General features: G+C 39.1%; 1 protein-coding gene across 3 annotated transcripts; it reads left to right on the top strand.

Annotated features, from left to right (window-relative positions):
* The first annotated feature begins 20,488 nt into the window (after positions 1-20,488).
* LOC104219446 (protein EMSY-LIKE 3-like) lies at positions 20,489-31,907 on the top strand. 3 transcript variants are annotated; one of them, XR_709277.2, is made up of 11 exons: positions 20,489-20,790; positions 23,510-23,724; positions 23,816-23,925; positions 24,043-24,295; positions 24,385-24,582; positions 24,666-24,734; positions 27,472-27,714; positions 27,795-27,863; positions 27,954-28,017; positions 30,862-31,013; positions 31,510-31,907. XR_709277.2 is itself a non-coding variant. In XM_009770138.2 (10 exons), the coding sequence occupies exons 1-10, from the start codon at positions 20,763-20,765 to the stop codon at positions 31,551-31,553; spliced, it is 1,293 nt and encodes a 430-aa protein (XP_009768440.1). In that variant the 5' UTR covers positions 20,489-20,762; the 3' UTR covers positions 31,554-31,907. The 3 variants fall into 3 exon arrangements, 1 of the variants encoding a protein (XP_009768440.1); XR_011401443.1 differs by having other exon boundaries at positions 20,613-20,790; positions 23,547-23,724; XM_009770138.2 differs by lacking the exon at positions 30,862-31,013.
* Positions 31,908-51,357: the final 19,450 nt, after the last annotated feature.

Below are 51,357 nucleotides of genomic sequence, written 5' to 3'. Positions count from 1 at the left end.
GAGGTGTGACAATATGCTGCTAAATGCTTAGTATTGCTTCTTTATTTACTATTATGTGTTCGCTTGACTAGCAAGTATAGTAAGGCGCCATCACAATCTTTGGGTTGTGATTTTCGGTCTTGATAGTTTGGTTGGGACCTTAATTTCTAGTAATGATGTTCGTTGTGGGGTCCTGTGGGGCTGGGGTAAGTTCCGGGGCATTCAGGGGAGTTTGGAATTAAAATTGCAGCAGAGGTTAACAGTGCATGGCACCTGTTATAGCATCGGGGCAGGCATGGTAGTGGGCGCACCGCACCTACTGTCTCGCCTGAGGCAGACACTATACTGGATGTGCCGCTGTCACGACCCTAAACTCAGACCTGGTCGTGATGGCGCATCTCGTGAAGACAAGGTCAGCCGACACAACACCCAAATTAACCATTGGTCAATCAGAATCATTTTAAGCCCTTAATTAAACAAATTTTTCATAATATAAGTCTACATGAACGGTGCATAAATAACATACAAGCCCGACATCGGGGTGCCACTAGTCATAAGCATCTACCAAGGTCTAAATACAACAAAACAGTCAAAATGTACTAAGTACAGAAATGGAAATGAGAGGAAGGAAGCAGAGCTGCGAACGTCGTGCAACCACCTTGCTAACTCTGATGACTCCGTGTCTGAGCAACCAACACCCGCTACCGGGTTCCGAAATACCTGAATCTACACACGAGGTGCAAGGAGTAATGTGAGTACTCCAACCCAGTAAGTAATAAGAGTAAATAAAGACTGAGCAGTAGGAAACAATGAATCCACATTTGTGTTAAACTCAACAAGCACACAGGCTGCTAAATTAGAATATGAGTCAATCGCCTCATTTAAAATCCAGCTTTTGGTAAAAATCATTTAAAATGCCTTCCAACGGTTTCAGTAGGGGTTCAATACCATTTTTAATAAAAGAGCTGAAAACCATAATCGGCCCCTCGGGCAAAACATAGTTCGTAAACAGCTCCTCGGGCAAAACATGAGTCATAAACACCTCATAACAAGAAAATCTTAGTGGAAATAACAAAAGCCAAATCAGTGATTAAGTTCTGAACATCTCATAAACCCCAGCTTAAATGAAAGTTGTTTAAAAATATTTATTCAACGTTTTCGACAGAAGCTCAGTGTAAAGATGAGTGAAAGCAGTTAATAAATCAATATATTCGATAGAAACTCACTTAAAGAGGTGTGAAAAATCAATAAGTTCATAACCAGGCCCCTCAGGCAAACATCACTCATGTGCATGTATATATCTGTCGCCCCTCAGGCTAGCCTCTCAGTCACTCGTGACTCAACTCTTACCAATCAGCACTCACGCTCAATAGGTACCATATAGTAACCGTTGCGGCGTGCAGCCCGATCCATATATATATAGTTGATTACGCTCATTGGAGGTGTGCAAACTCCGGAGGGGCTCCTACAGCCCAAGCGCTATATCGCTGCGGTGTGCAACCCAATCCAACATATCGCTGCGGCGTGCAGCCCGATCCATATACATATCTATATATATATTGTTGCGGCGTCCAGCCCGATCCATAAATATATAATTCTCACAACCAGGCCCTCGGCCTCTCTGAGTCATTAACCTCACAATCAGACTCTCGGTCTATCTCAGTCATCAACCTTATGATCACTCGGACCATCAGTAAAACAGGGAACTTAGCTCAAACAGTTTTCACATTTTTAAGAAATAAAGTGATGAAACCATATTTAAATAATAAACAGGTAGAACATGACTGAGGATATGCTTTCTAAACAAATAGAGTGGGGAAAAATAGTGAAAGTGACCCTAAGGGTCTCAGCAGGTCAGCACAAGGCCCCAAACATAGTATACAGCCCAAAATATAATATAAGTCTCTAAAACATGGAATCATAGGATTTCAAATCAAATACGCGACTTAACAGTCGTACGGGACGGACCAAGTCACAATCCCCTATGGTGCACAACTCCATGCTCGTCATCTAGCGTGTGCGTCACCTCAAAGTAACACAACGATGTGTAATCCAGGGTTTCAAACCCTCAGGACAGTATTTACAATCATTACTTACCTCGATCTTGTCCAAACTCTAGCCCGCGATGCCTTTGCCATCACGAATCGACTTCCAGATGCTCCAAATCTAGCCTCAATCAGTGCATAATCATTAAAATATGTTAAGGGAACGAAGCTCACTTGAAAATATCCAATTTACATCAAAAATCCCGAAATTGCTCAAACCCGGCCCCCGGACCCACGTCTCGAAACTCAATCAAATCCTCATTCTCTCACGAGTTCATACATACCAAGAACATCAAAATCCATCCACAAATGACCCTTCAATTCCCAAATTTTAGGTCTCCAATTTCAAGCCCTAGTTCTTCAATTTTTGGCTTAGATTTCATGATTTTCTAGATGGAATAATAATCAAGTTTTAAGTCCGAGAATATTACCTCCAAGTGATTCCCCTTGAATCCCTCTTCAATCTCCTTCAAAAAGTTTCACAAATGACCAACAATGGTGGAACTTAGCCTCAAATTCGCGAAAATGGGCTTTTAAAACATTCTGCCCAGCTATAAATTTTCCTTCACTACGATCGCGGATAAAACCACGCGATCATGAAGCACAAAATGATGACTCCCTATTTAGCCTTATGCGATCGCAACATTCCACACGCTATCGCGAAGCCTTAGCTCCCAGACCTATGCGATCGCAACTGAGCTCACACGGACGTGAAGGCACACCACTCAGATCTACACGATCGCAACCCACTCTATGTGATCGCATAAAGAAACCCTGCCTCATCCCTCAACTAAGCCTACGCGATCGCAATTACTTATACGTGATCGCATATAATAAGTGGTCTGTAACAGACCTGAAGCAAAATCTACAACACTTTAATATGAAATTTCATCTGTTTAACCATCCGAAACTCACCCGAGTCCCCCGGGACCTCAACCAAAGGCACCAACATATCCCAAAACCTTATTCAAACTTGTACCAATCTTCAAAACACCTATAACAACATCAAAATACCAAATTTGCATCAGATTCAAGCCTAAGAATCCCAAAATCTTCTAGATTACGCTCTTGATCAAAAACCCAACCAAACCACGTCCGAATGACCTGAAATTTTGCACACACATCCCAAATGACACAATGGTACTACTACAACTTCTGGAATTCCATTCCGACTTCCATATCGAAATCTCACCTATCAACCGGAAAACGCCAAAATCTCAATTTCGCCAATTCAAGCCTAAACCTTCTGCGGACTTCCAAAATGCATTTCGATCACGCTCCTAAGTCCCAAATAACCTAATGGAGCTAACCAAATCATAAAAATTCTGATCCGAGATCATATACAAATAAGTCAAATCTTGGTCAAACCTTTCAAATTTCAAGTTTCAAACTGAAACTGTTCTTCCAAATCCATTCCGATTATCTTGAAAACCAAAACCAACGATTTACATAAGTCATAACACATCACACAGTGCAAGTCATGCCCGAGAACTGGCAAGCAAAGTGCAAAAGCTCAAAACAACTGGTTGGGTCATTACATCCTCCCCCACTTAAACATACGTTCGTCCTCGAACGCGCCCAGAGTTGTTCCAAAAGCCAACCAATCGCTGAATAACCTTACCATGCATATACCCGGGGGTGATCCCACGTCACCCTATCTCATATAGGTCCAGTAACACAATGTAACTGAGATTTTCGCAATCCAACCTAGCCCATAAACCTTAGCACCTCATTTCCACTTCTGAAATTACCCACAAGCTGTATTAACCCATACCTGCAATCTCAGGTGCAATTACATGATATACCACATACCTCAAACACTTGTAGCGATTACTTCTAATCACAACAACTACACACAACAACGGAATACCGGTAGAAATCTCGTATCAACTAAAGTCTTATTCCAACAGCTTCATATACTGCCAATGATAAATGAAACACTCAGTGAGCCATAACCATTTCTCATATCAACCATTCATGAAGCCACGCAAGACCATAGCAAATTTCTGAGCCAAACCTCGATATTATCCTTCCGACATGCTGAAATCGAATCTGTTGTATTCATTAAAGACCTCAACGATCCCGTCTAATCCAACACAATTACCCTAGGGACATGACGCATCACTACAGGCTAAAGCCACAACTCGTGCAATTCGTGCACTAATAAGTAAAAATCCGAACATGCTCAAATCATGAAAATGACTCAAAAGACAGAGTTGCACCGCAAGCTCACCGGTATCACCACACACAATGCTGAGAATCCGTCATGCATCATAGAAATAGAACACACGAATCTAACCCGCAGGATCATACATCTATATGGCTTCGCTCCAATGCGCGACCCCATCCAATCACTAGTCCATATGAAACACATCAAGTCACCATGCTCAAAATCGACAACCATAAGCAATATGATGTCTAAAACAAAAGCAATCATCATAATCACCGCGAAGCAATCGACATACACTACACATACCTGAAAAGACATAACCGATATGCCATCCACCGAGCAATACCCAGCACTCTTCCCGCGCAAATTCCACTGAGAGGCCCCAACAACACCGCACCATATGTGCATATAACCCACAGCTACTAATGCTTCGCAACATGGAAAGATAACTCGTAGATTTCCCCCGATTACTAATAGCTCAATAACAACCGAATCAACACATCCCTCATCAATAGCAACTCGAAGTCAACAAGTCATCTCGATGCAGAACACACATCCATATAGGTCTACCAATGAACCACACATCAGCTCTAATCACCCACAATAGATAAATACTCCTCTGAAGGTTCACAATGACTGAATCATAGCATATACTAACATCTGACTACTTACCCACATTTTGCCATCCACAACAACAAGTTAACTTGTATATGAGAACTTCCAGTCTCCAAGTCCATAAAGCACACGAATTACCATGTCTGATCCTAATTCCGCCGCTCGCATATATAACACACCTCTAGTACTCCTTCATTCCACGAGAGATACTCAAAAATTCTTCTATGCTGTCAAGCAAACTCAAATATCAGCAGCCGATCTGACAAGAAGTTCTACAATACTACTGAAGTACCATCAACCTAATCACGTTGCCTTTTCCTGAAACATATACCCTCGTCGATTCACCTCAATTGGCATTGCCATTTCCTTAATCATCTGAAGATCATTTCCCAAATCATCTGAAGCTCATCTAAATCTCATTTCTCTAATTATTTGAAACTGCCCGTGCTGCCTAAGAATTTATGACCTTCCTTTCAAATCTGCACCGTGACCTTACACATGCCAATCTCAATCCTACACAGCATACCGCATAAACTGTACCATCCTAGGATAATTGCAAGAACTTTGTATCTCTTCTAAGACACAAGCAACGATGTACTTCACTAACCAAGAACTTTCCATTAATCCTATCTTAGAAGAAAACCACTATACATCCCATGCTCCTCATGCTTATAGAAAGTATACATCTCTCACCATGGTAGAAACTGTCGAGGACTCTCCGAATTTCCATGTGCACAAACTAAATCGTCCGAGCTGAATCTTTCTAACTCATCTGAGCTACGCAGGTCACTATAACCCAAGAGAATTGCCGCGAAACACCCGTAGAAACTCATTATCTCGTAAACATTCAAAGAACAAATCATATCCTTACCATACCGACTCGGCCTACTACCACGCTATCCTATCTATCCGAGTTTCCTTCTGATTTACCTTTAACTTAATACTCCTTCTTGTTATAATATTACAATTCCTCAACCCAGACTTACCACACGGGACCCAAGCATAAATCCACACCGTCTAAGGCTTACACACCGCTAAATACTTTCTCAGATATTCCTACGAGCACCATGTTCGAAATGCTTTACTCTGAAGAGACTTCCTGCGAATCTAAATCCGTTACCTTTACCTTCCTGATACTGATATATAGAATCCTTTAATTAAATATAGAAAATACCACAAGTCTTGACATCTTCCAATGAAAACTCAGTTTCTAACCACATATACAACTTTAAAATACCTAATTGTTATATGTAAAATCTTGAACACATTAGAACGATACTCGAGAGTCATTCACTCTATTCAAACTGCAATTAGCCTGATCAAACGAACATAACCACCCATACCCTAATAGCACTCCGACATCGTAGAGTGTAATCTCGTCCTAGCAACCAAGCCACTTCCTGCTCTATGCACCGAGCATCCATTACCACAATAACTCAAGACATTCTGAGATTCTCTTACACCTATGAAGCATGACATAACCTTTGTCAGAATTTTCCTTTACTCGAGACATCCTCGGGCTCAATCTCCGAAAGCCATAACTGATTCACCAGCACTCCTCAAGCTGGAACTAACATAGCACATAACCGTGCAATCAACTAATCAACAGTAAACTCCCCCACTTGGCTCGAGCCATAGATCAAACACACTCAATAACTCGTAACACATATACTCTATTGATGCCATAATACCATAATGAGATTAAACTAAGTCCTTTGTAAGCTTGTGAAAACATAATTCATGTAGATAACTCTTCTGCAAATCTCGCATTCACTCTCGCAACAGTTGAACCCCACTCTCTTAAACGTCTCAAATTTAAATTCCAACACATATAATTTACTTGTAAATGAGATCTTCTAACATACAACAGAAGGATCACACAACCTCAGAACACTCCGTAGGAGACAACCCACCTGCTTTACCTTCAACTAACATTCCTCTATACCTTCCACTATCATAAACATTACATAGTCACTTAGTCCTCCTGAGTATGAACTCATACAGCAACATGAAATTTACTTCACTCCCAACTAGGAAACATGAAAAGATTTCTTCACACGCCCATAACTCGGGGCTATACCTCGATTCAAGAAGGAATTCAAGCACCTAATAGTTCTTCTATCCTCTAGCAAACCTTTCTCGTCACTTCCAAATCATATGGATACATCTCGCAGTACTAACATACTCATCACGTAGCCATCCAGCTGTCACTTCCACTAGTAGGGACACTACCGAACATATAAGTTCAAAAACACTTGCTCATACAATCAGCACCTCGGTGCTCAAGCTATAGGCAAAAAAATCCGGCCCAAAGTCCTCCAGAATGGCCCAACATCAACACACAGAGATCATATCTCGCCCCTTGATCGGGAAATTACAAGCCATCGATGCACATCTGATACTGAGTGCTCATGCGCGAATACGAACGCGTGGAAGGAATTTCAAGAGTTACTTTTCAAGCTGAATCAAGGACGCACGATAAGAATTCAAGAATGTAAAGTTTTTCCTAAAGATTTTGCAGCCTCTCGAGGATAAATACAGATGTCTCCGTACCGATCCGCGAGACTCTATTAAACCTGCTCATGACTCATGAGACCTATGTAACCTAGGCTCTGATACCAACTTGTCACGACCCTAAACTCAGACCTGGTCGTGATGGCGCCTCTCGTGAAGACAAGGCCAGTCGACACAACACCCAAATTAACCATTTGTCAATAAGAATCATTTTAAGCCTTTAATTAAACAAATTTTTCATAATGTAAGTCTACATGAACGATGCGGAAATAACATACAAGCCCGACATCAGGGTGTCACTAGTCATGAGTATCTACCAAGGTCTGAATACAAAAAAACAAAAATGGAAATGAGAGGAAGGATGTAGAGCTGCGAACGTCGTGCAGTCACCTTGCTAACTCTGATGACTCCGCGTCTGAGCAACCAACACCCGTTATCAGATTCCGAAATACCTGAATCTGCACACGAGGTGCAGGGAGTAATGTGAGTACTCCAACCCAGTAAGTAATAAGAGTAAATAAAGACTGAGCAGTAGAAAACAATGAATCCATATTTGTGTTAAACTCAATAAGCACATAGGCTGCTAAATCAGAATACGAGTCAATCGCCTCATTTAAAATCCAGCTTTTGGTAAAAATCATTTAAAATGCCTTCCAACAGTTTCAGTAGGGGTTCATTACCATTTTTAATAAAAGAGCTGAAAACCATAATCGGCCCCTCGATCAAAACATAGTTCATAAACAGCCCCTCGGGCAAAATAGGAGTCATAAACACCTCATAACAAGAAAATCTCAGTGGAAATAACAAAAGCCAAATCAGTGATTAAGTTCTGAACATCTCATAAACCCCAACTTAAATGAAAGTTGTTTAAAAACATTTATTCAACGTTTTTGACAGAGGCTCAGTGTAAACATGAGTAAAAGCAGTCAATAAATCAACATATTCGATAGAACTCACTTAAAGAGGAGTGAAAAATCAATAAGTTCATAACCAGGCCCCTCAGGCAAGCATCACTCATGTGAATGTATATATCTATCACCCCTCGGGCTAGCCTCTCAGTCACTCGTGACTCAACTCTTACCAATCAACGCTCACACTCAGCACTCACTCTCAATAGGTACCATATAGTAACCGCTACGGCGTGCAGCCCGATCCATATATATATATAGTCGACTGTGCTCATTGAGGGTGTGCAAATTCCGGAGGGGCTCCAACAGCCCAAACGCTATATCGCTGCGGCGTGCAGCCCAATCTAACATATCACTGCGGCGTGCAGCCCGATCCATATACATATCTATATATCTATCTATCTATCTATATATATATATATATATATATATATATATATATATATATATATATATATATTGTTGCGACGTGCAGCCCGATCTATAAATATATAATCCTCACAACCAGGCCCTCAGCCTCTCTCAGTCATTAACCTCACAATCAGACTCTGGGTCTATCTCAGTCATCAACTCACGATCACTCGGACCATCAATAAAATAGGGAACTTAGCTCAAACAGTTTTCACATTTTTGAGAAATAAAGTGATGAAACCATATTTAAATAATAAATAGGTAGAACATGACTAAGGATATGCTTTCAAAACAAATAGAGTGAGGAAAAATAGTGAAAGTTCCCTTAAGGGTCTCAGCAGGTCGGCACAAGGCCACAAACATGGTATACAGCCCAAAATATAATATAAGTCTCTAGAACATGGAATATCATAAGGTTTCAAATCAAATACGCGACTTAACAGTCGTACGGGATGGACCAAGTCACAATCCCCAATGGTGCACAACTCCACGCTCGTCATCTAGCGTGTGCGTCACCTCAAAGTAACACAACGATGTGTAATCCGGGGTTTCAAACCCTCAGGACAGTAGGAAAAATAGTGAAAGTTCCCTTAAGGGTCTCAGCAGGTCGGCACAAGGCCACAAACATGGTATACAACCCAAAATATAATATAAGTCTCTAGAACATGGAATATCATAAGGTTTCAAATCAAATACGCGACTTAACAGTCGTACGGGATGGACCAAGTCACAATCCCCAATGGTGCACAACTCCACGCTCGTCATCTAGCGTGTGCGTCTCCTCAAAGTAACACAACGATGTGTAATCCGGGGTTTCAAACCCTCAGGACAGTATTTACAATCATTGCTTACCTCAATCAGGTCCAAACTCTAGCCCGCGATGCCTTTGCCCTCACGAATCGACTTCCAGATACTCCAAATCTAGCCACAATCAGTGCATAATCAATAAAATATACTAAGGGAACGAAGCCCACTCGAAAATATCCAATTACATCAAAAATCCCAAAATTGCTCAAACCCGCCCCCCGGGCCCACATCTCGGAACTCGATAAAAATCACATAAATCAAATCCTCATTCTCTCACAAATTCATACTTACCAAGAACATCAAAATCCATCCACAAATGACCCTTCAATTCCCAAATTTTAAGTCTTTAATTTCAAGTCCTAGTTCTTCAATTTTTGCCTTAGATTTCATAATTTTCTTGGTGGAATTCACATAATAATCGCATTTTAAGTCCAAGAATCTTACCTCCAAGTAATTCCCCTTGAATCCCTCTTCAATCTCCTTAAAAAGGTTTAGAAATGACCAACAATGGAGGAACTTAGCCTCAAATTCACGGAAATGGGCTTTTAAAATATTCTGCCCAGCTATAAATTTTCCTTCACTGCGATCGCGGATAAAACCATGCGGTCGTGAAGCACAAAATGATGACTCCCCATTTAACCTTATGTGATTGCAATATTCCACATGCGATCGCGAAGCTTTAGCTCCCAGACCTATGCGTTCGCAACTGAGCTCACTCGAACACGAAGGCACATCACAAAGACCTACGCGATCGCAACCCACTCTACACGATTGCATAAGGCAACCCTGCCTTAACCCTCAACTAAGCCTACGCGATCGCAATTATTTATACGCGATCGCATAGAACAAATAGTCTACAACAGACCTGAAGCAAAATCTGCAACACTTTAATATGAAATTTCATTCGTTTAACCATCCGAAACTCACCCGAGGTCCCCGGGACCTCAACCAAAGGCTTCAACATATCCCAAAACCTTATTCAAACTTGTACCAATCTTCAAAACAGCTCGAACAACATCAAAATACCAAATTTGCATCGGATTCAAGCCTAAGAATCCCAAAATCTTCTAGATTACGCTCTTGATCAAAAACCTAACCAAACCATGTCCGAATGACCTAAAATTTTACACACACATTCCAAGTGATACAACGGTACTACTGCACTTCCGGAATTCCATTCCAACTTCTATATCGAAATCTCACCTATCAACCGGAAAACGCCAAAATCTCAATTTCGCCAATTCAAGTCTAAACCTTCTGCGGACTTCCAAAATGCATTCCGATCACGCTCCTAAGTCCCAAATCACCTAATGGAGCTAACCAAATCATAAAAATTCTGATCCGAGATCATATACAAATAAGTCAAATTTTGGTCAAACCTTTCAAATTTCAAGCTTCAAACTGAAACTGTTCTTTCAAATCCATTCTGATTATCCTGAAAACCAAAACCAACGATTTACATAAGTCATAACACATCACATGGGGCAAGTCATGCCCGAGAACTGGTGAACAAAGTGCAAAAGCTCAAAACGGTCGGTCGGGTCGTTACAGCCGCACTCAATATAGCACCAAGCCATTTTTTCAGTGTTGTATAAATAGCTCCATTTCGTGCGTCGATATTATTTTGTCATCCAGGGAGCTACAAATAGGAATTTGGAGAGGGGGGGGGGTTTCTTGAAGGAGATTTCATCTACATTATTGGGGTAAGGAATCCTTACCTAGATCTAAGATTATTACTTGGATCTATTATTGATTTTATCTAAACCAATGAATCTAAAAGAAAAAAAAAAGAGATTTTAGCTTGGAAGTTAACAAAGTATATTTTGGGATTTTGAATATCGATCTTGAATTGTATTCGGGAAATAATTACATATTTGGACACATGAGGTTATGGGTCAATGAGATCCGACCTTGATCTCGGGTTTCGGCCATGCAAGTTTCGAGCTAGCTTTTTGTTGGCTATTAAGATTTTATTCAAAATTGAAGGTTTATCATTTGGATTTGATTCTTATAGATTTACTCGTTGAGTAATATTTGGCTAGATTTTGATCCTTTGGAGGCTGAAGGTAGAGGAAAAAGTATTTTGGAAGGTTGAAGCCTATTTCAGAGAAGGTAAGTATCTTACTAACCTCGACTTGAATGATTTTTTTTCTAAAATAGACTTATATGATAAATACTACGTATTTGAAGATGATGTATATGCAAGCTGACGAGTGTATATACGGACACCAAGATTATACCGTGTTGAGGTAGATTTTAGGCTTCTCTTGTCTTATTTTGATACATGTTCTTTTTATCAGATGCCTTATTTGTTTGTATGGTTACCTAAGCATTCTTATTTATGCTAAAAAATTATGTCTAGGCTTTTGCTTCCGTATTTGGGTATAATGGACTAATTTGTATTTTGTATTGTAGTCATATATTACACACACACACACACACACACACACACATATATATATATATATATATATATATATATATATATATATATATATCCCTACATGTTTATTCTTCTATCCATATGTATTACACATACATATCTTTTGTTCATATGCATACAACCATCAGGGGCAACTCAAGGATCTCGTGGCCTAAGGCGAAACCATATTGAGAGGCCTTAAATTTATTTTATAAAATTTGTACATTAACAAAGAAAATTGCTTTCTAAACAACAAATTATCATTTAAGACAAAAAATAACGAATTTGCAGAAAACAAAATCGGAAGAAGAGCATAAAGAATAAAGTAGTGGATTATTGGATGTTGAGGTCTGAAACTCACTGAAATTTTGATTTGGCTATCATCACAAATAAGAAAAGAAATGAACATACATAACATAATACTTTAAGTTTTGAGCATTGACAGTGTCAAAAATATTTACACCTTTCTGATCAATTTAAACGAAAATTGTAGTTTATTCAGTTAAGTAGAACTCCTTAGTGAATATCTAAAATAAATATAAATAACCTAATATAATATGTTGAATTACACTAAAAGAAAACTGATGCATGATTGTTTTTGTGTTTATGCAGTTTCAGAGAAGATTATAAAAAAAATTCATTATGTTGTCGATGTATATAACTTAATTCCTATATAAAAAAGGACAAACCTAAAATTGAAGAGTGAAGAAAATATGCTAATTAATAAGTGAAGAAAATTATCAAAAATTTTTAACTTACTGGTATAAACTAACCTCAATCAGATAATAAAAAGATATATTGTAACACTTTTATTTAAAATAATTATTTATATAAATTATAGAATAATAATCATAATAATTTATAATATTTAAAAGTACCCAAAAGCTAAAAGTTAAATTACCAAAATGCCTTTCTAGATTATTTAATTATTTACTTAAAAATAAATAAAAACAAAAATAAACTAATATTTTTAAAGTATCTTTTCTTGAAAAGTTGTGTCCTTTTGATTTATGAAGAAGTCTAATAAGATTAAATTTAAAGCCAATTGTGCGCAATGGTTATTGAATATTTACTGCCAATTTCCACTTAATGTAAATCAATCTCCACATCAAGATTAAGTACCCTCCTTATACAAAAAAATCTAACGCGTGCAACCAACTTCAACCATCACTGCATACTCCTTCATTCATAGTTACTGTACAATAATTCTATTCACAAACATATTTCTTTCCAATTGACGTCAATGAGAATTAAGTCCTATTACTGTTGTTGTAATTCCTTTTACGGCGTCTTGCAGATGACGTTGTAGGAGTTTATATTATACAACACTGCTTGGGATAGAAAAAAGTTCTACTTTGGTGCAATTTTTTTACGGCAGTTTAAGCCAACTTCCGGAAACAAAACTGAAAGTATCAGCATTTGGCGTAAAGCATACTTTGTTATCTTTAGAACGATAGAAAATCAATGCCTCGTAAATTTTATGCGGTACGTTTATTTTCAATGTTGGTGTTTTTTCTTTATAGTGGCTTGACAACTTTATTCGCCTTATTTAGTAATATTGTCTTAGTGTTGCACTGGTAATAACGCAGTGCTTTGCGTTTACTCCATTCTCATCTATGCATACTTGTTCAAATGATCGTTATATAGGATTGTCAAGTTATTTAAATCTTTCAAGCAATGATATTCATCATAAGAAGTTGAATCAATATGAATAACAAGAAATGTATTGTGTTTTTTTCAAATGATATTGTCACGACCCAAAATTCAACTAGTCGTGATGGCACCTAACCATACCCACTAGGTAAGCCAATTAACAATTATCCAAATTAATGAGATTTACCAAGAAAATAAATGATAATACAATTGCTTTTATACAAGAATTTCCCAAGGACTGGTAGTACAAATCATGAGCTTCTAAGATTTAGTGTTTACAAAGCTAGTGTAAAATAAATACATCATTCATCCGGATTATACATAAATAGATTTTTTATAAGTCTAGAGCTACCATAAACAAGAGGCAGCTATAACCGGAACACAGGTACGCCTTCAATGCTAGCTCCCGTCATACACAACAACGTCAGCTTCCAAATCTGCACGCAAGGTGCAAAAGTGTAATATGAGTACAACCGACCTCATGTACTCAATAAATAAGTTCCAAATGACATATGAACCTATTCCAACTCCCGGAACAACAATCCGAACCCGATAACATCGAAGTCAACTCTCGGTCAAACTTATGAACATTCCAAACCTTCAAATTTCCAACTTTCTCCAATGAGTGCTGAAACCTTCTAGAAATATCCAAATGCAAATCCGAGCATACGCCCTAGTCAAAAATCACCCTTCGGACCTAACAGAACCATCAAAACTCCGATCTGAGGTCAAATACTCAAAAGTCAAACTTGGTCGACTCTTCCAACATAAAACTTCCTAGTTGAGAATCATTCTTCAAAACTAATTCCGAATAACCTGAAAACTAAAACCGACAATTCTTACAAGTCATAATACATCATACGGATCTACTCATGCCCTTAAACCACCAAGGGAAGTGCAAATGCTCAAAACGAACGGTCGGGTTGTTACATACTCCCCCACTTAAAAAACGTTCATCCTTGAACGTGCCAAGAGTCGTTCCAAAGCCATCAAATCGCCGTATAATCTTACCATACACGTACTTTGAGGTGATCCCACGTCACCTTAATCCACATAATCCTGCCGACACAGCCTAACTAAAGATCCTTAGTTCAATCTTAGCCTCTAAACCTTAGAATCCAATTTTCCAACATCCGGAATTTCCTATAAGACCCAAATCTCACATTTATACACTATATAAGTCTGAACAAGCTACATCGAGCCATAACCATAACCCAAGACACAATCACATGCTATACCACAAAATTCAAATACTCATAGCAATAACTTCCGACCGCAATGGCTGCTCGATAACCAAATTGACATCGGTGACAAACCTTATATCAACTAAAATCTTATTTTAAACCTTTGTACACTGCCAAAGATGAAAGAAACACGCAGAAACTCTTAACCACTCATCAGATCAACAAGTCATGGAGCTATATCTCGTCCGATAGGAACCAAAGCCAAGTCTTAAGCCGACTTCTGATATTATTCTTCCAAACATACCATAATTAAATCCGATAGCACCAATTCTAGATCCAACGACCTCATCTTATCAAATACAAACTACTCTACTAGCATGTCACATCAATACTACCTAGAGCTACAGACCGAGCAATCCGTGCACCAATATGCGACAATTCAAATGTACTTAAACATAGAAAATGACTCCAATAAGAGAACCATCCCACACGCTCAACAAGTTGCCGCCACAACGCAATGCTAAGGACTCATCACTCACCGTAGAGCCATAACACACGAATCTAACACAAATGATCATATATCAACATAACTCTATTGGAATGCGTGACCCCATCCAAATACTGATCCATATGAAATACCTCAAGCCACCACACTCAAAATCAATAACCACGCGCAATTCGACACCAAGTACCCAAGGTGCATGACCATAACCATGGAGAAACAAATAACACAATGCCACACAAACCTGAAAGAACATAACCAACGCACAATCAATCATGCAACACCCAAATACCCATCTCGCTCAAATTCCAATATAAGGCCCTAATAGAACCGCACCATATGTGCATATAACCAACGAATCACAACCCCTCGTAACATAGAAGGGTAACTCATAGAACATATCAGAACACGAATAAGCTTAACTCCAACCAAATGGAACATCCCTCAACAATAGTAGTACGGAGTCAACCCATCCGACCCGGTGTAGAATACACATCCTCATTGGGCCTACCAATGGCCCCCAGATCAATCTTGGTCATCTACAAATAGATACATAACCCTCCGAAAGTCCACAATGAGTGAACCATAACACATACTATCATCTGGCTAGCTTTGGCCACATCTCCATAGTCCACAACTACGAAACAATCTACTTTCTAGAACTCCCAATCTCCAAATCCATATAACATACGAATCAACATATCCGATCTCAAGTCCACTACCCGAATATCTAACACATATCTCATACATAATCATCCCCCGAGGAATACTTCTATAATTCTTCTGTTCCACATAGCAAAATCTGAATATCAGTAGTCAGTCAACCAAGCGAGCATCGCAACACCAATGAAGCATCCGTAAGTCAAAACACAATGTGTGTTCTGAAATGTACACTCTACTAAAGTAATACCAATCAGTGCCCACATCCGAATTCATTTGTGCTGCATACAAATTTATGATCTTCCCTTCAAAACTGACCCTTGACCTTGCACATGCAAATCTTAATCCCACACAACACACCACATCTATCATGCCATCCTAGGAAAAGTACGAAAATAATCAAATCTAAGTCACAAGCAAACTACATACTCAATTAACTAGGAACCTTCCATTTGATCTCATCCAGGAGAAAATCACAGCATGCAACATGCTCCTCATGCCAACAGGAAATATACACCTCAAACCGTGGTAGAAATTATTGAGAACACTCCGAAAGCCATTAACACGTAATTAAGCCATCAGAACCAAATCTCTCTAACTCAACTAAGCCACGCAAGTAACCAACCCAAGGGTATTGCCACAAAACACCTGTAGAGACTCACCACTTCATAAGTACCTAAAGGACCGATCATATTTTGTTACTGTACTGATCCCACCTACTACTAAGCTGTCCTTTTACCCGAGTTCCTTCCTAATTTCCCTCAAGCTGACACTTCTCCTTGCTAGAATACCATGATCCTCACCCAAAGTTCACCACAAGGGATCCTAGCATAAAACCACACCGCCCTAAGGCCCATAAGCCAATGTATTCCCTCTTGAGCACCCCAAAAATCACACAACCAAGACACTCTCTCTGAAGAGACCTTCTGTCAATATAAAGTTGTTTCTTTCACCTTCCTGATACTAAAACATAGAATCCATAATGATATAGAAATACTGTGAGTCTCGACACTATCCAATATAAATCTTAGGTTCTAGCCGTAAACAAATCGGAAATCTCACAATTGCTGCATATAAATCTTGAACCCATTAGAACCTTTTCGAGAGTTATCTACCCTGCTCACATCTCAATTGCACTGCCTAAACAGTCAAAACGACCTGTGTCCCATTAGCACGATGACACCCAAAAAAGTAACCCCACCTTAATGCAACCAAGCAAATTCCTACTCTATGCACCCTACATCCTTCATGAATAACCACTCAATCATTTCATGATTCTCATATACTCATAGAGTATAATACAACCCATATCCAGAAATTCCCTTACTCGAGTCATCCTCGATCTCAACCTCTTCAAGTCATAACCGTTTTACGAGTACACCTCAAAACAAAACCAATACAACACATAATCGTGCAATCAACTCGTCGATAGTATACTCCCCACTTAGCTCAACGCCATGGAATAAAATTTTTTATAACTCACAATACCCCTACTCTATTACGACCATAATCCCGTAGTGAGATTCAGCTAAATTTTTCACAAGCTCCGGCAACACAAACCATCTAATACCTCCAATCATCTGCAATCCCGCATTCATTCTCGTGACGGTCAGGTAAACTATTACAACCGATCCAAACTCAGATCGCACAAGTACAACCCACTGGTAGAAAAGAAAGCCTCCACACACATCATAAAAATCACACATCCATGGATTACCTTGCGGGTCATAACCCACCTATTTAGCCTCAAACTGACATATCTTTATACCCTTTCACAGCCACAACTACTACGCAATCACTTAATCTTTTTGAGTCTGAACTCATCAATAAGACATGAGAATCTAATTCGTTCCACAATTAAGCAACATGAAAGATCCTTCAATACACTCATAACTCGAGACTATTTGTCACATCAAGACAGAAATCAAGCACTCAATAGTCCTTTTTACATCTCAAGCAAACTCTTCTCGTCACATTCAATCTATCTGAACACATCCCGCAGTCACATCATACTCATCATATAGTCATCCAACCACTTATCGAACCACAAATTCCATTAATAAGGATATTGCCAGACATATAAGTCCAAAACCACGTGTTCACTCAACCGAAATTCCCGTGCTCAACTACGTCAACACCATGGCCTCAAGTCCTCCACACTAGCCCATCATCAGCACAGCGAAATCATATCTCGCACCTCATCCATAGAATTCACAAGCCGTCGATGCACAACTGATACTGAGCGCTTACATACGCATACGAATGCATGGAAGGAATTCAAAGAGATACGCTTCAAGCTGAATCAATACTGCACAATAAGAAAATAAAGATGGGAAGTTTATCCTAAATGTCCTATAACCTCTCGAAGATGGGTATGTACATCATCATATCGATCCGCAAGACTCTATTAGACACTTGCTCATGACTTGTAGAACCTATGAACCTATAACTCTGATACCAACTTATCACAACCCAAAATCCAACTAGACGTGATGGCACCTAACCCAACTCGCTAGGTAGGCCAATTAACAACTATCCAAATTAATGAGATTTATCAAGAAAAGAAATGATAATACAATTGCTTTTATATAAGAATTTTCCAAGGACTGGTAGTACAAATTATGAGTTTTTAAGATTTAGAGTTTACAAAGCTAGTGTAAAATAAATACATCATTTGTCCGAATTATACATAAATAGATTTTTCATAAGTCTAGAGCTACCATGAACAAGAGACAACTATAACTGAAATGCAAGTACACCTTTAATGCTAGATCCCATCATACACAACAATGTCAGCATCCAAATCTGCACGCAAGGTGCAGAAGTGTAGTATAAGTATAACCGACCCCATGTACTCAATAAGTAACAAATCTAATCTTAGGTTGAATGTAGTGACGAGCTGGAACAAAGGTCGGAGTCCAAAACTAATAGCCAACAACAATTCATAACGTAATAAAAGAAGCAACTCAAAGATAAAATGCTCAGCTCGTTCACAGTTCCAGAAAAATAGGCCAGCTTTTCAAGCATATCAGTGAAAACCCAAATCTTTTACCGAAATCGCAAAAAAAAAATGAGTAAGTTTGAAAACTATGATTTTTTCAAAAAACTTCCCACAACAAGTAAGATGTTCCATTATCAAGTGGCATGAGGAAAGTGCATCTCGTACATGTCAATGTATGCATGCCACTATAATATAATGCAGTGATAAAATCATATGCATACTCTCGATGTATCAATGCACTCAGTCCTCCCAATCACTTAATCCTCACAGTCACTCAGCCCTCACAGCCACTTAGTCCTCATAGTCACTCAATCCTCCCAATCACTCGGCACTCGCGCTCGGCACTCACACTCATTAGGTACCTGCGCTCACTAGGGGTGTGTACAAACTCCATAAGGAGCTTCTTCAACCCAAGCATAATAAGCCAATCATGGCATAATCAAAAAAATATGCTGCTACGTGCAGCCCGATCCCATAGATAAATTAATAAGACATGTTGCGACATGTAGCCCAATCCAATCAGTATCCTCACAATCAGGCCCTCGGCCTCACTCAGTCATCAATCTCTCCAGTCTCTTGGCTCACAATATCATGAAAATCAGCCCAAAAATAATAATATGATATATCAATAAATGGTAACAGAGACTAAGATATGATATTCATATGAATGCGTATGACTTAGTATATAATTGCAAAGCCGACGATTCTCACAAGTCATAATACATTATACAGAGCTATTCATGCTCTCAAACCACCGAGGGAAGTGCAAATGCTCAAAACGACCTGCCTGGCGTTACAGATATGTTCCACGTGTACGTTCTTTCAAATAAGATTTGTAATTTGACCTTTTCTATTGACACTCACATCACTTGGAAACAAAAGGTTGTGGACTTAATAAATGACTCTCTAGAAAATTTTAGAAGGAAATTGAATAAAATTTATCTGTATGCTTTTGTCTAGCATCATTTTCACCATAGCAAATTCAACGTAATGTATATTTTTTTCGATCATATAATATTCTTTTTGCATTTTACAAAAAGAAATTGACAAATAAACTATATATTACTTTTTACTCGAAAATTCATGTTTTATTTTGATTTGTGAAGCTGTTCGTTGATGAAATTTGACATTTTCAAGATGTACTATGTCTCCACAAGAAGCACTATGAAGAATTTATGAGTTTAATTCAAGTGAATGTAATATCCAAGTATTAACCTTCAATTACATCCTCCGGACAATCAATCAGGCACTATATGTCAACAATTAAGTTTTATTGCAAATTTTTTTTTTAACAAATACATCTATATTTACACTAATTATATACTATATGATTCAGCGTATATGTGCAACATGTAAAGAGAAACTAATAATAATAATAAGAGTTTAAAGTAAATTCGGGTTTTCAAATTTTGGGTACTAAAATAACTGTCGCACTGGCCTAGCCTTAGAGTTGGCTTGGAATCAAACTAGCCTATCGTGGTTCTCTTAATAGCTTGGGTCAAACATGCTATTTTAGTTACATTCATTAATCAGCTCCCAAGCCCCACGTGCTTTTCCCCACGTGGTAAATTCGATTCAACAAACAAATGATCAAACGGGAAAAAAAGAAAACAGCGAAAAAGATGAGACGGAATTCAAATCCTAACATTAAGCTCAATAGAAAAAAATTATTTCACGTCCGCGTTCCCGAACTCATACTCTCCCTTCCGAAATCACACCCAATTGATTGATTTGCTCACTTGTAAAACCCTAACACTTAATTTTGGACTCCCAAACGGCGTCGCCTCTGGTTCTTTTGTTTCCCGTCGGGTTCTAGTTCAATTTGATTTGACATATTTCCGGCGACGCTCTATTCTATTCTGTGCTCGAAGTTCCTGTTTACGAGCTGGCTATGGACTACGAGCCGTATGATAGCAGTGGTGAGTTTTTACATTGACAAAAAAATTTGATCTTTGTTTTTGTTTTCATTCAAATAGGGTTTTATAGTGTGGTTTGGGGTTAGTGGAATTAGCACGTACATTGTTATTTAGACGAAACTTTCCGATTGTTTTGTCTCGTATTATCGTGACTAGGTTTTTGGGACTTGGAAATTTTGAGAAATTGTATTAAAATCTGTATCCGGCGTATTTTAAGGAATTCTTTTTCTTTGAGATGTGTTCGTCAGTTTAACTAATGCTTTCTGGTTGGTGTTATTTGCTTTCCTGTATGTGTCCCCTTCCTTGGTTATTGTCTTTTGAGAAGTTTAAATTGATTTCTTGCAAGAATTAATGTGTTTAACGAAATAATGGGCTCAAAGTTAAAACACATAACTTAATATATTTCATTTAAAAAGAATTAAAACATTTATCTTGTTAGGTTATAGAAAAATGTGAACCATATTTGTTAGCTGAATTTATACTATGGATGTGTACTGAACTTGAAGAGTCGTGATCGTTAAGGCAAACTTAAAATCACATGGGAGGAAATTGCTTCAAAAGACATAGGATCTCTCAGAAATGATGCAAACTTGGCAGTAAGAAAATAATAAACTTTATGGAAGCAAAAGGTCCATGTAGGCGATACCGACTAGTTTGGCTTTAAGCTTAGATATGTTGGTATGCTTATATTAGGTTTTCATCCTTTTAGAGATTTGTATGTCAATAGAAAATGTAAAGAACCTCAAGTGCTAGATAATCCCATATTATTTATTATTGAAACGGTTATAAATGGTGCGAAATCGAACTCATATAGCCTGCGTAACTAGCTTAAGATTGTTTTATGGATGTTATTGTTGGTACTCTCAATGCAGCTTAGTCTTAGTTTCAATGTATATTGGCAGAATGTGATCCTTGTTTTGCATATCAAGAGCAGTAGGGTGAGGATCCTTCTTGTTTTATGTAGTTGTTCGAATCCATGCCCGTCATTAGTCCCTGTCGGAGGAGGTGACAGTTGGATAATGCTAGGTGTTTTCATTAGGTTTAGGTGTCTTTATTAACTAGCCTTAGGATACGCGCATTGCACATGTTCCTGTCTCGATGAGTATAATTTTTCTCAGAGAATTTCATAAATATATAAATTGTGTTTGATTTAAAAAAAATTTAAAACTATAAGTTCATGAAAATGATGAGTACTGATCCTATATGTCCATTTATTAAATAAAAATCAGCGAAAAAAAATCTTTGTTCCTAAAAATGATAAATGGGGTTATAAATGTCAACCCCATTTATCTAACTCTATAAGGTAAGAAACTTTGCCCCACAAAAGTCCTCAGATGCGTCATTATTTGAATTTTTAATAGACCTAGGTTCTAATGCATCCTTTATAGACAGATCTGATCAGTCTTATGATGATAATACATTACAAATGCTAATAATCGCTCTTATTTCTTTTAGTTAATAGTCATGGATAGTATTAGTTAACCACACCTCTAGTTTGATCTTTTTTCTTTTTGACTACACACAATAGTTATCTGCATTTATGGACAACGAGATAAACGACGAAACTTTACAACAGCACTTTCGTATCCAATGCCCTTGATTTTGTCGGAGGAAGTACGCAGGAAAGAGAATTGCTTATGAAACAGGAGTTGAAATCCAAATGATTTACACCGTCTATTGCAAAGTTGGCCAATTAAATTTGTTAGTTAGATTATGGAATTACATCAATTTTGATTTTATGAGGTACAAACACGTTACATGATCATATCTCACCTAATACTTCTTTATGAATATTTGGTTTATATTCCTTTCTGTCATTTTGGTTGTTTTATCATGATCTAACTTTTGTTATCTGACGTTAATCTCTCTCTTAATAGTATAACGTATAGTTGTTCATGTGAGAAATTATGTGCAACGAATACATTACAACTTTGAAAATTGATTGACAAGCTTGTACATCTAAGATTTTGAATAATTAGTTGATTGTAACATAGTAAAATAACCTATATTCATTTAAACTACCTAATATGCTTCATAAAGTTATAGACATAAAATATGATTATACTTAAATTTATCGTTAGATATCTGATATATATCTAAAATGTTGGTATGTAGTTGGGATGAATTTAAAATTTTTTTGGTGAAAGAATTTATATTAACTTCTACTTACGTAACCTTCGTGTTTGTGTAGTTGTACGTGTGTATATTTTTTCTTTTTTATTTGTTTGCTCATTGGCAATTAGGTTCTTTTTTAATTTGACTAAAAAATATAACTTTGTGGTTAAAAGAAACTTACCTTCTATGTTTAGGAAAGATTTAATACTCCTAAATAATAATTGGAGTTGAAAATGAACATACTTTCCTAGCATGAAATAAAAGTGCTTGAAATTCTAGAATGGAAAGGAATTGAAAAATTAAATTTCTAAATATTAGGGGAATAATTTAGTGACTACCCATAAATTGTTGGGAATTAATTAAGTGATTATTTCTAATTATTAGGAAAATAATCAAATGACTATGTAGTCTAATGTGAACTCTATTTTAAAAGGATAAAAAAGACGAACCACATTTTGCTAAGGGTGTTCGTGCATTTAATATAGTATAGATAGATAATATGGTGCTAATATAGGTAAGTTTTACAATTTGTTTTGTGTTTTTACTTTCTTACAATGCATAGGGTTGCTGACGTTCTAGATCTCACAAACTGTCAATATTAATTCAGGAACTGATGATGATCTTCCTCCATCACATCAAAATAGGATTCCAAGAGGTGGTGGTCGAATTACTGGAAATGGAAGATCTGCTGTCATTGGTTCTGTCCCCTACCCGAGAATGTACGGAGAAACAGATATGGAGGCCCAAATTCATCAACTTGAGCAAGAAGCATACAGCTCGGTTCTGAGAGCCTTTAAAGCTCAAGCTGATGCCATTACATGGGTATATTCTGTTATTACTGTACTCGTGAATCTAATACTTGTATTTGTTTGATCAGGTTTAAATGACTACTTGATTAATATATTTTCTTCAGGAGAAAGAAAGTTTGATAACCGAGTTAAGAAAAGAGTTACGGTTGTCCAATGAAGAACATAGAGAACTTCTTGCTAGAGTTAATAATGATGATGCCATCAGAAGAATAAGGTTAGCTCTCTAGCTAGAGGCTCACTTTCTCCCGCTTGAATTTTTTTGGTGAGTCTTTCTGTAGTTTGGAGTTTGTCAAAGTTTTGGGGGCTAATTGTGTTACTCTATTGCTTTTAGGGAGTGGAGGCAATCTGGTGGGCATCAATCTGGTATGCTTGGTGGTGGTCAATCTGTTCATGATCCAATACCCAGTCCCTCCATTTCAGCTTCACGGAAGAAACAGAAGATTGGCCCATCTTTACCTTCTCAATCCTTTGCTGGACCATCTCCTACTTTTCTTCCACCTGTGGTGACTGCTGCAAACCAGCCATTTTCATCCGCTGCCAAGAGAGGACCTATTGCGGGGCCGAAGGGGAAAAAACATAAATCTGTAAGTCAGATGTTGCTAAAAAACTTGAAAGGTTGCGGTACAAATCAGTCTATAGTTCTGATATTTTCCTGCTATGTATAACTTCATAGGGCCAAATGATGCCTGGTGCGTCTTCAATGAAGTACCCTACTCCTGGTCCTTCAGGAAGAGCCCAACTCGGTAATCGGTTTTCTGAACCTGCTGAGGCAGCATCATCTGATCCATTGGTTGGAAGGAAAGTGAGGACTAGATGGCCTGATGACAATAATTTTTATGAAGCAGTTATAACTGATTATAATCCAGCTGAGGTATGCCTGATCCTTTTTAATTGGAATATTTACTCTTTTTTCTCCCCACGGTTGAATGCTGAAATCTTCTTGCAAATTTTCAGGGTAGACATGCTCTTGTTTATGACATGGGTACTGCAAATGAGACATGGGAATGGGTCAACCTTGCTGAGGTAGTTAGATGCTATATTCTCATGGAATAAAACAGTTAAATGACTTTTTGGGTTGTCCTGTTGGTAAATCCTTTCGTATTGGTTTATGTGGTTGCTGCTGCCATGAAACATTGCTATGATACACTTGGAAATAGTGCATGCTATGTATTCCATTGGCTTGTATTTTGGTCAATCATGTCTTAAACTTTTCATGGGCAAGTTTGCACTTACAAGAAAGCGATAGGAAATAGTAAGAGAGATTCAGAATGAAAGTTCAAAACTATTCTTAATGATTAAATCAGACCATTTCCTTCAAAAAGGGCTGGGAAGGGCAAAAAACCCATGTGAAGTCGACTTGACTTGATTTCCCGTTGATAAGACATAACTACCACATATTTTGATGAGCAACTATAGATGTTCTACTTTTTCTACCTATTACCCGTAAATTTTTTAGGTAACTGGGTTTTTCCCTTGCTGCCTAATTCATGGTAAAAACCATATTCGTTGCATGTGTGTTTCCAAATCTAACGAAGTTTGGGAGGCTGCTTCACACTTCCATTTTCTGGAATATGCGTTGGCAGAACCCTGTATAAGTGTCAGCGCAAAGTTCTAGTATATCTAAGTAAACTAGTGAAACCAAGACAGCTCCATTGTTTGGGAGGCTGCTTCACACTTCAGGAGCGGTGAATCGGGTTAAAAGTGAAAGCCGCCAAAAACTGGCGGAATGCTCTCGAAACCAATTCACTTGAGTGAGACAGAGGAGAGTGGAATTTCGTGTGTAGGGGTGAAATCCGTTGATCTATGAAGGAACGCCAAAAGCGAAGGCAGCTCTCTGGGTCCCTACCGACGCTGAGGTGCAAAGCATGGGGAGCGAACATGATTAGATACCCTGGTAGTCCATGCCGTAAACGATGAGTGTTCGCCCTTGGTCTACGCGGATTAGGGCCCAGCTAACGCGTGAAACACTCCGCCTGGGGAGTACGGTCGCAAGACCGAAACTCAAAGGAATTGACGGAGGCCTGCACAAGTGGTGGAGCATGTGGTTTAATTCGATACAACGCGCAAAACCTTACCAGCCCTTGACATATGAACAAGAAAACCTGTCCTTAACGGGATGGTACTGACTTTCATACAGGTGCTACATGGCTGTCGTCTAGTATATCTAAGTAAACTAGTGAACCCAAGACAGCTCCATTGTTTATCTATGAGTTCTGACATTCTCAATGTAGTGTAGTTCACTTCGGGATGGATGATTTCCATATTGTTTGGTTGTTCAAGTTCGTTATTTATCATATTGCTAAGTAGTGATCTCGTGAAATTTCCTTTTCGTCATCCATATATTGCTGAGTTTGTTTTCACCTCCTTTGACTGTATCATCCTAATGATTGATATTTTAGCTTTTGTAATTCTGTTTTAAGTGTTGCCCCCGGGCTTTGTTCTAGTGGTAAGAGCGCAACAAGTGATGTGTGGAGTAGGCGCATGTCACGGGTTTGAACCCTGCCGCAGACAAAAGCCTGGTATTTAAGTGGAGAAGGGTGGATTGTGGGGGTGTGTGTGTGTGTGTGTGGGGGGGGGGGGATCCTCCCAGTTTTGATTTGTGCACCATTAACCCTCATGGATTTCTTTTTATCAAAAAAAAAAAACAAACTGTTTTAAGTGTATCATGTTATATGATGGGCTTACTTTCTCGTCCTAGTTAAGCATTTGTTTGGAGCATTGCTGGTGCACGGGCGAGATGCCATAGAGTCAGTCGGGTGGGATTCTTTTTGGTCTGAGTTTATTGAGGTAGCTTATGTTTTCTTTCAGGGAGCATACATATGTAACTTTGTCAGTCTTTTAGTGAACTAGAGTTGTCTTGCATCTAGGTTTTGGGAAGTTTGTTTCTGGAAAATAATATATTATCTTATTCTGTGGATCTTCTATATATAGGTTAGAAGGGGTTTTTCTTAATTACAGAAAGCATAATATTATCTTAGCTCAGTTACACAAACACATCCACTTACCTGTTTTCATCTCTTCCGAGGTGGAGAGCAGTTTTTTAGCTGTTTCAGAGTGTACCATTTTTCAAATTTTCACAGTTACCTTCTTTCTAAGTTGTACAGGGATTTATGTCACCAGCACTTGAATGTTATATGAAGAATGTAGACATGACTACTTTGAGCTATGGTTGTTGGAATACAGTTCACTTTGTGGCAATTGATTTTAGTGACCTGGATGTCCACTGAAATAAATTGGAAATTTTAACTGGACTACTTGCAGTGAATTTTCAGGCATTAGTTATTATCCGATAAATGATTTGAAGTTGCCTTAATCACACAAGAAACTTCTGGTTCTGATATTGACATACTAACTTGCTCTGTGGATTGCTATTCCAAATGAATGACATATTATCTTGGTTATAAAAGTTAATGTGTGTGACATACATGCGTAGAGATTTTGGTTGCAAAAGCTTTCTCAGCCTCTTTTCTTAGACTGGTATTGCATGATATGATCTGCAGCATTTTGCGGAGGCGTCAAAATGCATGTCTGATACATGCCTGATATTCCAAAAATGTGAACAAACTAGAGGTTTCCTGTTAATCTAGCTCCTCATTCATCTGTCATTAATTTTTCTTAACTTGCTTGTGGTAAAGTTTATCAACACGAAAAAAGAAACAAACTCTGGCATATGGTAGTCAGTTTCTGTCTTCCAACATTGATTTCAGTTTTTATGAAGAGCTTCTTCAAGGTTTAGACTTGTATTTCCCTACTGTGACAGATTTCTCCTGAGGATATTCAGTGGGAGGGCGAAGACCCTGGAATTTCTCATCATGGAAATTATGGTGGATCAGGTCATGTCATGACTAGATCTGGTGGACATGATAGTGCTCCAGGTGCAGGGAGAGGTAGGGGGTTGACTAAAGCCCAATCCAGAAAAGATTTTCTAATATCACAGAATGGCATAGGAAAGAAAGGATCTGATGATATTCAGTTACTTCATACTGATACACTGATCAAAGAGGTAAGTGCTGCATTTGTTAACAGGCCTCACCTGTAGATCTTTCACTGTGCATTGATTCATTGACTAGTGAATGTGGTCAGGTGGAGAGGATCTTTGGTGCTGGCCATCCAGATCCTCTCGAGGTTGAGAAGGCAAAGAAAGTGCTGAAGGTTTGTGACCCTCAACTTTCCAATCGCTGTTAATACTTAATATCCACGTATTAATTGCACAAGGATACCGAGTGTTTTTTAACTGCGCAGGAGCATGAACAAGCACTGCTAGATGCCATTTCAAGGCTTGGAGAGTTATCTGATGGTGAAAGTGGTATGACTTTGTGGAAATGGTTTTTCATTTCTTTTTCATTTTAGGCATTGTCATAAAATAATTTGGATTTGGGGAATCCCTGTGACCTTCCTAAGTCTGAAGTTCTATTTCTTGTGTCACTTATTTTTCTGTGATGTTGCACTTTGAACCTTTGTATTGGACAAGTAATAAATAGAAACAACGAATAATTAAGTATGACACTGTAAAAAACACTAGGTAATTTTTTACCATCTCTCTAAGCCTTGGTCGGCCAAGGATCTACAGGAAACAACCTCTCTACCCTTATAAGGTAGGAGTAAGGTCTGCGTACACACTACCCTCCCCAGATCTCACTTGTGGGATTTTGCTGTGTTGTTTGTTGTTATTGTTGTTGTTGTTGTTCTCTAAGCCTTGGTCGCCTGAGATACTTGGTGCTTGTGTTGGTGGGAGGTAACAGGTAGATTAGTCGAGGCATGCACAAGCTGCTCTGGACATCTTCGATTTCTGCAAATTAAAAGAAGTATGAAAGTATCTTCCAATTCATCTAAAATTCGTTAATAATTTTAAAGCTCTTGTGAAAAAGAAATAAACAAATAATTGCTAGAATGAAAGAAGTCATGGATGTTTCGGCATCTATGATGTTTCTAATTTGTATTAGAAAAAGTGAGGATCCTGATTTAATAGACTGACTGGACCACTCTACTCAAATGGCTAAGTAGAAATAATAGTCTTTTAATAATGGTGACAATTTGAAGGTCTATGAGCGTTAATTGGATCATCAGCGGGAAGTCCAGAAAGAGAGAGTAATGATGGAAAGAAGAGTTCTGGATTTTTTGAGGAAACTTAAATTCTTGTGAAACTGATGGAGGTTGGCGTGCAGTTTAATACCCAGGTTAGGGGGTCGAATTACTTTCACACCGAAGGTTGTGATGAGGCAAGGAGAGGCTCGGAGTAATGGAGCAACTGGTGGTTTGAAGGAACAGATGAATAGAGTCCATATGGAGCTTGCCCCAATTATTTCAGGCTTTCTTTTTAAATGGTTCACAGTTAAAACCATGTTTCTAATGGAAAAATATGTGGGAAGGTTTTTGGGTGTTTCTATGAAAATGAGGACGGGAAACAAGTGAAGACTCTCTGACCTAGTGTGACTTATTCTGCATTAATTTGACTCCTACTTTTTATGTTTCAATCAAAAAAGGAAGACAACAAATAGAACTTTTTGTGTCACAATACCCATATGGATGTCCTAAATTACCTTGCCTGTGCATAATTTATACCTAGAAATAAGAATAGAAATGGAAGTACATCAATATGTTCTCTATCTCATACAGTGAAAGTACTGCTAGGAAGTACTACCAAAGCCAACATTCTGCCACTACCTATGCTAACATGGCAATTCAATGCTTTCGCTTCTTTGATCACATACCTATTGTCGGTGTCACATAGCTCACGAATACCACTTGGTTGTAGTGGACCTATGGCCTTTAATGCACAAAACCCAGCCACCACACAGAAAAATAACTATGCCTCAGTTCCAAACAAGTTGGGGTTAGCTATATGAACTCTCGCTTACCATGTTTTCCCATTTAAATTCATCTTAGTCTCAGGCCACCCCACACAAAAACAACAAAAAAATCCAGTATAATCCCACACGTGGGATCTGGGGAGGATAATGTATACGCAGACCTTACCCCTACCTTGAGGGTAAGGAGGCTGTTAACGATAGACCCCCGGACCACCCCACACAAAAAGAATAAATAAATAAATAGAAAAGGGATAGATCAAGAAGTAAATGCCATGTAAAAGGTAAAATAAACTGTTGTTGAGTTTGTTTTTTTCTTGTGGTAATAACGACACACCTTGACTATTTCACCGTTGTGCCTGCTATCTCCCACCAGTATAAGTACCGAATAACTCCACTCACCAAGGTTTATGCTGAATGGAACAAATCACTGATACCTTTCACCTAGTATTTTTTGTCTCTACTGGAATTTGAAACGGAATCTCCAAAGTTTTCATCAACTTCGTTGATCACTAGACCACATCCTTCGGTATGGTAAAATTACAATCTTGTAAGAATTTTCCATTTAGACACCTTAACTAAAGGTGTTACCTATCGAGCACTTGAAGTGTATTAAAAGTTTGTCTATTGAATATGTTTTTTACTATCAGCCCAAACACTTAAATGCGTGAGATTCACGTGTTAACTTTAAAAATGTAACCAATGAAATTTGGACATCAGAAGAAAAAATTCCGTGTCAATTGAACCCCTTCCTCCCCTCCCTTCAGCCATTGCCCACTAATTTCTCTCCCTCATTTTCTTAGTTGGAAGAACATATTCGGTAGTTTCCCATAGTCTTAATCGGGGTGGGCTCGTTTAATTTCTATTCAGAGCGAGACCTTATTAATTTCTCTCTCATTTTCTATTCTCTGCTCCATTGCGTTTCTCCCCCACAAAACCTGTTCTCATCGGTCTCAAGTACAGTGAAGAACTTCACCGAAGTTCGGCCGGAAAACATTCATCCGGTGACCTCTCCATCTTCTTGCTCATATTCATGTCATGTCTTTTGATTTTTTCTTAAAGTTTGTTCTGTTTGTAATGTGTTGCGGAATATATGGATGGAACTATGTTATACTCGTTGGTGGTCAGTTGTTTACCGGTGATGGTGTTGGCTCCTGGATTTGTTCCGGGAAAAGTCCAAGCAATGCTTTTTAATTTTCTAGTAAATTCAAAATATGTACCAAGACAATTATATTTCCTTCTATCTATGTTAATGTGTTTCTTTGCTATCTTCGGACTGGCATCTTTATCAAGCTACTTTAGAGCCAGCAGCACACTGATCGCCAAACTTTCTCCCCTCTCAGCTGTGAAGTTGGATGAGATGATTAATAAAAATGGTGATGGTGGATGTTGTCTCTGGTAGACTATGGCAAGAACAAAATTCCAAACTTCGCCATTTGAAGTTGATGGCAAGGATGATGTTTCTTGACCTCAAGATGGAGCTGGAGCTTGGAAGGTGAGAGGTTGAAAATTTCCATCCATTCACGCGCTCAGCTTTTGGTGTGAAGCAAACACCATGCCATGTGTGTCTGATAGACACACTGATGAAGAAGTTCAGGTGTTTGATTGGAACAAGGCATAGTATAAGTGTTTAAATGAAAAATCTGGACAAGTAGCCTAGAATGTATTCCACCATCAGTATTATTGTCAGCGACAGTGAAACATGTAATCTCCAGTGTTGTGTTTTTGCAGACCTACAAAACCAAACTGAAACGTCCCATGTATTTGGCTAGATGAGAAAGCACTAATAACGATGGTAATAATAATAATGTCTATAATAAATACTAATAGGATAAATCAAAATCAATTGTATTGCTTTTATGTCATAGTATCTGGTATTGTTCGAGCTGTTTGTGGATGCACTGTTATAAACTTCCAAGGCCCTTCATCAGCTTTCTATTCTTTCAAATTCTTTCTTTCCTGTTATTCAGCATGTCTTTATACTGTTGCAGATGAACGTCATTTCATGCATGGACAAGCAATGCATCGGGAGTGACAGGAATATCATGGTGGTGAGTAGTACAGAACAACTGGGTTATCGAGCCACCTAAAATAACAGCCACATAGAGGAAGGCAAGATGTCTAAAACATTGTTTCCAATGTCGGTGCGCCAGAATGATTTTAGGTCTGTTGTAGAATGCCAGCTTCAAGAAACGCTTGGCTAACATTAATTTATTGTAGTCTAGTTCTTTGAATAGACACCAATTTGTAGTCAGGAATGATTTATTTCCCATAGTTACAGGTTAGCGCTCTTGTAAAATTAATCATGGTAGCAATTTTACATGTGATGGTGTAAAATTTTTTTGACAGCTGGCACTTGGATTATGACATCCCATTTTTTCTTGTGCAATTGTTATTCCTATTTCGTTCGTAGTTTTGGCAGTGAAGTGGCTCATATAGCCCGGTATGTTTTAGCATCAATACTGCTTGAAGAATATAGCCTGAGATTGCTTATCACTCCTTGTCTGTCCAAATCCTGGTCGTCTGTCGCTAAAATGTAGACATCTCATTAAAATGAGACGTGATGGTTATTAAGGAGTACTTGAACAAATGGAATTACTTGAAAGCCATTTCTAAATAGAGAAACAACTTTAGGTGATAAGACTTGGCCGACTTCTTTCCACTTCCAGCCTAAGTTAATGTGGTTCCTTAGAAGTCTCGGTATTTGTAGGATGTTTGGCTAAGCTTATAAGCTGGTCAAATTGGCTTATAAGTATTTTTTAGCTTATTTACGTGTTTGGTAAACAACAAAAGTGCTTATAAGCACTCGACTTATAAGCCAAAATAAACCATAAGTCATAAGTTGGTCATTCCCAACTTATGATTTTTTTGACTTATAAGCACTTTTGGTTTAACCAATAAATTTGCTCTTTTGCCCTATTATTTTATTATAATCTTTAAAATACCTTCTCTAAAACAAAAACCTAAAATATACCGTTCTTCATGACTCATTCACTCACCATTTTTTCTACTTCTTAACCTCCTCTACTGTCTAAGAACAATCAGATTGGCAATTGGCACCATTTAGGGTAGAAAGTTTCTTTTACTTTCTTAAATTATTTGCCAAGTCCTTTTTGCATCTTGTTGTATAATTAGAGATCTGTAAAACCAAAAAAAAAAAAAAAGTATAATTAGAGATCTGGGTATATTCCTAATTATTTCTCAATCTCTTGAAAAAGAAATAAAGAAGCATTGTGTTTTAAAGAGAAAACGTTAATGTTGTTCAACAACATATATTGCCCAGATTCGAAATTTCTCTTGTTCTTTGTATTTAAACATGAACCCAACGATTATTCTTTATTCTATTTCTTATAATGTAATGAATTTTGTGCAAATCATTAATTGTTTTATTTTAGCTTATCACAATATAATTTTATTAAAAATACTAATAAATTTTGCATAAATATTAAATTGAGACATAAATTATTTTTGTTTTTGAATCGTTCGGGAGTTGAAAATCCGGTAATAAACAACTTTAAGGGCATTTAAGTCATTGTAATAGAAAAAAATGTTTATCAGTTTTTTCCACCAAACACTTTCACCGCTTATTATCGGTTTAAGAACTTTTCTCCAAACAAGTAACGCTTATTTAGTAAATTAGCTCCATCACTAAAAAATTGTTTAGTATTACTTGCATCACTGGAGGGAGCTGGAGGGAGCTGGAGGAGCACGAACTGGGCACTTACAAGAAGTGTGGCACAATTCTAAAAGAAAAACTCTCTTAAGCTTAAGAATCCAGGTTGTTTTAGTATTACTTGCATCACTGATTTTCGTGTAGGCTCTATGTGATCTTAGTACAAGTATGAATTTGATACCTTTATGTATACGGTAGAAATCGGGGCTACTCGATTTCATTCTTTGATCGGGGTAGGAACATTATGCCGAAGAGCTGAGACGTCGAGTCCAGATCGGGGTAGACATCGATTGCGACCAGAAAGAGGCATACTTCGAGGGACGCCGGCATGGCTTGATAACGGGAAAGGCAAGATATCCGCGATTGGCCGAGAATCGTAGCATGAATCTCGAAACGGATCGATCAACAACGGTTAATTAGATGTTAATATGATTTTCTACTATAATTAGAAGTGTACCTTATTTAGGACTCCCCTATTATATTAAGAGGGATCCCATTCATTTGGAAGCCTCATTGCTCATTGAAAAGAATTTACACTCATTACTTTCTTGCTATTGCAGTTACTGTTCATCAAAGTTGTTTTATCATTTGCCATTCCACCTCGAGGCTACCCCAAATCGAGGTTGAGACTTGGATAATATACTGGTTTGATTAACTTTATTCTCTAATTTATTCGTTTAATTCCTTATTCATCAATTGGTATTGAATTAAATCACATATCTTAAAATCATAATATAAGTTTAATTGTTACTCGAATTTTAGGGTAAACAATTTGGCGCCCACCTTGGGGCTAAGGATAATAGTGATTGTTCGGTGCTGATTCTGATAACACACATTATTTCATGCTTGTTCTTGTAAAGTATTTTTTCTCAGGTTAAAATATGTCAAACTCACAAAACGCATCCACACGTGGTGACGATGGTCTCGGGTTTCACACGGGACAATGTAATTGCTCTAGGAGCCGGGGTGCCACCGGCTAACCTCGGGGGAGCACCGGTTGCCGATCCAGTCGATGACAGTTCGTACATTGCTTTAAATGCAGACCTAAGCGCGGACCTTGAAGGGAGTGTGTGCAGGGAAGGCTGATCTGGTAGCCAAGGTACACAGGGCGTAAGAGACGGGGGAGTTAGTATCTAGGTGATATTTGAGATGCTACAGGCTCAGCAGGCTGCTATTGCTCAACTTCAAAATCAACATAGAACTCCGAGTGGGGTTGAGCCGGAAATCACTCGCCGTACTGAGCCGGTGCCAGAGAGGTCGAATTGTAATGGATCGGGGACCGATCCTGCAATAATGAAAATGCTCGAGGAGCTCACCAAGAGAATCGAGTCAGGAGAGAAGAAAATCGAAGCTAATGATAAAAAAAGAGGAGACATACAACTCTAGAGTTGATCAGATACCGAGGGCACCACCAATCTTGAAAGGCATGGATTCGAAGAAATTTGTACAAAAGCCATTTCCTCAAAGCGTGGCTCCGAAGCCTATTCCAAAGAAGTTTCGTATGCCAGGCATACCCAAATACAATGGGACCACTGATCCTAACGAACATGTTACTTCATATATATGCGCCATCAAGGGTAACGATTTAGAAGATGATGAGATCGAATATGTGTTATTAAAAAAGTTCGGAGAGACCCTTTCAAAGGGAGCAATGATTTGGTATCACAACCTACCGCCAAATTACATCGACACATTTGCCATGTTAGCAGATTCTTTTGTAAAGGCACACGCTAGGACCATAAAGGTCGCAACAAGAAAACCGGACCTTTTCAAGGTAAGACAAAGGGATAACGAAATGCTGAGGGAGTTCGTATCCTGATTTTAAATGGAACGCATGGAGTTACCACCGGTCACAGATGATTGGGACGTTCAAGCTTTCTCCCAAGGGTTGAACGAGTGGAGTTCGATAGCATCACGTCAGTTGAAACAAAACTTGATCGAGTATCTGACTGTAACTTGGGCAGATGTGCACAATCGATATCAATCGAAAATCAGGGTCGAGGATGACCAATTAGGAGACCCTTCCGGGTCAGTACATCCAAACAGGTCGGCATTTAAAACCTAGAGGGACATCGACAGAGAGCCAAGGTCGAACAGAGAACGATATCAACCATATACCGCATATCAAAGGAACAATGGTTCAGGATACAATTCGCCCAGAATGATCGAAGAAGTGATCGAGGATAGAATTCTCGGGGACTTATGAGCAAAAGTGGTTTTGATAAGCATGCCGATCCTATAGAGACACCTTGATTATCGGAATATAACTTTAGCATCGACACATCGGGAATTATATCGGCAATCGAAAGGATCAAAGATACTAGGTGGCCTAGACCCATACAGACCGATCCTTTCCAAAGAAACCCAAATTTGATGTGCGAGTATCATGGCACGCATGGTCACAAGACCGAGGATTGCAGGCAATTAAGGGATGAGGTAGACCGTATATTCAACGAGGGCCACCTTCGAGAGTTCCTTAGCGATCGAGCCAAGAATCATTTATGAGAAAGGGACGCCAACAAGAAAAATGAATAGGAGGAACCCCAACATGTCATTCATATGATCGTCGGCGGGATCGACATTCCACATGGACCCATATTCAAACACACTAAGGTATCAATCACTAGGGAAAAACGAACCCGAGATTATGTACCCGAAGGCTCCTTATCATTCAATGACGAAGAAACATAAGGAATTTCTCAGCCCCACAATGACACTCTGGTAATTTCTATATTATTAAATAAAGGTCAAGTTAAGCGTGTTTTAATGGATCTAGGTAGATCAACGAATATCATTCGATCGAGGGTTGTGGAGCAGCTCGGCCTACAAGATCAAATCGTGCCCGCAGCTCGGGTATTAAATGCCTTCAATATGGCCAGCAAAACAATTAAAGTGGAGATTACTCTACCAGTGAACATGGTTGGAACCATTCAAGATACCAAGTTCCACATGATCGAGGGAGACATGAGGTACAATACCCTACTCGGAAGGCCTTGGATCCACAATATGAGGGCAGTCCCTTCGACTCTCCACCAAATGATGAAATTCCTGATGTCGGACGGTGTAAAAACAGTATACGGGGAGCAGCATACTGCAAGGGAAATGTTTGTGGTTGATGATGTTACACCAGTATCGACATTATAAACCTCGGAAAGATCAAGCATCAAAGGTAAACAGGAAGCCAAATAGCAATCACAGCCACCAGCCTCGACCGAATCGGGGAAGTAGGAGATAGAAGAAGAAGAGGAGGATTTCCTAACCCCTCAAACCTTTATTGTTCCAGAAGATTTAGATGCCACCAAATCAATGGTCGAAGAGCTGGAACAAGTTATATTGATCGAGTACCTTCCCGAGCAAAAGGTATACCTGGGAACGAGATTAACTCCCGAACTCAGGAAAAAGCTTATTCAATTTCTTATTGATAACATGGATTTTTTGCTTGGTCTCATTTAGACATGATAGGGATCCCACCGACACATTGGCTAAACCTGGACCCTAGGTTCAAACCGGTGAAGCAAAATAGAAGACCCAGTCCGAGGTAAAGCACGTATTCATAAAGGACGAGGTGACTAAACTTCTCAAAATTGGGTCCATTAAGGAGGTGAAAAATCCCGAATGGTTAGCCAATGTAGTCGTAGTCCCTAAAAAAGGGAACAGACTTAGAACGTGTGTAAATTATAAAGATTTAAACAAGGCATGCCCCAAAGATTCTTTTCCACTACCTAATATCGATAACATGATCGACACCACGGCTGGCCACGAGATCCTTACATTTTTTGATGCCTATTTCGGGTACAATCAAATTCAAATAAGCCTGGAAGACCAGGAAAAGACTTTGTTTATCACCAAGTATGGAACATATTGTTACAATGTAATGCCCTTCTGGCTAAAAAATGCAGGAGCTACTTACCAACGCCTAGTAAAAAAGATGTTCGAAGAACAAATAGGTAAGTAAATGGAAGTTTTTATTGATGACATGCTAGTTAAGTCCCTGCGCACAGAGGACCATTTGGCTCATTTGTAGGAAACGTTCGAGATTTTGATGAAATATAACATGAACCTCAACCCCGAGAAATATGCTTTCGGGGTCGGGGTTCAGGAAAATTCCTGGGCTTCATGGTGTCGAATTGAAGGATCGATATCAACCTCAAAATAATCAAGGCTATCGAAAACATCACCATCGTGGAAAGTGTAAAAACCGTGCAGAGGCTGACTAGACGGATAGCTACTTTAGGCCGATTCATCTCGAGGTCGTCGGATCGAAGCCATAGATTTTTTTGTCCTTAAAAAAAAGAACGATTTTTCCTGGACCCTGGAATGCCAACAGGCATTAGAGGAATTAAAGCGATACCTGTCGAGCCCACCACTGCTTCACACTCTAAAGGCAGATGAGAAACTTTACTTGTACTCGGTAGTATCAGAAATTGCGGTAAGTGGTGTCTTGGTTCGAGAAGAGCAAGGTACACTATTTCCCATTTATTATGTGAGTCGAACCTTAGGAGAAGCAGAAACTAGATATCCATACTTAGAGAAATTAGCACTTGACTAATAAGTGCTTCTAGGAAGTTAAAACCATACTTTCAATGTTACCCCATATGCATGTTAACCACTTACCCTCTTTGTAATATTTTGCACAATCCCGAACTATCGGGTCGATTGGCCAAATGGGCCGTCGAACTCGGTGGGTACGATATCGAGTATCAACCCCGAACGACCATCAAGTCTGAAATTCTAGCTGACTTCATGGCCGATTTCACACCAACCCTCGTACCCGAAGTTGAAAAGGAACTCTTGTTAAAATCAGTCACATCATGGGGGGGGGGGGTGTGGTCCCTTTTCACAGATAGTTCTTTGAATGTGAAGGGGTCCGGGCTAGTTTCGCGCCCCCTTTTTCTCGCGAAATCGGGCTTGTGACATTTGGGAGGACAACTCGTTCCCTTTTGGGAATTGGGTTTTGGAACTTGAAGAGTCGCCACCTAATGATTAGGTGCATTAGGACACTAAGAAGAGTTTGAGTTTGAAGAACCAGAGTTTGGGTAAGGGCTAGAAATTATCTCGAGGGGAAGGTGTTAGGCACCCCTCAAGATCTACTAGTGTGGTTCCCGACCATGTTATAATTGTGACTTCACATAATCAAATAAGCAATTAAGGGCCTCAAATAGAAGGAGATTTTCACATATTATTGCAAGCAAATTGAAAGTTTGGAGAGAATAAGGAAAGCAGAAATAGTTCCGACAATAAAACAAGTTAAAAGAAAGGGGGGTCCTAGGTTTACAAACAATATGGATCACATCAATGCAATACCCGACAATTGCTCCTCAGAAGAGGGGTTGCACGTGGTATTAGCGCATTGGTCATCATATCCATATCTACCTTTTCCACCTCATTAAGGTAGTAAAGCGTAGAATGGTATCGTTACTTATTGCATGCTAGTACCCGCCCCAATCCTATCAGTCCCGGAGACATTTGGGACTACTAGTCCTAAAGGGAAGGGAAATTTGGCTTTTTAGAGTTTTAAAAGGATAAAATTCTAGGGCGACGATCAAAACATAATAAGGCAGGTATGGGGAGAACACATAACAGTTTAAAGGGGCTCAAACAAGCCTCCTCATTTAAAGAGACAAGTTGGCTAGCATGACTTACAAGTACTAGTTATGGTCTAAATTAAATTAAAGTGTAGGATAGGCTGATTTATCACATATTTCTCAAATGAGGAGTCCGAATTAGCCTTCCCTGGTTGTAATTTATCAAAGACTGATGCAATGGATTAATTACCTAATGGTTTGCCTAAGTGAGACCTATAGGCATGATATTTAACAATGCTTACTTCGATTTTAAAGAAGGCTTACTGATTGTAGAAAACACATAAGTTATGCAGATGTTAGATGACATTACTACTGATTTTAGACTTGTAGATGAAATAAATGAATCAGATTCAACTGGTTACTCCCATAGGCATGATTTCTAGGCGTTGTTCATTTTAAGACGATTATGAAAGTGCAGAAGTCCTATAGACATGGTATCTAGAATGAAACTTATTATTACTTAACCTATAACTGTTTGCCTAATGATAGATGTAAAATGTAGAAGTGCCGAAGACCTATAGTCATGATTTCTATATGCATAAGTGCAGAAAAACCTACAGACGGGATTTCTATATGATATGCAGAAGTGCAGAACTTGTGAATAGTAACGCCTATGAACATGTTGTCTACCCTTTGCATACATAAGTGACCCTCCCCTTTTCACTAGAACCCCATAAGTTATTATAACATATTACAGACCAGAATGAATTAAGAAAATTAAAATTATATCAGAAATTAAGTTACAACCAAGGAGCCTAATTCAGACTCAAGGTCTAACAATATGAGGTGAACCAACTTCCAGGATCAGGTTTCCAAAGCGTTCTCTTATTTGGAATGTGTCAAAGTTCCTCAAGAGCCTCAAATGGACTTTGGGCAGTGCTTACAACCCAAATATATTGCAGAATTAAGAGCATAGTGCAGTGTGGAAATGCCAGCCCTCACATGTTCAAGTTTAGAGGGAACTCAAGGTCCCAAAGCAAGGCTCATAAGAGGGGGGCATAACTTAGAATCTAAGAGTAAGTGTAAGTGCATAAGGGGGAATCAGGGAGAGCCATGGCAGGCTGGTGGTCATGCCCAGCAATCAAGAGTGCTGGCACACCCCTGACTAGCCTATTAGCCACATTTTGAGAGTTGGGATCCATTGAGGATCAGGTTCAGACCTAAGTAGCAATTTGAATGCTGTCAGGCCATGAACCTTAACTCAAACACATAGAAGGGAGTGGGGTTATATGGAGTTCATAACAAACAGCAGATGCAAAGAGAGAGTAGCATACTCAATACATAACATGAATAGCAAAGTAGACAGGAGTGTATCAACTGTAAAATATACACATAGGGATGGTACTGAAATCAAAATTAAGGCATACCAGTTTCAGGGAAACAAATAAGTGAAAGCTGAAGTCTTGTAAACCCAATTGCAAGCAAACAGTACAAAAGATCTCAGAAGAGAGTAGAGTATTGAAAGAGTATTGAAATTGAGAGGCGTGTGTGTAAAGTATTGAATTCGAAGTGTTGACCTGAAGTTTCACGGTGTCTAAGTGTAGAAGGGTCGTGCCCCTTTTATAGTGCAGAAAACAAGTAAGAAAAGGTAAGGGAATAGTTTGCAATCAATCACACAAAATCTCCCTTCAGTTAAGGGATTCTGATTTCAAACGGGTAGAAGACAATTAAGGAAAGAATTGGATTAAAATATTTTCCAAAGTAGTACAAGAAGGGCAAATACATAGAAACTATTTAAGGAAAGAGTTTGATAGCAACACGGTTTGTGCAAATAAGGAAAGACAATCAATTATCAGCCAGTAAAAATCAGAAATTGAGTTTTGGTATGAATGAATCCAACTAGAAAAGGTGAAGAAAGGTTTATTTAAAGAAAATCAGTAACAATTAATCGAACCTTATTAAAAGGAATTCTAAATCAATCACAAATTGGAAAAATCTCTTTTGAAGGAAGAATTCCTCATATATAAAGCATACATATATGTCAAACAAGAAAGAACTGTCATGCTAATTTGAAAGAATCTACCATAGAAAAGTTCAGAGTCACAAGCAAAGAGGCTCAAATTCAGTACATAGACTCAGACTTAGTTCGAAAGAATCCAGGGTTCCATAATAGAACCCTAGTCCAAACATAAGATCAAACTCGCCAAAAACCCCAAATCCTAGGGTTTTCAACTCGAATAATCACCACCAAATTAACACCATGTGACCGCCTGGGCCTCCTCTACCCAACCCCCATAGCCCTATCTCTCGAATCTACCTGGAACAACTCGAATATCAAATCAAAGGTTTCCGACCAAAACCCTAATGCAAAATCTCCATGATTTCAGACCCTAACAGCCCTAACCAGGTGTTTTCTTATGAAAATACGTGGTTAAGGATGTTACGGGTCAGAAATTTTGGGGGATTTGGAGAAACAACCACTGGCCGGAGCTCTTTGTTGCCAATGAGTTCTTGTTGGTATTTTCTTTTATTTTCAATTTCTTTTTCCTTTTCTGATTTTCTGCATGTGTGAATTCCATGGTCAATGTCTAGTTTAATTTGCATTTTAAATTTTTGTCAATATTGTTCTAATCTTGTGTCCTGATTTTTTGTGATTAATTCTAGTTGTTTGTTTGATTTTAATATGTTCCAATTCCTGATCTTAGTTTGATTTTAGTTAAGCCGTTGATAATTTGTTAATTAGTTTTACTAAGTTTTGCTTGAATTAATTTCTGGTGTTCCTTTAGTTTAGGTTAATTACTAATTAGTTCAGTTTCAGTTTAATTAATCATCATGATTTGTTGAATTTGGTTATAGTTGATAGTTTAATTTGGTCATTAATTCTGAGTTCAATTGCTAGACTCAATAAGAGTTTAAATCGGGATAGATGTAGAGTTTAAGAAAATGTTTGGTTATAAATGTATTTTTAGTTTAAGTTCAGGGGTAGTTTAGGCACGGAAAAGGGCTGTTTCGTTAAAGAATAGTAATTTCAAAACCAAAATAAGGGTAGTATAGGTATTCTAGAGGTAGAAGAACACCCTAGGGCCTTCTAGAAGGGGGCATTGGTGTAAGTTTCAATTTTTTAGAAGCAGTAACTTGAGTAACAAGTTAGGAAATGAGGGTGTTAACTTGTGTAATAAGTTAGAAAACAAGGGACTAATAGGCAGTCGAAAAATCCAGTAAAAAATCCAAAAATAAATAAATAGAAAACTCGAAAAAACAATTGTTACATTGCTTTTCCTTAGGCTATTTTGAACTCCAGCACTTAATTCAAGTTTCTAACTCAATTAGGACCAAAACTATTTGAATTCCTTTGTTTCTATTTGGTATTTGAGGTCTGAAGGTAATTTTGGTCAGCTGGGCATTGAATATGATTAAATCGAGTTGATTATGGTAAATTGTTAAGTGTGTGGGTATGCTGGGTTCATTTTCTGGTTGTTTGATATAGTATTGGGTTAATTTGTTGATTCTGCTTGGTCTTCAATTCATTTTTGAACTGCTAAATCCTTTCTGAGCTGTTGTACTCGTTCATTGACTGCTGCTGGGTTATCACTGGTTCCCTGGAACTGTTACTGTTGCTAACTTCTCCTTCTTCCTTTGATCTTCTGATTTCCAGGTACACGTTTTTGAACCTGTTTCGATGTATCATCCCCTGTTGACAACATGAAATGAAATTGAAGCAAATTCTCTATTGTAGATCTGTTAGCTTGTTATGTTTGAGATAGTTTGTCGTGATTTGGTGGTTGTACACTGTTATCAAATTTGAAATGCATAATTAAACTGACTGGTTATGTATTAATGGGACTGTAAACTGTTATGTCTCAGATTCATGTGAGTTTATTTTTCGAGTTAATTACTAGTTGTAGTTAGTCCCCTATTAGCTAATGCATACACCTGTTAAGTACTAGTTGTAATTAATTTCATAGAATAAGTCCATACTAGTTGTAATTAATTTCCTATTAGCTGGTTCATGTCCCTGTATTAACAAACGGTTCAGTACAGGATAGAACTTCTACTAGTTATTTTCGTATTCTCGATCTGTAATTAAGTAGATCATAGTCATAGATGAATACGTTGGTTTAAATGTTGGATTTAAGTTCGAGTCTCAACATGTTGATTCATAAGTAAGGAAACTACTGTCCAATCCCACTAGGATTCTGAAATTGACGATAAGTCTCCAGTTTTGTTTTCTAAAAATCGAATTGTTGCTTCATATTCCTGGACGGTTTTGAATGTCAAGTAGTGTATTATAGATGTTAATCCAACGATGTGAAAGGACTGTGGCCTGGTGATCATTTGAATTCAATTTCGTTTCATAATTAGTATTGTGGCCTGTTTCAACTTGAGCCATATTTCTGGGCTCACTTTGGCCCAGTGGCGTGAAGCTCTGCCAGAATAGGGCAAGACCCATTCTGATCACTTAATTGCTAAGAACTGAAAACTGGCGTGTGTTTGGGCGCTGAAGCTTGAGCTTCTTGTGAATCAGACTGGGGTCCAACAGACTAAAACCCCATTGGGCTGCTGAATCATAGCCCTAAGGTTTGGGCCTCTTTGAATGCTTCTAGTGATAATTGATTGGTTAACTAAAAAATTAGGGCCTTTAGAGACAAATAAAAATAGAAGAATATAGTTGCTTTTAGGTTGTTTTTTTTTATAAAATGAGATGAGCCTCACCGAACAAAGATACAAATGCGGGGCCCTCAATAGTGTCATATGAAAGTTAATTAGAATTCGGGATGGCCGTTTAGCGAATCTCACAACTTTCCCCAAATAATAATACGCTAGACTCTTTAAGCACGACTTTAATAAAATTACATTCTTAAATACGGGTGCACATTTATGTGACCCAAATCCAAATCTCAACGAAGTCGAAATGTGTTGACAATCACGGGTGCATTGATTGCGACGTGGTTCGAAACGCGTTTTCACGACGTTGCAATTCTTTTAAAATATTGATAACAACAGTTTACGAATAAAAGGCACACATGTATTAAATCAGATAAAATCAAATACAATAGTTAAGCGACCGTGCTAGAACCACGGAACCCGGGAATGCCTAACACCTTCTCCCGAGTTAACATAATTCCTTATGCGGATTTCTGGTTCGCAGACTGTGATACAGAGTCAAGTTTTCCTCGGTTCGGGATTCAAAGCCGGTGACTTGGAACACCATTAATTTTCCAAGTGGCGACTCTGAATAATAATAATAAATCCCGTTCCGATTGTCCTTTAATTGGAAAAACTCCTTTACGCCCTTTCGGGTGTAGGTGAAAAAGGAGGTGTGACAGCTCTGGTGACTCTGCTGGGGACCGAACCCAGAATCTCTGGTTCAGGGTTCAGAATTCGAGCTCAGATAAATTGTTGTTTTTGGTTATATCTGATTTTCCTACATGTTTTGTGCTGAATATGCTAAATGCTACCGCTTTGATATCATTTGAACTGTATATAAACTGTGCCGACACCCTTCTCTCTTCACCTCCGGGGATGTGCTTACTGGTTGAGACTCCCTATTCTGTTAGTGTCATATCCTGAAATAAAAAAGAGGCTCAGATAAGTTGCAAAGCCGGACGATCTCGCGAGTCCCCGAAACGCTGCCCCCTCCTCGACTCGAGTTGTCCGCTCGAGTGCACTGTTTAGAACACATACCTAGGATTTGAACCTAGAATAACTTGACTTCATGCCGGATCCCTGGTAGGAGCGCTTAATTGCGTCATGCTGCATTTGACTTAGGGGACTCAACACGGGGGTTGAGTCCGTCTAGGGCTAGCAACCTGAACTGAAAAGACCATCCTGATGCATCCTATTTGTTCTGTACATATATTTGTTTCGAACCAGCATGTTGACAGGCTTTTAAATCTCGGGAATGTTGGAAAATTGAGAAAAGGAGGAAAAGAGGAAAGAGAGAAATAACAGTTAGGGGGTTAATTGATTATTTTAGAAAAACCAATGACCAAATACTGGCGAAACTCTGCCGAAATTTTGAGAAAATGAAAAGAAAAATGCTTTATTAGTCTGTTTTATGAAAAGCAAAAGAAAAATAGAAAAAGAGTTTTTATTTTTGGAAAACTATTTGTTGAAAAGGAAAAGGAAAAAGAGTCTTTATTTTAGTTTGGGAAAAATAGGTTGTTTCTTGTTTGTCGAAAATGAAAAAGAAAAAAAAGAGTCGTTATTTTATCTTGTTTTCAAAATACAGAGAGGGAAAAATAGTTTGTCTTGCCATGGAAAATGAAAAAAGGGTCTTGTTTTCAAAATATAGTTAGTCTCTTTGCCCGAACTACGCCGGTTTGATTCTCACAGGGTGTGGGATACATAGGCAACCCTCATCGGGTCCAACCTCCCCTTTGCAAAAAATAGCAAAAAAAAATAAAAAAATATATATATCAATTTTCGTCGTAAATAAGTTAGGTGATGCCGTTTTTGTCAAAAAAAGCCGAATGTTCCAGAAAGGGACGCCGGAAGGTTAACTTTGCAAAGACGGCCATTTTTGGTCATTTTGATTTTTGATTGGTTGACTCTCACAACCTTAAAATCTTCGTTCTTGGGAGTGCTGAAAGGCCATGTTTGAAAACCGAGTCTGTCACTTTAAATTTGGAAAAGGAAATAGTTAATTTTGGTTTGAGTCAAATAAAAGTTTTGTTTTTGCTCAAATAACCTTAATAAATGTGCAGGATGAGCACGATGCAAAACGAACCTTTCTCAATAATGACTAAAATCCCTTTCGAGTTGCGGCTATGGTGGAACGATTTAAGCAAAGAAGGACAGGACGAAGTCAAGAAATATCTGAAAGGTCTTATGGGTTTGTTGGAAATCAAGCCTCGGGGTGATATTATAAGAGCGTTGGTCACTTGCTGGGACCCGACGCACAATGTCTTCCACTTCTCAGATTTTGAGCTCACCCCAACTTTGGAGGAAATAGCCGGGTACATTAGAAATGCTGAGGTTCCTTTAAGAGGAAAATATCTGGTTGCTCCAAGAGCCATCACGGTGCATCAGTTTTTAGACTCATTAAAGATACCCAGGACAGTCCATAATCCAGATTTGGCAAAAGGCTTCTGCACTCTGCGCTTCATATACGATAGGTACGGCCACGTGAGAGGGTTTAACAAGACGGACATCAAACTATGCAGTAAAAATAACCGTCAAAAATGGGATGAGCACAGACGGGTGGCTTTCATGATAACCTTTTTGGGCCTCTTGGTGTTCCCAAGGAAAGACGAGAATATTTATATAAAAGTAGCCGGGGTCTTCAGCACCTTGCTTACCCAAGATGAAAGCACTCTTACGCCTATGATCGTGTCCGACATTTTTCGAGCTCTCACTGCCTGCAAAGCCGGAGGCAACTTTTTTGAGGGGTGTACTTGTTGCTACAAATGTGGATGACCGAGCATCTATGCCATCGTTCCCAGCTCTTGAGTTATGCTTCGTCTGACAAAACCTGTATAGGAAAGTTTTACACAAGGATTGATGGGGTTAGTCTGCCTGAAGGAGTAACAACGTGGATATCATACTTTCTTACTCTCACGGACAGTCAGATACAGTGGACATTGGGATGGTTGCCTGTTGAAGAAATCATATATATGCCAGCAGCTAGGTCGCATTTTCTTTTGATGGGACTTAAGAGCATCCAACCTTATGCTCCATGTAGGGTTCTAAGACAACTCGGGAGATGCCAAACAGTGCCACGGGAGGAAGATCTTAGTGCTCAAGTAATTGAGATTAGCCCTGACGGACAGTTTCCCAAAGCAAAAGTCCGCGAGATTTGGAATGAATGTCAATATCTACAAGCAAATAATTGTGTGTAGGATCGGGCCAAAGGAGAAATGTCACCGGAATACCTCGCATGGTACAGAAGAGAACTTGAGCATCATAGGCCAGCTAAAGAACCCACATCCAGGATTTCACGGAATCATCACAAGAACAATGGGGTTGGCTAACAAAAGAAGAAGGCTATCAGGCTGAAATCGGCAAGCTGAAACAACAGATTGGAGCTCTGAAATTTGAGAATAGTGTGCAAGTGGCTGCTGATCAGGGAGAAAAGAACAGGTTGGCCCAAGAAAACGAGGCTCTTAGGGCCCAAATCCAGCAAATGAGAATAGCTGCCAATAACCAACAAAGGAGCCGGTCGGACGAGCGGTTGATAAAGGGGTTGAAAAAGGAAATCAGTGAGTGCCGGGATAAGCTGGAAAAATCCGAAGGCACCATAGCTAGACTCCGGGCACAGTGGGTAAAAAGAACAAAAGAACGCACCCATTACATGCAACAATTAAAGAAGGATTATGAAAAGACCATTGCTAATCTAAAAAGAAAAGTGGTCACCCTTGAGGATAAGGCAGCTAAGCAAGCTAAAGCTTTTGAGACCGAAAGCGGACACTGCTATGACTTACTGGCCCGAATGGAAGTAGAAATACAGCAGCTGCAGGATCAGCATCTTCAGGATTCTCATGTGTTGGAGGCTCGCAATAATCAAGTAGGACGATTGCTTATAGAAAAGGGTCGAACAAGAGACAGGATTGAGACCATTGCCCACCCCATCCTCAGGAGATGTCAGGCATGTGAAGACATGACCCGCGCTACCTTCTTTTCGGCAGTAATGATTTATGTCAAGCGAACTATGTATGAGTTGGAGCAACTTGAAAGGGATTTGGCACCTAAGCCCACAGCGAGGCCGAACGATGCCCCATGGGCACACACTTTTGAAGCACTAATGTATTTATAGATCGAGTCTGTATTTTCCATTCTAGAGTTTCTTGTTTGTCAGTCTGTTTTCTTTTTGCGTCCAAGTATGCTAGTATGTTCGGAGTTTGTATTTTGAGTTTAGTTGGAGTCTGTTATTTTCCATTTCAAAATATTTAGTTTGTAATAGAATGTTGTGGTATTGAAAGTCTGAAAATTCCCAAAAATTTGTGCCTTTATTTTGGCACTTATTTTCACGAACTACACCTAGTCTGATTCGTGCGGGGTCACTATACGTAGGAAATCTCCATAGGATTCGACCGTAACCAAGTAAAGAAAAGAAAACAAAGAAAGGGAAAGAAGAAAGGGAAAAGCGGAGAGACGAAAAAATGAATGAAAATAAGAGAAGAAAGAAAAGAAAAGAAAAGAGAAGAGCGGAAAAACAAGAAAGGAATAGAATAAAGGAGGAAGGAAAGGAAAAAAGAGGAGAAAAGAAAAGAGAAAAGAAAACAAAAGAAAAGAGAAAGCTTACAGTTGGAACTAAGGAAATGCCTGGATGACGCATGCGGTCGAACAAATGCATAATAGAAATGGTTAATTGTATAGGTGCATTCATGCCCAATGTGCGGTTATCCGATCTGTTAAATCCTAATCGCTAACGGAATTATTGTCTAAATATGTGGGTCCAGGCAGGTGGTTAGTTGTTTGGCATTCTGGCAACCCATCCATACAACACCCGGTCTAAAGATAAAGTGAACATGACTGGCCCGGAATCTGATACGAGTATCACTGACCCATCGAAAGAAGTAGAAGAAATGGACGTTCATGCAATGAGGTAGGAAATGTATAAGATGAAGCAACAGATGGCTGAAATGTACCAAGCCTGGGAGAAGGGGTATCCACCGCCAGTTTATCCCGCTAACCCCGCTTATATCCCACCATTGGCTCAGCCTCAGGAGCCACCCACCGTGAATTCATCTCCAGCATTTCCCCTCTACCAACAATGCCAAGGCACCACTTCTCATACATCACAGGCTCCTCCATCCAAACAAGTCTCATACCCTCCTTCACCAATCACTCCCGTTTTTGTGGCACCTCCGCCTGCTACCCTACGCCGATCCCCCAGTGAACCTCTGTTCCAGACGCACGACAACCAGTATTATCCCCATGAGCCTACCTTCAAAGTTCCAGAACCCTACTCTTATACCTCTCATCTTGATCTTATGGCAGGCACCGAGAAGCCGCCCAAAAACCCTGAGCAGGAGGAGATGATCAGAAAGGTCAAAAGCCTGGAGCAATCATTCCGAGACATGAGGGGGTTAGGGGCCAAGTAAGTGTGGCCTATAAAAATTTATGTCTGTTCCCAGATGTTCAGTTACCGGCCGGGTTCAAGATGCCTAAGTTTGATTTGTACGACGGTCATGGCGACCCAGCAGCACATTTAAGGGGATTCTGTAGAAAGATGAGAGGAGCAGGAGGGAGAGATGAATTGCTGATGGCATATTTCAGCCAAAGTTTGAGAGGATCGGCGTTGGAATGGTACACTAGACAAGACCATAGCAGGTGGTACACTTAGGATGACTTGGCCCAAGCCTTCGCCTGTCTATTTCAATACAATCTTGAAATCATCCCATATTGACTGTCATTGACAAAGATCGAGAAGAAGCCCGGTGAGAGCTTTCGAGAATATGGGTTCCGTTGGAGAGAGCAAGCGGCGAGGGTTGACCCCCAATGAAAGAGAGTGAAATGGTTGATTATTTCTTGCAGGCTTTGGAGCCCACCTATTTTGGTCATTTGGTGTCAGCAGTGGGCAAGTCCTTTAATGAAGTCGTGAAAATGGGAGGCATGGTTGAGGAGGGACTCAAATCCAATAAGATCATGAGCTATTCAACAATCAAAGCAACCACCCAAGCCATTCAAAACGACATTGGGGGTGTGATTGGAAAGAAGAAGAAAGAAGAGGTTGCAACTGTCGAATCCGGAGTATGGTCCAGGTCTAGAAGCCCTTCACCCTATTACAACCAACCCCGACCCCACCACCCAAATTATCCATATACCCCATATGGCCCTCCTCAACACTATTATCCCCCACCAGAGCCACACTTTTCCGTCCATCATGCCCAAACTTATACCCAGCCTCCGGCTCACGCGCAATGGCGTGCGCCGGCTACCCGAAACACATACCTAGCTCCACAAAACACATATCCACACCCGAGGGCTTATAGGCCAGGATTCGGCTTTTGCCCAAACTAGGCTTTCAGAAATGAGAGAATGCAGAAACAGAAAACATTCACTCTGCTGGGAGAATCCTATACCACTCTTTTCCACAAACTGAGGAAGGTAGGCCTGTTGAACCCGGTTGAGGCCAAAATGCCAAATCCCCTTCCTAGAAATCTGGACCATTCAGTGAGTTGTGAGTATTGTTCATGGGCTCTCAGACATGATACTGAGAAATGTTGGAGATTGAAAACTGCTGTGCAAGAGCTTATTGACATAAATAGAATCGAGGTTCAGGCCCCGGAGGCGCCCAATATCAACCAGAACCCATTGCCAGTGCATCATGAGGCCAACATGATTGAACTGATACATAAGGGAGCAGAGTTTAAGAAACCCTCACAGGCAGTCATGACGATCCATTCTAGTGAAGCCAAAGTGAATGAAAAGTCAGCTAGTGTGAAACCATCGGTTCATTTGAAAAGAATAGACAACAAGCCAGTTGTGGTGATGGGGAAAGGATCTTCCGTTGTTGCGAAGAAACCAGAGCCGATCAAGGTAGTGGTTCGGGGAGTATCAAGCATACCTACGACAGTCGTTAAGGGGGCTCACATAGAACCAGTTGTCATAAATCCAGTAACCCAGTTACCAGTGATTGACAGTAAAGCCGTTCCGTGGAAGTATGAACAGGTAGTTGTGACCTACAAGGGGAAGGAAATCAAAGAGGAAGTCTGTGAAACACAAGGTTTAACTCGCTCGGGACGTTGTTTTGCCCCCGAAGAGTTGAGAAAGGCTAGGGCTCCCAAGGAAAATCCGGTGCCAGTTAAGAAAGCTATTATGGAGGAAGAGGCAGAAGAGTTCTTGAAAAAGATGAAAGTGCAAGATTATTCTATTGTCAAGCAGCTAAGGAAAACGCCAGCCCAAATCTCGTTGCTTTCATTGCTTATCCACTTGGATGAACATCGCCGGGCTCTGATGAAGATATTGAACGAAGCTCATGTCCCCGATAAAATTTCAGTGAATCATTTGGAGAAAATCGTGAACAAAATCTTTGAGGTAAACAGAGTGACATTTTCTGATGATGAATTGCCCGTGGCGGGTACAGAACATAATAAAGCTCTTTATTTGACTGTGAAATGAGAAGATTCGGTAGTCACTCGAGTACTGATTGATAATGTGTCTAGTGCCAATATCTGTCCTTTGTCTACATTGAACAAGTTGAAGGTTGATGATGACAGAATTCATAAGAATAACATCTGCGTTCGGGGGTTTGATAGTGGTGGTACAGACATAGTGGGTGACATCATACTTGAATTGACAATCGGTCCGGTCGAGTTCACCATGGAGTTTCAGGTGTTAGACGTGGCGGTGGCTTATAATCTTCTGTTGGGGCGACCATGGATTCACGCTGCCAAAGCGGTGCCTTCTACATTACATCAGATGGTCAAATTCGAGTGACATAGACAAGAGATCGTTGTACATGGGGAAGACAACATGAGCATTGTAAGTGATGCCATCATACCCTTCATAGAGACTGATGATGATAAGGGGCCGTGGGTTTACCAGGTTTTCGATACAGTCTCGGTAGAAAAGGTTCCTAAAGGAAAAAGCATCCCGGTCCCCAGAATAACAGCTGTAACTGTCATGGTAGCCTCTGAAATGTTGAAAAACGGGTTTGTACCAGGCAAATGGTTGGGTGCTGATTTACAAGGTAT

This window comes from Nicotiana sylvestris, chromosome 8 (assembly GCF_000393655.2).
Source record: "Nicotiana sylvestris chromosome 8, ASM39365v2, whole genome shotgun sequence".
Lineage (NCBI taxonomy): Eukaryota > Viridiplantae > Streptophyta > Magnoliopsida > Solanales > Solanaceae > Nicotiana > Nicotiana sylvestris.
The sequence above is the reverse complement of the archived record's forward strand: the minus strand, read 5'-3'. Positions and strand labels throughout refer to the sequence as shown.

Coding starts and splice junctions, on each gene's coding strand:
- LOC104219446 (XM_009770138.2), top strand. CDS start 20,763: ATGGACTACGAGCCGTATGATAGCAGTG. Junction 24,296..24,384: donor AGGGGAAAAAACATAAATCT/GTAAGTCAGATG, acceptor ATAACTTCATAG/GGCCAAATGATGCCTGGTGC. Junction 27,864..27,953: donor AGGCAAAGAAAGTGCTGAAG/GTTTGTGACCCT, acceptor TTAACTGCGCAG/GAGCATGAACAAGCACTGCT.